Raw genomic sequence first — 72089 nt, 5'->3', positions numbered from 1 at the left:
CATTCAGGACTCTTGTCTTTCAAGAACCCTACTTGGACCATGGATTTAGCTCAGTGGTGCTGCCACCTGCTTTGAAAGTGCAAGGTCCAGAGTTCAATCCCCAGTACCCACCCAAAAAAGAAAAAAGAACCCTACTCATCCAAAAATCCACCACTAATTCAGAGTGCTAAAGATGTGTCACAAGCCCAGTAAAATTCAATTTCATGATCTCCCTTCTCCCAATGCAAGTAGTTCCAATATAAAAGCTATAAAAATTGAACAGTATTCTTTCAAAATCCAAACAGATTCTTCTCCACCCTTCTTCTCCTTCTTAAAACTATAGCTTACCATTACTCTGAAAGACAAGATAAAATTCCTTAAGAAGTCTAAAAACACCTAAAATTCTTGCTCTGTTTTGCTACTATGTGCCCCACCAGCTGTAGTGGTCACTTTCTTATTACTGGGACAAAATACCTAACACCTGTAACTTAAAAGAAGAGAAGCTTATTTTGGGTCAAAGTTTCTGTGGGTTGGGTCCATGGTCACTTGGCTCCAAGACAGAAACCACATGGTGAAAGGGCCCAGTCAAAAAGAGTCTGTCATGTCATGGCAGCCAGGAAGCAGAGAGAGAAGGGAGGAGACAGAGATGAAAATACACCCTTCTAAGTCACACCTCCAGTGTCCCACCCCTTCTGACCAGACCCCAATTCGGAACATGAGGCTTTTGGGGGACATTTTAGGTCTAAACCATAACACCACCCTTAAGAATGCCAGCATCTCTATTCCAGCCTCATAGGTCTTCTCTTAGTCCTTTATGTTCTTTATGACTTCCTTGTATTCACAAGGCTTGGTATTTATTCTTCGATTCTCATTTATACTATGTTGTTGACCCAGCTATTTCATTTGGCTAATTCTTTGACATGGTTTATTTCTCAGCTTAATTATTATTTTCTCAGGAAAGGGTCCTCAAGGCTACCTAGCTTGGTGAATTATCTCAGTTGCAAATTTACATTTTTAAAATGTAACTTAATAAGGATCTGTACAAAATGCCCACAATGAATATAAACATTATGTATCATAAACATGAACTAAAAATAATAACAATAATAATGAAAATGGGGAAAGCAGATTTAGAATTAGAGGGAGGGAGGTGGGTGGGAAGGGATAGGGGAATAAAAACAAGCTGTGTTGTGTATACTCCCTAAATGAATGTAAACTTCATATATTACAAACATGTACTAATGAAAAATGTTTTAAAGGATACATCTACTCTTCCTCCTTCTTTTTCTTCAACATTTCATTGACACCTAGTATAGTGTCTGTTTTAATGACTGGACAGTCATTTCAGGCTTCCCCCTGGTGGAAATATGAAATTAGAATGGCCCCCACAATTCAAGTACACCTTAAACCCAAGCCCCCATAACTCCACCCATCTTGAAAGAAGAAAAGTTCTCTTACTCCTCCAGATCAAGACTTGTCTGGTGAATCCAGTTATTTGGAGAAAATACTCACCCCATCCACAAGTTGCGGCCTGAAATTTAAGACCTACGGGAGTCATATTTTGAAATACTTTGGCCTACAAGTAGCCATGTCCAGCCTCAGACCTAACCCATTACACAGTCTTTTCTTCAAGATACATGATATTCTTAGAACAAACAATATTTTCAAACTCAAACCAGTCTAAAGCCAATATAGGAGACAACAAATTTTCTAATTCCAAACCTCCCCAGTCTGCTAATGATAGACAGAACTGGTACTACCAAATAGACTACTTAATGTCTTAGATCCAAGCATCATCATTTGAATCACTTCTCTAACCTTATCTGAGTCTATATCTATTTTCTACATGTACCAAACAGACCCAATTAAAGAAAGGCATTTTTCATAAACACAAAGTACAATTTTTATCATAGCTGTGAGAAACTTCTTACAATCTTCCAATGTGGCACTTTTCTAGCCACCACAATCCAAGATTCATTCTCTGGATCCATAATCCTTCTATATGCACAAAGACATGCACACACACTCACAGAGAACTGGTCCAGAGTGGGTTCTGCCTTCATTATAACCTGAGATGCTAAACAGAATGGAGTAGCAGAAGAGTAGCCCTAAAGTGACCCTTCTCCAGATCTCAGAGGTCAGCCCAGGGCAACCTTATTCCAGGCAGGCCACTGGTGACTTTCTTAGACTCCAAGAAAGAGGAAGGAAGAAGACAAAAGCAACTGCTTCTCTATCCTATTTTAACACATTGATTTAATGGGGGGTGGATTAGCTTCCCAAGGGTATCTTCAATCCACTGTAGAAAAACTTGGTAAAAGTTTCTGAATTGGTGGCAGAAGTTATCCGTATATTTTTAGTTTTTAAATTTTAAGTATAAGAGAAAAGTTCCTGAAAAAGGGGAGAAGAATTGGGTAGCCCAAGGGGTTGAACTATAAATAAATAATTATGAATATCTCTTTTTTTAAAATAAAAATTTTATAGTTAAGTAAAATGTTGAAGTTGTTGTTTTTAAAGAAATTATCTCAGGAGAAAATTGAAATCTGTGAAAAGTTTGTGTTTCAATAATAATTTTAGGCATCATATTCGAAACTTAGATGAATTCATATTACTTTATTTACAATGACTTAGTGAAAAGTTAAATACAACTATAAAGGATATCCTGGTCAGTCCAGTATTGGAGGGTGAGTGTCCTCTTCCCAAGTTAAAAAACTTCTCTCTTTCTATAGTGACCATATGAAAAATATAAAACTTCACTCATCATTAGGTGATTCAAACTGGGACATATCATTTCTCATTTCATTAGAGAGGTAAAAATGAAAAATATTGATAATATATAGTATTGGGAAGGGCACAGAAAATTTGAGCTCCCTGTAGTTAGATCAAAATCCAAATTGATAAAAAACCTTTTGAGCAATAACTATGCAAACTTAAGATGTGCATTCTCTTTGACCTACTAGTTATTTAAGTGCTCGAACACATACACAAAAATATATGCTACAGCACTGGAAAACTTGAAAACCACAATCAATAGGAAACTGACAATTGCTTAATAAATGATGGTGTACATATTCAATTTAATTTTATAGTGCTTTTTTAAATGAGCTAAATTTATACCCAGTAAAATATAAATTTTTCTTAACAATTTATTATTTAATAGCATAATAAGGGGAGTACAGTGACAAGAGAATGTGATTATGTTCTTAAGACTGAGTATGTGTGTATGTGAGCATAGAAAGAGACTGATAAATATGCTAAAATAAAGCATTGTAGGATTGAAAGAGAGAGGACCTAGAATGAGATGACTTTTACTTTTTTACTTCACACAATTTGGGGCTCTTCAAGTCTTTTACAAAGAAAAAGTATAAACTTTTATTATTTAAATTTTTTTCCTAAAAAAGCAAAAATGGTTGTAGAGGAACAACAAAGCATTAGCAATCTTTCAAACATCCTTGAAATAATATGACACATGACTAAATTTATGAAAGTGTTTAATCAAAGAAAAAAAATTAAGAAATTCTACCATAAGTAAACTGATAAAACCCATGAGGATGGAATGGTATTTTTGACTGTGTTGGTGCTAATCCTATCCTCTGAAGAACTGCAGTGCACAGAAATGTCAAACTGGACTAGTTCATGGGCTTCCTTGTGATCATTCTGTAACATCAAGAAGTGTTCTGTGGAGTGGACTGGAGAGAAGAACACTGCCCTCCAGAATAGCAAGTGAGAATCTCAATCTTTGCTTTATTTGAGGTAGGGTTTCTAAGTTCAAATCAAGAGCTGGTTGTCATATAAAGCATACTTCTACCTACATTTTACATTTAGTCTCGGCAGCAGTACCGTTCACAATGTGTCACAAAAGATAAAATATTTCTCTTCTGTGCATCCGAAATGAGAAAAGTGCAACTATAGCAACTGCAGGAGAGGAAAGAAAATCAATGATGAAAACCATGTCAGAAGCAGTTATTGGTAAATGTCAGATTTCATATGTCTTAATATCACAGCTCATATTTCCAAACAGAAGATAATTATTTTCCACAAAGCTACCTGAAAAAATTTAAGCTGCTTATAACCCTCAGAAATTCAGTCTAATTGTGCATAATACTAGTCCAAAACAGCTAAATATCAGAAGAGTAAATTTACTTTATATTCCAATTTGAAATAAATTCAAAATATAAAATGTCATTATTCCTGAACATGTCAAATTATAAACTCAGGTTTTCTTTTCCAACAAAGCTCAATTGGAAAATAAGTCTCAGACAAAAGAAATAGTATGGTAAGAAGATTGCTCAAAGGAAATTTAGAGTCGTTAGATGGCCATCTTCTTTTTTCCTTCCTTTTTCCTGTTTTATTGTTTATACAAATAAATGTAACATAAAATTTCCCACCTTAACCATTTTTAAGTGTACATTCATATTGTGCAACCACTGAAAACATTTATCTCCAAAACTCTTCTCATCTTGCAAAAATGAAACTCTATATCCATTAAACAATATATTTAACTAGGTGTGGTGGTGCATGCCTGTAATCCAAACTGAGACAGGAGGATTGTAAGTTTAAGTCCCACTTGGTCAATTTAGAAGTCTTATCTCAAAGAAAAAGGGCTAGAAATGTAGTTCAGTGTGAAGGACTTGGGTCCAATCCCCAGAACCATACAAAAAAAGAAAAATAATATATTTCTACTACCCCCATCCCCAGCTCCTGACAACCACCTTTCTATTTCCTGCATTGACATTATAGCTCTATGATTTATACCTCATATAACTGGAATATTAAATATTTGTTTTTGTGACTGGCTTGTTTTACTTAGCATAATATCAAGGTCCATCCACATCATTGCATATGACAAAATTTTCTTCCTTTTAAAAGCTTGAGTAATATTTCAATGTGTTTTGCTTATCCATTCATTCATTGATGAACACTTTTGAGTTGCTTCCACATTTTATTTATTTTAAATAGTGCTTCTATAAACAAGGGTTTACAACTATCTCTTCCAGACTCTTTTTAACAATTTTGTTGGGTATAATCTCAGAAATAGAACTGCTTGATGCTATGGTAAATATATTTTTAATTTTAATATTGTTTTCTACAGTGATTATGCCATTTTACAATCCACCAACAGTGTCCAAGACTTTCAATTTCTCTTTCTCCTCACATACTTGTCAGTTTGTAACATATAATGCCCAACTAAATTGGATCAGCTCTGGGTGTAACTGAAGGAATTTACTTGAGACAGACATCCCACCTTGGGTGAGAGTGACAGCAAGTAATAGGCTTGTCGCCTGTATGGAATAAAAGGGAAATTTTAAAAAAAAATTTGCTTCTGTTTCTTTGGAGGAGCTCCAATTTTCACTTTCACCTTGAAAGTCGTCTCCTGGCTTCCAGCACAGACTCTTCTGCCTCCAGCACAGACCCTTCAGCCTTCCACTGCAGACCTTCAGCGTCCTGACATGTACTTTCATGGACACTCCAGTGATATCAAAAGACCTTGATTTGTATGTCCCTGATGACTAGGGATGTTGCTCACATTTCATATGCTGACTGGTCCCTTGTATAACTTTATTGTTGAGTTTTAGGAATTCTCTACATATTCAGCATTTTAAGCCCTCATTATATACATGATTTGCAAATATTTTTCCATTTTATGTGTTGCCTTTTCACTCCATTCATAGTATCTTTTCATGCACAAAATGTTTTTAGTTTGTACAAAGTTCAATTTTTCTATTTTTTAATTTTCTACCTATATCTTTGATGTTCCTTTCAAAAAAGATCACCTTCTGGGGCCGGGGATTTAGCTCAGTGGTTTTGCCACCTGCTGCGCAAGTACAAGGAACCAAGTTCAATCCCTGGTACCAAAAAAAAAAGATCACCTTTTTTTTTTTTTTTTTTTTTTAAGCAAAGGGACCCGTGATGTTTTGAGTTGGGGAGAGGGTAGCATCTTCTTGTAATTTGGTTCTTTTTTTTTTTCCCCTCTTAAATTCTTTTATTGGTACATTTTAGGTATAGAACACAATTACATTTCTCACTGGGAACTTGTACCTTTACATAATGCATCTTGGTTTTTATTTTTTCCCCATTCCTAGCCCTCCCTTCACCCCCTCCACTCTTCCCTATTTGCAAAGACTTTATTTCCATGTTTTCCATTTCTCATCATTTTTCCTTTCCCTTCTTTCCTTTCCCCTGCCCCTCCCACTACCTCTACCCCTTTGGACCTTTTCTTCCTATTTTGCATTATCGATTATTCATTCTAATCATTGGTACATTTTAGGTATACAATATAATGACATTCATGGTTGGAAACTTGCACCTTTACATAATCTCTCTTGGTTCTTATTTTTCACCCTTGCCCAGCCCTCCCTTCAACCCCTCCATTCCTCCCTATTTACAAAGACTTTGTTCCTATTTTTCCATTTTCTCTTATTAATTCCATACCTTTCTTTCTGTCCCCTACCCCTCCTGCTTACTTCCCCTTTGCCCCTTTTCTTCCTATTTCACATTACCTATTATACACTTTAGTCTTTATTTACACTTTCAGTTTCTGACACCAGAGAAACTATTCAGTATTTATACATGTGTTTCCTATTTATTTCACTTAAAGCAGAGAAAGCCCCAACCAAAAAGGAGAAGATCTATAGATCACCTTCTTAAAAACAGAAGGTGGATCCCTGATAGCATCATCATCATCGAATTGCCCATGAATATTATAATTTTACCTTTACCAAAGATCATCAAAATATGCAAATGTTTAACCAACCATTGAATTCAATGTAAAATATTATTGAGAACATCCATTATATTACTCAATATTAACCGTTTTTTTTTTAGTTCTTAGTATCTCCTAATACCATCCAATTTATTGCACACAGAAGACATTTATGTTTTGCAGTTAATGAGAACAATATAAAATTACACTTTCAACAGGTAAAGGGGAAAAAAATAAGAACCAAGATACTTCATGTACAGGTACAAGCACCCAATGATAAATGTAAACATATTGTATACCTAAAATGTACCAATAAAAGAATTTAAGCAAAAAATAAATAAATAAATAAATAAATAAAATTACACTTTCATTTTCACAAATATGTAAATTTAGTTACATATATATGCTCTGAAGTATTTGAAAAATATACATTCTGTGAAAATATGTACACATATTGCAATCTTATATACAATACTAAATTGCTTAGTTGAGTATAATACAAAGTTAAATAATAACAAATTCCAAATAAATTACAAAAATTCCCAAATTTGTATGTTTCTGGTTCATATCTTTCTGGTTCAATATATATATTGAATTTCTACCAACAAAATGGGCAGATTCTCTTTTTTGAAATATCAAAGTTATAAAGTCAGAAATTAAAATAAAAATTAGTCTATTCCTATCATGACTAGTTTGCAAAAAATGAAATTAACCTGAATATAAATGAAGAAAAGTAGAATAAAGCTATTGGGAAAAGAAAAAACCATAAGTTCTGAAGCAACATGTAAAAGTTTCACATAATTTTATTTTCAAATATACACTTTACCCAAGTTACATATATACTTCAAAGTACACTATGATTTTGAATTACAGTCACCAATTACTTTTGGAGCATCTAATTAAGGTTACTGTGTTACCTCAGACCTCTAATTTCTGCAAGATTTGAGTATAAAATATTCATCTTCACAGCAGAACCAGATATCCCAAAAGATAACTCAGACACCAGGCAGTGATCCATTAAGCAAGGAGCTAATGCTAATAATTGCTACAATCAAAAGTTTTCTGTATCTCTTCACAGGTAAGTATTAACACAGGTAATACAAACTAGCATTGGCTGAACAGTCATTGAATATGATGGCATATGACAAGTACTTTACTTGCATTGACTCAGTGAAACGTCCCAATTATTTCATTTTACGGTGAAACTGAAGATAACAGAACTTCAATAATTTACCCAGTCTTAGAACTAGCAACTGGCAGAACAACATCCAATCCAGAATTTTTGGGGTTTTGCTACATTGCATCCATATTATAGAAATTATTTTCCCAGGTCTTCAGAGAAACAGTGAAAAAACTGGATAAATAAAGTAGGAAAAAGTTGGAATAAAAAATTCTAAATAATAGCTAAATAAAATAAGAACCAATTAAAATATATTATTTAATCTTGACGTTTTAGTCACACTTAAGAATTTAAATAAAAATGAATTTGGAAGACATAAAATATTGAATTACAAGAAAATTATTTTTAAAGATTCAATAAAAATTCAGTTTTCACTTTTCATTTTAGTGACTTCTGTTGCTTGATTACCACCAGACAGAGAAAACCAACTATACAAAAATTATCAGGATTATGCTAAAAATAATGAACAATTTCCTATCTCCCTGTTCCTACTCTTAAATAATTATTTACCAACTAGAGCAAGTAAAATTCTTCTAGAACCCTAGGAATAACTGTTTAATACAAAGACTAATCCTTTCTTCACTTTTTTAGGTCTTCAAATCTTCTACATATGTATACGATTAATGTATCTTTAGTTTCAGCACGAAAAATACCCACAGCATCTCACTAGTGAGTCATCCAAAGCACTCTGTTTCTCAAAGCAAGGACATACTTTTTTCACACTTTTTTCCTAACAACAAAAGTTCTCATATCTTGGACTCCAATCTTTATAGTTCAAGCAAAATTGAACTTAGCACATGCCCCGCCCATAGAGGTAGACACATGACCCCTAGCTGAGCTAAATTCTTCATGTCCAGCAGTAGGGCACCTTGTGCAAGATGCTGAATCACACTTTTCAGTAAGGCTTACCACATAATCCCCAAGGTGGAAGCTTCAGGTCTCTCTTTTGAATCATGATATGTAAGAGTGCAGGTTTGTAACTCTGAGCACCTGTATTTCTCACAATGTGAGGAGATCCTGTCTGAGAATAAAGTCACTGAGCAGGAGAGGCAAAGCTGAGCAAGCACAGAATGATTTAGGAAGAGCTCAACCAAGGAACATAGCCAACACACTTTTTACTGCCTAATCTAATATGAACTGAATTTTCATTTCAAGAAAAACTTTGACAAGTATAAGTATCTCAGGCATAGAGTTACTTAATTCCTTTCTGAATACATTTATAGGTAGCTACCTGGGATTTTGAAATTAGTCCTTTACAATAACTACCAGATGATAAAGTCAAATTTTGTTTTGTTTTGTTTTTTGAAGTATTTCAATTATTAAACAATTAGTGAAAGAAAGTTGAAATTCTATGAACAAAAGTACTCTGGGGATGTCTATGTATTACAGCCATCAATATTTGGGGAAAAACTTTTCCAAAAAACTTCTCACTTTAATATCATAAGTTCCTAAATTAAATTCTATCAATGGCTATATATTTTCTAATATAGTAAGCCTCATCATTTTCTGGCAGTACTTTTTTGGGAAACAAACAATATGAGGCACCTAAATCTTAGAGTGAATTAGTTAGACAATTTTTCTCTATGACAAGCAAAATAATAGAAGATGACTAGGTGCCAAAAAGCCTCAGAGAGAGGATCAAGTGTAAAAGGATCTAGTGAAAGGGAAAACAAGACATAGACTGAGAGAAAATATTTGCAAAGAACATATCTTTACATGACTGTTACTCAAAATATACAAAGAATTCTTAAAACTTAAAAAGAAAACAGACAGAGTGGTAGAGTGTTTGCCTAGCTTGTGGGAGTCCCTGGGTTCAATCCCTAGCAGCAAAAATGAAAGAGATAGGGATATATCTCAGCGTAAAGGCCTGAGCTCATTCCCAGTATTGCTGGCCCTTCCAAAACTGACTCATTACTTTAAATGTAGTAGTTAGTGTAAAAATAAAGTTTCTGTTTAAATTATAGTGAACTGCCTCAAAATAACTAGTGCTATGCAGCCTGCTTCTGCAAAGTGATATGATAGAAGGGACTATGTCTTCATTGAATTTTGTGTTGAAGACAGTAAAGATGTTAATGTAAATTTTGAAAAATCCAAACTTACTTTCAGTTGTCTTTGAGGAAGTGATAATTTTAAACATTTAAATGAAATTGATCTTTTTCACTGTATTAATCTAAGTGATTCGAAGCATAAAAGAATCAAATTTATGTTATTTCTGAAAAGGAGAATTTGGCCAGTCATGGCCTAGGTTAACAAAAGAAAGGGCAAAGCTTAATTGGTTTAGTATGGACTTCAATATTTGGAAAGACTGGGAGGATGATTCCGATGAAGATATGTCTAATTTTGATCATTTCTCTGAGATAATGAACAACATAGGTAGAGATGAGGATGTAGATTTACCAGACGTAGATGGAGGAGATGATGATTCACAAGACAGTGATGATGCAAGTATCCCAGATCTGGAATAAACAATGTCATCACCTGAATTTTGAAAAAGAAAATAACTTCTCTGCAAGATTTCTTAATTGAGAGAATTCCTGAATTGATAGCTCTAAAGGCAGATACTGTATTTGCCTCCTTTAATCCATTCTTCCAATCTGTTTTTTTAAGGCTTCACTAAGGGTTGATAATGTACCATTATATGCGGCAATTTTAAGACACCTGAGGCATTATCTTTATGCTTGAACATTTCACAGACTTTCATAAGCTGTTGAGGTCGTAGGCAATTGATACAGCAGCTGTGATAAAAAAAATCACCTGTCTCTTTTATTTCATAACATAATTACTGACACGATAGAAAGTTTTCAGCATAAGGAAAGGTAACTAAATTTTGGATTTTAGACATGGCCTCAAAGTGGCTGAAACAAATTGGCTGACACCTTAAACTGATAACCTGCCATTCTTCTAGTGTACCTTTCAGGATTGTTCCACTACAGTTTATTTTTCAAAACTTTATTTCATGTTATTGTATGTAAGTGTTCACTTGTCAGTGTTCCAGATGTATGTTAGCTAAAATTAGTGAATGGCCTTAATTTAGATGGGGTTTTTTAGATTGTTTTTAAAGCCTATACATTTGGTAGTATTTGGCACTTAAGCTTTTACATCTCTTAGCATGGAGGATGAAGAAAGCTGTGTGTTGTTGCTTGAGAGTCTGTACATTTAGACCAGATTTGTATTTGCACTGTCAGTATGGCAAACAAATGAAAAAGTGTTAATACAATATTGGATTTTTTTATTTCTGCTTTTGATTCAGCTTTTACTCTAGCTGAAAAACCTCAATTTATGTTCATGACAGTGAGAATTTTTTAAAATGTCTACATTCTTTCTTGGAAGACTTTTGGCTGTCAGGAGGAAAGAAAGAAAGAAAGAGAGAAAGAAAGAAAGAAAGAAAGAGAGAGAGAGAAAGAAAGAAAGAAAGAAGAAGGAAGGAAGAAGGAAGGAAGGAAGGAAGGAAAGAAAGAAAGAAAGAAAGAAGGAAAGAAAGAAAGATAAAAGAAAGAAAGAAAAGAAAAGAAAAGAAAACTGACAACCTGATTAAAATATGGGCAAAGATTTGGAAAGGCACCTCACCAATGGAAAAAAAAAATATATATATATATATATATATATATATTAAGCATATGAAAAGATTCTCAGTATTAAGTCATTAGTGGATTGTAAATTAAAATGAGATAGCACTGCACAACTATTAGAATGACTAAAATCCCAAACACTGAGAGGAACCAAATGCTGGCTACAGGATCAATGAAAGCTCATTCATTGCTGGTAGAAACGCAAAATGGTACATCTACTTTGGAAGATAGACTTTTACAAAACTAAATATACTCAGAATATATGATCTGGCAGTCACATTCCTTGATAATTACCCAAATTAATTGAAAACTTATGTACATACAAAACCTGCACATGCATGTATATACCAGTCTTATTCATAACTGTCAAAACATGGAAGCAATCAAGATTTCTTCAGTAGGTGAATGGGTATATTATGTTATGTTCAGACAGTACAATATTGTACAACATTAAGAACAAATAAGCTTTCAAGCACACAAAAGATGCAAAAAATCTTAAATATATATTGTTAAGGGAAAGAAGCCACTCTGTAAGTGCTAAATACTATATGATTCTAATTACACAATGTTCAGGAAAAGGCAAAATTATGGAGACAGTAAAAGTATCAGTGGTTGACAAGGGTTGCAGGGCAAAGGATAAACAGATGGAGTGCAAGGGATATTTAGGGCAGGGAAATGATTCTGTATGGTATTGTAATTGTGAATATATGTCATTATACACTTGTCAAAATAACAAAGTACAAAACCAACAGTGAACACTAAAGTTAACTATAGATTTGGGTTAATGTTGATTCATCTTTTGTGAAAAATGTACCACTCTGTAGCACTGATGTGAGAAATTGGTGGGAGGCTGTGTGAATCAGCAGGGGGAGATATTTGAGAACTCTTTTATTTTGAGCATTAAAATTCTCTAAAAATAAAGTATATAATTTTTTTCAAAGTAAAAGCCTTGAAACAGTGATGACCAAGAGCCAATACATGATATCCATCACAATTTCCCCACCCCTTCACTCATCCATGGGAAGAACACCAAATTTATTGTCTTCTATTTGCATAACAAATTTTATTTAAAATATATTATATGTTTAGTACTTCACTATCACATGCAGCCTATAGTCTAATAAAGGCAGAAGTAAGAAAACCAAATATATAATCACAGATTATGGTAAATGCTATAAAGGAGACATCTAAAAGAACATGATAATGGAAATAATCTTATCAAGAAAGGTAGAAGACAGGCCTGGGATTTAGCTCAGTGGTTCCACCACCTGCTTCACAAGCACAAGGACTCAAGTTCGATCCCCAGTACCAAAAAAGAAAGAAAGAAAAGTAGAAGACAAACCAGCAGATACAAAGAGATGTAAGCTCAAGGAAGCCTACTTACTACATAGTGAAACTAGATAATATCTGAATTTGGTAAGAAAACTCCAGAACAGAAAGTCTCAAATGTAAGAAAGAAAGAGGGAAAGAACTGGCAAATTATAAAGCAATGACCCTGAGATAATTCCTTGAATCTGGATTCTTTGGTAGTAAAATGTGGAGAGTTAACACATATGATGCAAAGTTGTATAAAGAATTAAATAAGAGTATGTATAAAAGTTCTTTATACATATTAAACACTTAAAAAAGACTAGTATCTGATCTGTGTTTATAATACATAAGCTTTACTAAGTTTTTATTTTTAGAGCAATATTCAGCTGAGAGTTTTCTCCTGAATAAAGTGTTAACAATATGAATATCATTTCCTAAATCCTTTCAGCTGTTCTGAGCATTAAAAATTGTTCAGGGAATGTAAATTTCACAGTCAGTGGGCTAATCACTACACACAGATTATGTTTTGATTCCAGTAAATCTTAGGACCCCTAAAAACATAAAATATTGGTCCAGTTTCATTTAAACTTACTTCTATCTGGACTACAGTGTTTCAAAATGAAAAAAAGAATAATCTTTTAAATATTCCTATCTACATGTTTCCATAATTTTATTATGTCAGTGGTAAACTAATTGTGAAAATTTAATTTGATGAAACTACTTTTACTTGAAAAAATGGGTTTTGTATTTCCAATGGGGTTTTGTATTTCAGTGGAGTTTATATTTCTTTATTTTCTGGATGATTTGAAATTTCATCATGCTACACCAGGCTCATACTTTCATGTTCATCAGAAACACTTTGGATGTATTTTAATAATTCAAATTCTGATGTCTTAACCTCAGTGTACTTAATCATTTAGGTTTGAGTTGGAACCAAAAATACTCATTTTCACCAACATCTAAATAATATTAATGCAGGTGAGGAATATTTCATTTTTAGAAATACTTGAAAATTGTACAAAATATATATTCCATTTCAGAAAATTATGTTTTTTATCATGTGGAGATTCTAAATGAACTCACTTTTATATATATACCATACTTGATTTACTTCTTTCAAACAATAAAATATCCTCCTTTAAATTGAATTTTTGTTCACTTTGAGTGTTTCATTTCATGAATATATACGTATATTTACAGAAAATTTGAAATGTTCATTCTAGTGTTTTATGATAAAGATCCATATAATTCATATATTTGTTTTGCTAGAGACTTTTTTTTTTTGTACCAGGGATTGAACTTGGGACTTTGCACTTGCAAGGCAGGCAGCGCAACCACTGAGCTAAATCCCCGGCCCCTACTAGAGACTTTCACAACTGTTTAAATTACCACTCAACAGTACAATAGCAATACTTTTAAATTTTTCTTTGTCTATGAAAATATTTATTTAGAAGCCCCAAGAATTATCTACCATTTTCCTATCAGAATCTTTACATGGAAAAGAAAGAATTTCCTTAAATGTCTTTGGGAATTTTCTGCCAAAGATACTTATTAAATACATGGTATTTAATCCTGTCATTGCTTTTATTAGAAATCATATTTCTTTACACATAGTATCAGATAACATCACAAAAACAAACTTTCAAGCTTATGTAGAATTCAAGCCAGATAAAACTTTGAAAACTATATATCTTTCAGAGAATTGCTTTCTAGCAGCACTGAAAATGCATAGTTCTGATACCAAAGAGTAGCTAAATGTAATGTTTTCCAAGACAGAACATGAGATCTCAGCCTATTTTAAGAGGGAATAAAAGATGGGAAAATATCCCAGAAATGTCACTGGGGGAGCAAGTTGAACCACCCACTAATATAAAAAGAATTATAAAGACAAGCAATCACATCATGTATTTACTACATTCAGATAAGTCAGTAGAATAAAAAGCATTCAGTTTCCTCAGGAGAAATAATAAAGTAAAACTAAATTCTGTGCTATAACTGAATATTACAGTTTCATAGATGCTGTTAAGAATCATGAGACTAGACACCCTACCGAGGATGTGAGTCACTCTGAACATGCCAAATCAGCCCGCTCCCTGGCAACAATCCACTGGACACACACACACACACACACACACACACACACACACGCTCCTCTGTACAGCCACCTGGTTCCACACTACAAAGACGCAGAGGACACCGGACCACCAGACCACTATACTGAGTCCCGCCACTCCCAGCCCAGAGGTAGGGACTTCTGAGCTGCCGTCCCACTGTTCCTGGTCTAGAGGAAGGGGCATCCTGGCAACCATCCCTCCCGCTGCTCCCAGCCCAGAGGAAAGGGCTTTTGGGCCACCATCACTACCGCTGGTCCTGGCCCTTGGCCCACCTCTCCAGCTCAGAGAAGGTAATCCATGCAGGTGGGAACAGTGCCGCCCCCCTCCCCCCAAGCCGCTTCTAGTTGAAATGAGAAAACACGTAAATAAGTCTCAAAACCAGACTTCCAGATCACCTACAGGAACCCCAAAGGGAAATGAGATGGAACACTCTGATACTCAACAACCTGGACCCACTGAACTGGCAACACAAGGGGATCTGGAAAAAATGAAATCAGAAATAATTTCTAAGATAACAGGAGAAATTGTGCTCCTAGTGCAAGACATGATTGATAAATCTGGAGAGGAGCTGAGGAACATGATGGAATCCCAACATAGGAAACAAATGGAATCCATAAAACAGATGGAAATAGATTTCCAGGAAAGGAAAAACTCCATTGAAAGTCTACACAGCACAACGAGCCAATGTGAGGACAGAATTTCAGATATAGAAGATAAGATTGCAATTAGTGACCAGGAAAAGAAAAATTGCTTCAAAATTATAAGGGAACATGAGAAATCAACCCAGCAGCTCCTAGATGATGCAAAGAAGAATAGCATAAGACTGATTAGAGTCAATGAAGAAACAGGAGAGAGGGCAGATGACATGAAAAAACTCTTCAGAGAAATAATGGCAGAAAACTTCCCAAGCAGGGGAAAAGAGCTTGACATACAAATAAGTGAGGCATATAGGACTCCAAAAAGTCTTGATCAAAAAAAATCTAAACAGAGGTATATAATTGTTAAGATTCCAGAAACTCAACAGAAGAACAAAGTTCTACAAGCAGTTAGAGAAAAGAAAAAGTCACATACAAAGGAAAGCCAATCAGAATCACAGCAGACTTCTCAACACAAACCATCAAGGCAACAAGAGCTTGGAGTGACATATTCCAAGCTCTAAAAGAAAACAGCCTCCAATCCAGATTGATGTACCCTGCAAAATTATCTTTCAAAATTGATGGAGAAACAAGATACTTTTATGACAAAGAGCACCTTAGGAACTTCAGGAATACCAAACCAGCGCTCCAAAGAATTTTACACAATATCCTAGGAACAGATATTGAGGATCACAACCCCAGGAAGCAAAGCAGAATGAACCCATCTGGCATGACAAGAAATTAAATGTGAAGGGGGAGAACCCAACAAAAAGAAAAAGTCATGGCAATGACAAGTCAATACGTTTCAGTTATAACCATCAACGTTAATGGTCTCAATTCACCAATCAAAAGAAAGAGACTGGCAGAATGGGTCAAAAAGCAAAATCCAACAATATGCTGCATACAAAAAACACACTTAATTCAAAAGGAAACTCATAGACTGAAAGTTAAAGGGTGGAAAACAATACTTCATTTGACAGGAACCCGAAAAAAAGTAGGAGTAGCTACCCTCTTTGCAGATCAAGTAGATTTCAAACCAACACTGATTAAGAGAGATGAAGAAGGACACTACATCCTTGTAAAGGGAACAATCCAAGAAGAAGAGATGACAATCAAAAATATCTGTACACCAAACACTAGTGCACCCAACTATATAAATCAAATACTAATGGACATGAAAAGTCATATATGCACTAATACAATTTTAGTGGGGGACCTCAACACCCCACTGTCACAAATAGATAGATCAACTAGACAAAAAAAAAGAAATGAAATACTAGAACTCAATTGAACTCTTGAACAAATGAACTTAACCGATGTTTACAGAGTCTTCCACCCCACAAAATCAGAATACACATTCTTCTCAGCTGCACATGGGTCATTCTCCAAAATGGACCACATACTCACACATAGAACATGTTTAAGTAAGTGCAAAAGAATTGAAGTTATCCTCTATAAATTATCAGAACATGGTGTGATGAAATTGGAGATCCATAGAAAAAGAAACTCAAAAAATTTCATAAACACATGGAAATTGAACAACACACTTCTGAATAACCAATCGGTCACAGAGGAAATTAAAGAAGAAATCAGACAGTTCCTTCAATCAAATAACAATGACAATACAACATATCAGAATCTATGGGACACAATGAAAGCAGTCTTACAAGGGAAATTCATAGCAGTGAATACACATATTAGGAAAACAGAACAAGCCCACTTAAACAACCTGATGCTGAACCTCAAGCTTCTAGAAAAAGAAGAACAGGACAACCCCAGAGCTCATACAAGGGAGGAAATTATAAAGATCAGAGGAGAAATCAATGCAGTGGAGACTAAGAGAATGATACAAAAATCAATGAAGCCAAGAGTTGGTTCTTTGAAAGAATCAACAAAATTGACAAACCCGTAGCCAACCTTGGCAGAAAAAGGAAAGAAAAGGCCCAAATCCATGCAATTAGGAACGAAAAGGGTGAAATTACAACAGACCCAGCAGAAATCCAGAGGATCATCAATACCTACTTCCAGAACCTATAGGCCAATGAGATGGACAACACAGAGGAAATCGACAGATTCCTAGATACATATGAATTACCAAAGTTGAATGAAGAAGACCTAAAAATTCTGAACAACCCAATATCAACCAATGAAATTGAAAACATAATTAAAAACTTCTCAACAAAGAAAAGCCTGGGCCCTGATGGCTTCACTGCTGAATTCTACAAGACATTTAGAGAGGAACTGCTGCCACTACTTTTTAAACTCTTCAATGAAATTGAAAGGGAAGCAGTACTCCCAAATTCATTCCTGGAAGCAAGCATCACCTTGATCCCCAAAACAGAGAAAGACCCAACTGAAAAAGAGAACTATAGGCCAATCTTACTAATGAACATAGATGCAAAAATCCTTAATAAGATAATGGCAAACAGAATACAGAAGATCATCAAGAAGATCATACACCCTGATCAAGTGGGATTCATGCCAGGGATGCAGGGATGGTTCAATATACGAAAATCAATCAATGTAATACACTCTATCAATAGAGCCAAGGACAAAAACCATATGATTCTCTCCATAGATGCAGAAAAAACATTTGACAAACTCCAACATGCATTTATGATAAAAACCCTAAAAAAACTGGAATAGATGGTCTCTACCTCAAACTGATAAAAGCCATCTATGAAAAACCAACAGTCAATATCATACTCAATGGCCAAAAACTGAAATCCTTCACACTAAAATCAGGAACAAGACAAGGATGTTCACTATCACCACTCTTGTTCAATATAGTTCTGGAAACATTAGCCACAGCAATTAGACAAGAGAAAGAAATAAAAAGAATAAAGATAGGAAATGAAGAAGTCAAATTGTCATTATTTGCAGATGACATGATCCTCTATATAGAAGACCCCAAGGACTCCACCAAAAGTTTCCTAGACTTAATAACCAAATTCAGTCAAGTAGCTGGTTACAAGGTCAACACACAAAAATCAATAGCTTTCCTCTATATCAATGACAGACTCACTGAGAGAGAAATAGGGCAAATAATTCCTTTCACAATAACATCCAAAAAACTGAAATACCTAGGAATCAACCTAACAAAAGAAATCAAAGACCTCTGCTCTGAAAACTATGGCACTCTGAAAAGAGAGATTGAAGATGATATCAGAAAATGGACAGACATCCCCTGCTTCTGGGTAGGAAGGATTAATATAGTGAAAATGGCTATACTTCCAAAACTGCTATATAGATTTAATGCAATTCCAATTGAGATCCCAGCAGCATACTTCATGGACCTTGAGAAAACAATCCAAACATTCATTTGGAACAAGAAGAGACCCAGAATAGCAAAAGCAATTCTAGGTAACAGAGACACGGCAGGGGGTATCACAATCCCCAACCTGCAACTCTACTACAAAGCTACTGTGATAAAAACAGCATGGGACTGGCAAAGAAACAGACCTGAGGACCAGTGGAACAGATTAGAAGATGTAGAAACAACACTAGACACACTCAGCCATCTCATCTTTGATAAAGGAGCCAAACACCCTCACTGGAGGAAAGATAGCCTCTTTAATAAATGGTGCTGGAAAAATTGGGTTTCAAATTGCCAAAGACCTGTATCTCTCACCATGCACTAAACTAAAATCAAAATGGATTAAAGATCTAAATATTAAAATAGAAACTCTGAACCAGTTGGAAGAGAGGTTAGGCAGAACTCTTGAAGACATTGGTGTCGGAAAAGATTTTATGAACAAAACCTCAGTTGCCCATGAACTAGCACAAACAATCAACAAATGGGATCTCTTCTTATTAAAAGGCTTCTGCACAGCAAGAGAAACCAGCAGCAGTGTGAAGAGACAACCCACAATGTGGGAAAATATCTTCACCTGCGCTCAGACAAAGGTCTACTATCTCAAATCTATAAAGAACTTAAAATGATCAGACCTCCCAAATTTAAAGACCCAATCCAAAAATGGGCATCTGAAATGAACAGACATTTCTCAGGCAAAGAAGTAGAAATAGCAAATAAATACATGAAAAAATGTTCAACATCACTGGTCATTCAAGAGATGCAAATGAAAACAACACTGAGATTCCACCTCACCCTAGAAAGAATGGCCTCTATCATGAAATCAACCAATAACAAATGTTGGCAGGGCTGTGGGGAAAGAGGAACCCTTCTCCACTGCTGGTGGGAATGTAGACTGGTGCAACCACTGTGGAAATCAGTATGGAGATACCTCAAAGAACTAGGACTGGAAGTCCCATTTGACCCCACTATTCCACTGCTGGGGATCTTCCCCAAAGAATTCAAAGAATCATACCACAGTGATATACATGCACCCATGTTCATAGCAGCGCAGTTTGTGATAGCTAAAACTTGGAAACAGCCCAAATGCCCATCAACTGAAGACTGGACAAAGAAAATGTGTTGGTTTTTTTAATAAAATGGAGTACTACTCAGCCATAAAAAATGAGAAATTAGAGACTTTTATAACTAAGTGGATGCACATTGAGATGATACTCTTAAGTGAAATAAATAGGACACACATGTATAAATACAGAATAGTTTCTCTGGTGTGAGAAACTGAAAGTGTAAATAAGGACTAAAATATATAATAGGTAATGTGAAATAGGAAGAAAAGGGACAAAGGGGAAGGAAGTGGGAGGGCTAGGGGAAAGGATAGAAGGGAATGGGATTAATATGAGAAAATGGAAAAATAGGAACAAAATCTTTGTAAATAGGGAGGAATGGAGGAGTTAAAGGGAGGGCTGGGCAAGGGTGAAAAATAAGAACCAAGAGAGATTATGTAAAGGTGCAAGTTTCCAACCATGAATGTCATTATATTGTATACCTAAAATGTACCAATGATTAGAATGAATAATTTATAATGCAAAATAGGAAGAAAAGGTCCAAAGGGGTAGAGGTAGTGGGAGGGGCAGGGGAAAGGAAAAATGATGAGAAATGGAAAAAATGGAAATAAAGTCTTTGTAAATAGGGAAGGGTGGAGGGGCTGAAGGGAGGGCTAGGAATGGGGAAAAAATAAGAACAAAGATGCATTATGTAAAGGTACAATTCCCAATGAGAAATGCAATTGTGTTGTGTACCTAAAATGTAACAATAAAAGAATTTAATAAAAAAAAAAAACCAAAAAAAAAGAAAAATCATGAGACCAGACAAAACCACAGATATTCATAAGCTTTCAGTTGAGTCCCATCTCTAAGTCACATTTAGTAAATTGATCTCAGCTTAAATATCTGCAGAGGAAAAAATTTTATAAATACTTTACATACTTGTTCAATAACATATGCATAGGGTGAATATATTTTATTCATTCTTATATTCAACCCCAAAAATATGGGGAAAAATTTTATGTGTTCTGTACATGTACCAATACCACATGAGGAATTTAATCATTATATACTGATAACATGTACTAACAAAGAATAAAATTTGGAAAAGAGAAACAAATATGGGTGATATTTTAATGAAGTCAGTTTAAAAATAATTTCCTAAACAAGATGCACAAGTACACAACCTATTTTTTAAAATCTGGATGCATTTAATCACTTTCAAGATAAATACTTCTGTCAAATAAAAGGTTTACCCTTTAAGTAACTGTACAAGTCAATCTAGAAACACATATTATTATGGAGATATATATATATATGTTAGCAGAATATATACATAAAAGAGGCAAAAAATTACTATTCAAAATCCAGGCTAAACGTCTTATGTGGAAAAAGCAAAACATATACAAAAGTATTTATAATAGCAAAAAACTGAAAGCAATCTAAACCAGATAGCATAATTTTTATATAACACAATATTATAAAACAGTAAAAATGAATGAATTATAGTTAGCTATTTCAGCCATCAGCTAGATGCATCTCAAAAAACCAACGGTGAGTAAAAGAAGTAAATTATAAAATACTAAATATATTACAACATCATCCAGTTTAAATTTAACAACTTCAGATAGCATAATCTATATACTAATGTATGATGGCATTACCCATAGATAAGTAAGAAAACTAGCTTTACATTTTATTCCTAATTTAATTGGGGTAAATGCAACTTCTGAATAATACAGAATAAAGAGGGCTTCAGGTTTATGACTGACTTATGACTGATTTTAAATTCTGTTTTATGGAAAATTTTAAAAGTTTATTTTAAAAGAGAATTTACTTCAGAAGATTTCTTAACAAATTTTTACTACCAAGTAAGTTTAAGCAAATTAATCATTTAAAAAGCATGCATGCTATATTTTAAAATGATAAAAGTTATTAAACCAAAAGTTACGCATTATCATTACCTTTATCCTAAATAGTTTTGAAAATCTTCTAAATATTTATAACATCTTAAATTGCATGAGATTACAAAATTATCCATAATTTCTGTATTTTATGTAACTACAAGCCAACTATATGAAAAAGGATGAATTATTTGCAATTTTGACATTGTAATAGCATAACTTTAATAGAACCAGATATTATTTAACAACTTTTATTATTTACCCCATGCATAAACAGGCCAACTTTTCTACTGAACTAAGAAAAATTCTCTTTATTTCAAAAGTATGAGTAAATTCACAATTTACAGATAATTGATGACAGTCCATAGCTTTTTTTATAGTCAGAAATTTAAGCTTTACTAATTGCAGTTTACTTGGAAGCATAGAGGTCTATAATAAATCTTCTCACATTTTAATCTACATTTAATTATCATAGATCAGTCTTCAAATGTCTACTGATGAGAAAGAAAATCACACAGCATATGGTAACCATGGAACACTGAAACATTGAAACATCACTTTCTTTGCTCCCATGGTAAAACTAATCAATATTCCCGTCCAGTCTTCCAAAATAGACAAACTCATGATACATTAAAACCATCCCTTCACTAATCACTAACAGTTATAGTTTGCATGAGAGCTTTTGTCTCCGTGGAGTTCACATTCCAGCAAAAAAATAACTCATGGAATATTTATACTGTTGTATGAGAATCTCATGAGACTACTGACTCTTAGCAATACACACAATGATGTTTCAGCTCCTCAAAAATCATTAGAGTCTGGTTTACTACTACACCACACACATCAATCATTTTACCTGTCATGTCTTCCAAGGAAATTGCTCTATGCATAGTTTCTACTGCAAAAAACTAACCACAGCTTCCACTTCTGCAGAGAAAGCCAGGATCTGCATCATGTAGTGCATCTCCTCTGAAATACCACTAATTGGAAGATTGATGGAAAGTGAGACCATCTTTCCAGCTGTTCAGTGGCCCATCGCTGGCTTATTGGGAAATCTTAATGGAATTCATCCATATTTCCATCTTGGAACTTGGAAATTCCACAAGGATTGGATGTTAACAGTGGAAATTGAAAGTAAAAGAATGTGTAAATTAAAGCTATGAGGTGAAGCAGAGCATATGATGGTCCAGTTCAAGTTATGAAGAAGGAATAAGATGCAGAATGTCAAAAAGAAAGGAAAAAAACCAGAAGTTTTAGTTAAAGCAGCAAGAGGGAAGGAGAGAGAGAGAGACAGAGACACAGACACAGACAGAGACAGAGAGAGACAGAGAGAGGCTGAGCAATAATCCCAGTGCAGTACTGGACAGAGCTCCCCTCAGACAGATTTACCAGCTCAGTTCTGCTCAAGGCCCCACCTACCACAATTTACATCTTACTCAAGACCTCCATCCTTGTAACAGAATAGAAATAATTATCATTTTTCACTACATTCTGAAGTACAACAAAAATTAATTAGCCTTACAAAAATTAATGAAAACTATATTACAGACTCACAGTTACTTTGTCTTTAAATTCTCATTTAAATTACATGAACTTTAGTGTATCTTTATGGTAAATGTTTGTGGCCACCAACATTTTTCTGGCTAAATCATCAACTCAGACTAAGTGGAAAATACAAAGGTAAACAAGAAGGAGCAACAAGGGAGTGGTAGAATACAATACCCCTTAACTTTTTGAGTAGCAGACTATTGAGCTATGCCAGTTATTTAAAAAGAAAAAGAAAGAAAAGAAAAAAATATGAAAGTACTCATGTCCTATTTTTGAACTCACTAAATATTTTTCATTTTTCATATCTGAACCATTTCTGAGTTTACTAGAGTAATATCAAGTAGACAAGTGGGGGGGATCTCAAAATATTTTCCAAAATGTAACTGCACTTACAGAAAAAGTAAGGAAAAGGTAATTGAACAAAAATTTCCCAAATGATACTAAATTCTCCAAGGAAGTTATTTATAGTTCAGACAAGAATCACATATTTGATTTTTATAGTGCAGAAAAATGCCAGCAGAGTTTTACAAAGAACTTCTGCTTTTCATGCTTCAGTTATGAATGAGTCAATAATCTTGAATAAAAAGGATACAAAAAATTCTTTTTCTGAGATACCTATAAGGCTCACTTTTAGTTATTTTCAAGGCTAGAGCACCTTGTATATTTTATTACTATAAAATTCTAAATTCTTCTTATAATTTTATACTCTTTATGGTCATCCATACAATTACTAATTGTCTCTATATGATTAAATTAGTCAGCTTTCCACTACTAGAACAAAATAGCTGACACCTGTAACTTAAAGGAAAAGAGGTCTACAGTATTTTGGTTCATAGTTTCAGATGTTTCTGTCCATGATTGGCTGACTCCCAGGCATAAATATCATGGTCAAGGGCATGGTGGAGAAAAGCTGCTCAACTGATGGCATCTGGGAAGCAGAGAACAGAGGAAGAGCCAGAGAGGAAGAGGCAAGGGACTGGATATACTCCCCAAAGTCATACCCCAATGACTCACTTCCTCCAATCCTGCCCCACCTCTTCATAACCCATTCAACTACGCACTTTTCCATGGTTAACTCATTGATGAGGGTAGTGCCGTCACAACTCAATCATCTCTGCAGGAGTTTCCCCGTCCAGTCAAGCTTATGATCAAAATTATTTTAATGACACAATGAAACATGAAATTTTTAAAGGATTCTCTTTTTTTGTCTTCCAAAAATAAATGACTTTGAGAAAAGTTTCCTATAATTCTTTTAACTAACAACATTTTCCTAAGCAATGATTATAACTGATAAACTATAATTGATAAACTAATGTAATTGATAAACTATAAATAAATTAAAGAGCAAAATAAAGGATAGATAATAGGAAACAGGGAGACAGATCTTTTGCACAAAGGAAAGGAACCAAGAGAAGGAGGGGGAAAGGGAAGAGGATGAAAAAAAGACTTAAGATGTGTTATATACACATATCAACTCCCCACAATGAATCTAATAATTATGTACTGCAGACATATATTAATAAGAATTAATATTAAAAAATAAAATAAATCAGACCCCCCTCCAAAAACCCACAGTAAATCAAATTGAAACAGCTCCAGGACAGTGTAATTAAAAATAAGTTTGTTTTCCTGTCAATCAAATTTACATATACTTTATATTCTTGGTATTTGGTTTTTTTCTTTACAAATTATACACCAAGCACAAGCAAAATTTTGCTTGAAAGGTCAATTTCTCCCAATATACAGAAAAGAAATTGATAGTGGTGCTACTGTGCTTTAAGTGTTTATGTCCTTTCCAGAAATAATGTTGAAAAATAATTCTCAATGCAGCAGTATTAAAAGGTGAAGCGCTGAACCCGGAAGGAAGCTCCCTGCCTCCATCCCAGGCTGCTAGGGCAGAGAAGGTGAGCCGCATGGGTGCCAGAAGCACACCCCTCCCCCCATGGAAATGAGAAAACACATAAACAAGCCCCAAAAACAGACTTCTGGATCACCTACAGCAACCCCAAAGAGAAACGAGATGGAACACTCTGATACTCAACCACCTGGACTCTGAACTGGCAACAAAAGAGGATCTGGGAAAAATGAAATCAGAAATAATTACTCAGATAACAGCAAAGATTTTGCTCATGGTGCAAGACATGATTAATAAATCTAGAGAGGACACAGATAAAAAAATAGAGGATCTGAGGAACATGGTGGAATCCCAACATAGGAAACAAATGGAATCCCTAAAACAGATACAAACAGATTTCCAAGAGATTAAAAACTCCATCAAAAGTCTGCACAGCAGAATGAAGCAATGTGAGGATAGAATTTCACATATAGAAGATAAGATTGCAATTAGTGAGGAGGAAAAGAAAAATTGCTTCACAATTGTAAGGGAACACTAGAAATCGATCCAACAGCTGCTAGACAATGCAAAGAAGAATAACATAAGACTGATTGGAGTCAGTGAAGAAAGAGGAGAGAGTGAAGATGACATAAAAAAACTGTTCACAGAAGTGATGGCAGAAAACTTCCCAAGGAGGGGAAAAGAACTTGACATACAGATAAGCGAGGCATATAGGACACCAGGAGCCTTAATCAAAAAAATCTACACATAGGCATATAATAGTGAGGATTCCAGAAATCCAACAGAAGAACAAAATTCTACAAGCAGTGAGAGAAAAGAAACAAATCACATACAAAGGAAACTCCATCAGAATCACAGCAGACTTCTCAATGCAAACCCTCAAGGCAAGAGGAGCTTGGAGTGATGTATTTCAAGCCCTAAGGGAAAACAGCCTCCAACCCAGACTGATGTAGCCTGCAAAACTATCTTTCAAAATTGATGGAGAAATAAGATACTTTCATGATAAAGAGCACCTCAGAAACTTCATGAATACCAAACCAGCACTTCAAAAAATTTTAGACAATACCCTAGGAAAAGACAATGAGGATCACAACCCCAGGAAGCCCAGCAGAATGAATCCGTTGGGTATGAATATTAAATGTAAAGGGGGAGAATCCAAAAAAAGAAAAAGTCATAACAAGGCTTTTAAAACTGAACTTCACCTCCCTAATGAGTGTATAATTCAATCTTATTATTGTACTGATTGGTATTTTTCTGATTCTAGAGTTGCACACCATTCCTTGTGCTATACTGGCTATTTATCATCTTCTTATGGCTACATTTTAATTGGGTTGTTTATTAATGAGCTGTAAGAGTTCTTTATAAGTATTCTGGTCATAGGTTATATGCATTGTAAATATGGTCTGTTTAAGGACTACTTTTCATTTTAATGATGTCATTTAAAGTTCTAAATTTTGATGGAATCTCATTTATCAATTTTTTCCTTTATACATCATGTCTTTTGTATCCTAGGTAGTTCTTGCCTACCCTGAATTCATAAATATTTTCCCTTATAATTTCTTCTTAAAGTTTTATACTTTTAGGCTTTCTTATTTAGGTTCATAGATCCCTTCAAGTTATTTTCATGTATGGAAATAAAGGGTTGAGGTTAACTTTTTATATACAGATACCAGGTGTTCTAGTGCAGTTTGCTGAAAACACTATCTCTTTCTTGGTTCTTGAATTGAGTTTATATTCTATAAAATACTAATGTTAAATAATTTTTCAAAACTTAGTGGATCACATATGTGTGGTTCTATTTCTATTCTCTGTTTTATTCAAATGATCTATATGTCTTTCCTTACACCAACACTGCCTTGATTACTGTAGCTTTAGAAGAAGTCTTAAAATTAGGTACTAAATGTCTTCCAACACTGTTTTTGTTTTTGTTTTTGTTTTTAACTTTTCTAGGTCCTTTGTACTCCTACATAACTTTTAAATTTCAATATCCAATTCTTCATTTATAGCAAGTGTACACAGACCTGAATTTTTATATATACCTTGTGTTTTCTAATCCTGCTAAATTCAAGTACAAGTTCTAGGGGCTCCTAGAGATTTCTTAGTATTTTCTCTGTAGATGATCATTTCATCTACATATAAAGATTTTGCTTCTGCCGTGCCAATCCTATCCTAGTTGTTTCATTTTATTGCCAAACTATTTTGGTGGGGCCTACTTTTCAAAGTTTAATGGACAGATAAAGAGTAAGCATATCTGCCCTTGTTCCCCACCTTAAGGAGAAACCATTGTATCTTCTCCATTTATATAAGGCATTCTCGCTGGAAGTATGGAGTACATGTCTTTAATCTGTTGAGAAGTTTCTGTTCTACTTCTAGGCTCCTGATAGCTTTTACCATGAACAGCTGTAGAATTTAGTCCAATACTTTTTCTCCAACTACTGACAGGATCATATGGCTTTTTCCTTTTCTCTGTTAAAATGATGACTTTTGGGGGTGGATCTTCCAATGCTGAACCAACACTGCCATCCCTATAACAAAACCACTTTCTACATCCTGCCAGATCTGACTTCCAGTAGTTTATTTGGTTAAACAAATTTCTATCTATGTTCATATTTTTTTCTTCTATTATCTTTATCCAGTTTTAGGATTAGCACAGTGTTGAGTTCCTAAAATGAGGGGAGAAGTGTTCCTTCTTTTTTTTGCTTTAATTTTTTGATATAATTTATCAGTTAAAATGTATATGAGCCTGCTGTTGTCATATAGGTAAGTTTTCAAGCTAGGAATATACTTTCTTTAAAAGGTGCTATTCAAATTTTATACTTCCTCCAGAGTCAGTTTCATTAATTTGTCTTCCAAGGTACTTCTTAGAAGTTGTCAAATTTATTTCAAAAAAGATTTTTATGATATGCTTTCTAGATCCTTTTAAATTCTGTAAAATCTGTGGTAATGTCTCCAAGATCTTAATATTGTAATTTAAAAAATGTGTAACTGATATTGTGTAACAGGAAGAAAAGATCTAAAAGAGCAGGGGAATTGGGAGGAGTAGAGGAAGGGAAAAAAGGGAAAGGAAAAAATATGAGAAGAGGAAAAAAATGGAAACAAGGTCTTTGCAAATAGGGAAGGGTGGAGGGGGTGAAGGGAGGGCAAGGGAAGGGAAAAAAAATAAGAACCAAGAGACTCATGTAATGGTACAAGATCCCAATGATGAATGTAACTGTATTTTATACCTAAAATGTACCAATAAAGTTAATGGGGGAAAAAAATAAAATAAAAAAAAAAAAAATAGAAAGGTGACACTTTCAGAGGAGTGATTAAGTAATGGGGGGTTCTTCCCTCATGGATGGATTAGTACCCTTACAAGGAAGCTCAAAGGAACTTTGCCCTTTTTGTCCTTTTGTCTCCTTTCCTGTGGGAGGACACACACACACACAAACACACACACAGTTTTTTTCCCCTTTTTCTCTCCTTTTGACTTGCGAAGACACAGAAAGAATTCTATGTCACCGGACAATGAATACCACTGCCCAGATCTTGGATTTCTTAGCCTCTGGAATTGTGAGAAATGAAGTTTTGTTGTAGAAATTTATCCAGTTTAAGATATTCTATCATGACAGTGTGAATGGACTAAAAGAAATTAGTGCTGAGTTTCCCTTTCCACAGGGAAGAAGGTCATGTTCTGTATTATGTAGCTCATCTCCTCTATTTGATACTTTTAGCAAATACCAAAAAAATGTGGCAGTGATAGCAGGCATAGTGTCATATGTATGTATTCCTGGCTACTTAGCGGGCTGAAGCTGGAGGTTCCCAAATTCAAGGTTAGCCAGAGCAGCATAGCAAGACCCTAGTCACATTACAATGTTTTAACAAATGCGGAAGTGGCTTTAGAACTGGGTAATGAGTAGAGGCTGAGTTTAGAAGTGCATGCTAGAAAAGAGAGCATTAAAAGTTATTGCAATGATGATTCAGAAAAGGAGAAATGTAGAGAGTCTAAATTATTGATATTATCTAAGTGATCTTAAACAGAATATTGGGAGAAATATGATGGCCAAGGCAATTCCGAAAAGGTTTGAGATGAAAAGGAAGAATATATTATTGGAAATTGGAAGAAAGTCTACCTTGTTATAAAGTGGCAAAAATATTGGACAAGTTGTATCTGTCAATTAATGTTGGGTGGAAGACTGAATTTTGGAGCAATGAACTGGGATATTTAGTAAAATAAATATCTAAACAAAGTGTTGAGGGTGCTGAATAGCCTCTTTTGACAACTACTTATAGTAAAAATATAAGATGGGAGAAAAATATTAAAACTGAAATTTATAATTAACAGAGAAGCAGAATTTAAGGAATTAGTAGAGAATAGAAAGGGAAGAGGGAGGACAGACAGAGGAAGATTGGATACCAGATAGTTAAATAAGATGAAATTCTAGTGTTCTATAGTACAGTAGGATGACTATAGTTGATTATAATCTATTATATATTTTATGAAGAACTAGAAGAGAGGAGCTCCAAGACACCAAACATAAAGACAGAATAAGAATATGGAACTGTTACCTACTACACTTATTTGATTAGTTCACATTTTATACACATATTGAAATACCACACCACCTCAATAAATGTGAATTATTACTGGCTAGTTAAAAAGAAAAAAATAAAATTAAGAATGACAAAATAAAATGACATTGGTACGGAAAAGTTTTAGATAACTTAATAGATTGAATATTAAGGTAGTTGTAGAAGCAAAACAAGTAATGTGTTCTTTTAAGATTTGCTTTTCCTGTAACTCCCTGTTTAAAGTGAAGATTATCTGACTCTAATCAGTAACTTCATTAACCTAACAAAGTTACCATGCCAGGGTGAATTTACAATATATATGGCCTATCTTGTGTCTGTGACTTGTAAATAGGAACTGGAATTGTATTTACACATCAAAGACCACTAGGGATGAGATAATGGCTAAAAAGGATATAAAAAGGGAAATGCTGAACAAAGGGCACAGATATTGACCAGACTGGTTTCTGGCATGCCCGTCCACTCACAAGAAGAAATTTTATTATTTTATTTGAATTCTGTGTCTCTGTGTATTTCTTTCCGAGATTTCTGCAACAACATGAAGAAAAAAAGAGGTAACATCAAGTGACTGATGTATTTCATTTAGGTTTCTATAAGTACATTCTGTGGAGTTCTCATTTCCCATGGAAAAAAATGGAAAGCAATTTATAATAAAATCTTGTGTATTTCAGTATGAAAATTCTTGAACACTACTACAGTAGAAGACAGAATGAAGTAAAGTAATACTAATCTCTCTATATAGAGTCACAACAAATAAGATTTCTCAAGATTAAGATCTGCTTCTGCTATTATGCATTAGCATTTCCTTCAAAGTGATTTTTCAAAATAATGAACTATTTTTGGTACGGTAATGAACCAAAGTGTAATCTTCCTTTGAATTATGCAGCAGTTGGGTGCCTGAAAATTTAGGTTTATATAACACCATCCCCAAAAAAGTGTGCCTGTATGTGAAAAATGGTTTTTGGATTTAGATTCAGTTATGTACAGGGATTTTGGTTATATGTGAATACCTGGCTGGACAATCAAAATTCATAAGAGTTGCATGACAAGTCTTTATTGTATGGGAATGCGTCATACATTCAGATTATCTAGTATTCCTTACACTAGTATTCCTGATAGCTTCCAGTAGTGTTTTAAAAGAGAACTCCAACATTGTCTCACAAATTTCTAAAAGGCTCCAGTAAGTTTCTAAGCACTCCTTGAAAGTGGCACAGCATCCTTCAGGAACATACAACCAACACCATCATCTCCCTGTTCTCTGGATTCTCTATATTCTCCCCATCTAATTCAACATAAACCTCCCTCCTCTCTTATTTACAAAACAAAAACTCTCAAACATGCCAATGGCATCAGATGGATACTTTAAAGAGGGTGAAAGGGGCTGGATCTGATTTAGCCAAACAAACATGGGTTTTTTTAATAATAATAAAAAGGCAGAATACTCTAGTAATCAAAGACAAAATGGATATCTTTTTTCTGTTTATTTTGTTTGTTATAATCTTGGTTCAGAGTCTTGGTCGTTTTAAAATTTTCACACTTAGCTCTGTGCACATAGTAGGTGTGCAATGACACTAACAGAATGAATGGTGTCACTGTCTCCTTCTGATACGCTTTCATGGGTTTTTCTCTCTGTTCAATTGCTCTAAGCAGAAAAATGGTTCTAAGATACAACTTCCTTTAGTGAGTGATTGACTTTCCACTTTTTAAAATTCATGTTTCAACCATAATTGAAGTTTATAAAAGACACTCACTCCTCTTGTATTGTATAAAAGTAATTATTTTTATCAAGCTTTTAATTAATTAACACTCCTTATATATATAATTCACTATACTATTTGAATCATTAAATTATTCTAATGTTCATATCTTGTGAGTGTCAACAGATCACTAGTTTAATAGAGTGTAATAAGTGAGTTCTTAATTGATTACTGTTCTCATTAATCATTACACATCCAACAAGAAAATGTGTAACATGCACAAGCATAATGTGATGCCCCTGAGTACAGGAGAAAGCACTGATGCCAACCACACAGACACAATTTTGAAAACTCAGTAAAAAAGAACCCTAGATCATGACATATTAGAATCATAATGACAGATGGAATTTTTTTAACCCAGTCTTCACCACAAAATGTAATGTGATTTTTTAAATCCCTATAATAAAAAAGAGTTCTTCGAAGTTTAATTTCCTGATCAGCATGGGTTTTTGTCCCACACATTAATGTTTTGAGATGTCCCAGGTGTGTTAACTGACAGCCACTGATCTTTCAAATTGCAGCTATGCACTGCAATTTCTGCAGGAGATACTGATGGTTATTTGGTATAAAGGAATGGCTTTTAGAAACAGCTATATCTTCCACTATTACTACTGTATTACCAATGACAAGGAAATATTCACCTATCCTTTTAAAATATATTCATTTAAAATGTCCTTATAGAGGAGCAAAATGCAGGTCCTTTTCTTCCAAGTAGTTGAAAAGAACTATTGAACAAATTTTACTTGTCTTTTCTGAATAGTAAGTCAATTGCTTTATCTTTCTTATCTTTCTCTGTCATTGTAATGCTACTTTGGGGCATCTATTTCAAAGGGATCTTTATTAATCTGTTATATAACTGAGGACACCAAAAGTTAAAGAGTTAAATTTAACTACAGTCAAAAAGATAGAATAAGGGAAAAGGAAGATTTAAATCCTTATATTTTGACCCATAATTAAAAACTCTTGACATTATGCTTTTGCAGATTCTTTACTGTTAGTACAAAGTACTCTACAGTGCAATCCTCTTCTCTCACCATTATTTCTCTTTTTTTCTCAAAGCCTGAAAATTCAGTTGTATGTGTTCAGAGATCATAACTGAAGGAGCAGAGAATCATTACAATTCTTTTTATGATCCTTATCCGGGCCTTTAAAAAATAAAATGCCTGATAAAATATTTTGTTCTCTAATACAAAATTTTAATGGCATATCGCTGAAGTGTACAGGGCTTACAATATGGGACAGATGGACAAAGTACTCATACTTTATAGATGGCCAAATACCAATTTGCCCTTTGTGAGAGCTTTGTGGGGCTGGGCCTTTCATTTCCAAAAAGCTTTTTGTATTTGTCCATTGATGACTCAAGCTTCACCTACATAGACTCCACAAATGTTAACAAATGAAATAATTTAGGACCTTAGGACTGTATTAAATGGCACTACTATCAAGTGATGGCAGAACAGAGAGCAAGGCGACTCTCCTGTCTGGGTTCTTCATTCCTGGCCTCTCTGACCCTTTCTGGCTACAGAGATAGAGAAGAAGGATAAAGATAAAATGAATACTTCTTAAAGTGTCATTATGAATGCAAAATAAAACCTGGTTAAAAAATAAATTGTAAAACATATTCAATAAATTGGACATTAATGAATTGACTTTTAATGAACTGATTAGAAATCCCTACTCTCAAACCATTGTAATGCACCCTGCCTCAGATATATGCTTAGCAAACAGGTGTAATCAATTACTATCTAATCCACTATGTATATTTGCCAGCTGTTTTCAAGGTATGTGACCCAAAGTAGAGTGTGTTATGGAAAGATTGTTGAGCTAGGGGCAAAAATGTTCCCTCTTTCCTTCATAACTGAAGCAAGAATGACCACACAAGTATAGAGTTGTCTGAAGCCATCTTGTCAACTGATACAGAGCCAATGAGAAGTAAACACAGAGGACAACAAGACATGGTGTGGACAGAAATAAAACCCTAATTAAATACCTGAAAACACGTAATGCGCTATTCTTGAAGACCAATGTCTCTGGACTCATCAGAAACAAGAGGTAATATCTTCTCTTTCTGAGATTTCTAAAAGTAAACTAAAATATTATGGCAAAGCATTGAGAATATTTTAAATAGTATACAATTGTAAGTAATTTTTCTATGCTCACCTTGGCAGCACATATACAAATGAAAGTAATTTTCATTGTTGACAAATACATGCAAAACCTTCTCCCAAAATATTATATTTGATTCTGCCACTATTTAGTATAATTTCAATTCAGTTCTGACTGTCCTATGTGGAATAGCCGGTGTGACCATTAAATGACTTTAAAATAAAATTTAAATGACAGCAACACAGATTTACCCAAACTTAGCTACAAAGGCTATTGAAATGAAAAAGTGCTATGAATGTAATGTACTTTACTAGTGATGTTAAGAAACGCTATTCTGCTGCCAAAAGAAAATACATTAAATTCATTATAAAAATTATTCAGTTTATTGTCACTAATAAATACTGCTGTGTACTTCCATGAATAGGGCTTGATTTCAGAGACTCTCTGTTAATCAGCATATAGATTCAAAGATGGCCAGTCTTTAATAACAAAAAAATACTTCTACTTCAAAGAATAGGTAGTATCCAGTAATAGCCTTTTTCTGAAAATGATGGCATTCATATTCCCCCAAAAGCTATTCTTTCACCTTTACTCATCACTCAGAAACCGGGCCATCATCCCAAATTGTATTAAAAGATTATTTTCATAGGAAAGCTCAATATCATGAATTTCATTCCTTTGAATAATCTTTTTATACTCCAACTCTACTTCAAAAACTTTGATCCATGAGAAAATTATTTTCAGGTTATGTTCATTTCGTTTGAGATGAATGACAGTATTTATTTCAGTTCCTCATTGTGCATTCAGGTCTCTATTAAACAGGGAAATAAAGATTCTCTTTTTGCTTGGATCAATTTCTTTAGTCCTACCATTAAGTGACTTATTTACATGAAAGAGAGAACAATTTCTAAACATTACAAATATTGAATATAATTTTCCCCTCTCCCGCCATTAGAGATATGAGACTTGCAACACTATAGAAAGAAATTGATGATGTAAGCTGCAGCTCCCCACAAAGATGAAGAGTGCAGCTACAGGATGAAACCTTGGCATTGTTGGCCCTGCAGAACACAGACACACACCAGGAGTGCTATATGAAGACACTTGGTCCAAACTTTTGTATTCTGGCATGAGAAGACAGAACACTGGCTCTCTCCTAAACACACTCGAATACCAAGTCTGAAAAATCAGCCAGGAAAGCAGCTCCTCAAAACCTGATGCCAAATGTTTAAAAATTTCCACAAGGAAATGGGCTAAGCATTGCACAGAGAAAAGAGGTAGGAGGGAAAGAGGAAAATTGGTATCAAAGGAAAAAAGATGCCTTTCTCCAAACCCTAGGGAATAAATTAATTGCCCCTCTAAGGGCAGGACTCAGACTCTGAAAGCAAACTTGCAGCACATTTTATGAATTGGAGATGACTGAGTTTTAGTGAAGTTTCTCCCTAGAATGTGCTGGTTGTGTATATTCAGACCCTACCCACTATCCTATTCCAGTTCCAATCCCACCTCCTGCAGCAAGAGTCATCTAACTTCACCAGCTCAAAGTGTTATTCTTTTCTGAAAGATGATTGTCCTTAATGTTTCTTCTCTCCCATGAATTCTCTTTTATTCAACCTTGTGTAATTGTTATTTATATTCATATCCTATCTTCCCTGATGAATTATGAACTTCTTCAAAAAAGATTCCCTTTCTCATTCTACTTTTTATCTTAGCCAAGTACTGTATTTTGCACAATATAAGGCACTGAATAAAAATTTTAAGAATATTGCATAGATACTTATATAGTCACCTGTGAAACTATTTTAAAAATAAAATATACATGGCTTCCAGGCTGCACAAACATAGACCACAGGTATGATTTGACCCACAGGCTACAATTTGCAAAGTCTTGAGTTATATCATTTTTTAAAAGTATTTGTTCATTAGAAAGCTTTTTGCTTTTTGGTGGATCATTTTGAATTACCTTTTTTAATCCTTATAATTCTGGCTTGTAATTGGGGCATGTAACAAGTGGTTTTGGCTATCAATAGCCAAACCTGATTATTTTATTCTTATTTTCTAGGACCCACTTAAAACATCTTTAGCTCCATACATCTCTCCATATTTTACATCATATTGTAATACTTTGTAAAGTTTGTACTGCAATACTCTGTAAGTTTATCAGATGCTTAAGGAGAAAAGTTTTAGTCTTCAGATTATCCCAGTAGTGGACAAATAATTGTATTCAGTGATAGAGAAGTAGCAAAAGAAAGGTAGATTCAGAACACAGCAAGTAATCAAGTTTTTGCCACCCCAAGTAGAATGTTGTTTTCCCATAGGCTAGTCAGTAGGAAGGGCCAGGATGAACACTAGAGTACATTACCTATTTCTCAGAGGAATTTACACTTAAAATTACAACTTGAAAGGGACAACTGTAGACTCTTAGTTCTGGCCTTGATGGAGTAACTAGTGGCAGGCTTGTCTTCTAGCAGCAACTAGAAAACTTGAGAATACATGAAGTAACTATTTGCAGGCATTAGATAGTAGGCAAAGAAAGACTGGTTCTAGGGAAATGGATGTAAACATATATGATCTGATGACCTATGACTGTATCTACTTTAAGAACTATAATGAAATGAGGGAAAACCTATACAGTTAGGGAGAATATTGTTGAGTTAAGTCAAAAAAGATCAGGACTCAGAGAGGCTAAAATATTTGAAGCAGAAACCAGAGAGGAGAGAGAGAGGGAGAATTTCATCAATCTACATGGAAGCCACTTCGAATTTTCTTCTAAATACCAATGGTCACGTGCAGGGATGAAAACATCATGACACTGGGCAAAGAACAACTAAATAGCAGTAAGCAGAATGTCTCCTAGATCTTACAGAGGGCTGCTAGGTACAAAAGGTAGTAAGCCTTGAATAGCTTCCTGGCATGACAACTGGGCTATGCACAGGAAGCTGGAGAGGAGGACATGGGTATCTCAGAAATAGCCTGTCAGATCCTCACTGAGCTCACTCCATAGCTCCCAAAGCCAAGGGCAACCAAATGATGCTCTGTGACCAAAGACAGGTGGAGGAATTTGAATACAGATGTGAGAGCAGATACTGAAGATGCTTTAGAACCAAAGAATAAACAAGAATGAATATACCTAAGAACATGCTCCTGTGACCAGATAATGATACTGTGAACCACATCCACTACCCCTTCCATGCACATCTTGATGTCAGATACCCTCTGAAACAGAAACCTTGGGAAAGAGAGAAACTGATTTGGGAAAACAATTAATTGACCGAGTTTCAGCTTTTGTGTTCTAATTGAAGGAAGTTCTGGGGGAGAGAAAGACATTATTTTCTAATCAGTTTAACTTTTATGATTATTATTATATTATTATGGTTGTGATCAAGATAATGATTATCTTCTACTTACCCTGATTAGTCTTTGGTTCTACCTGATCTCAACCTTCATGTCTGACTCAATAAATTTTCACTGATACATTTCAAGGTATAGATCCCATATCCAGCACCCACATCTGGCATTCCCTCCACACAAGTGCCTGTTTTTGGAATCTTCCTCCTCTATCAAAATATGCCTTTCATCTGCTCTGTGGACATCTTGCCTTGTGCATCTAATTTTTTTTAAATTCTGCCAAAAGAATCTATTCAAATGGATGTGTGGCTTCTGGTACATAAATGTTCTACTCTCACAGATATTTTCATTAGAACAATGTTACTTGGCAAAATGTTTTAAGAGTAGAACTTTATTTCTGCTGAAAAACATTGCCTCACATGAGACAGTCCTGAAGGTAACATGAAGGGTGGGTAAGGGGAGAGCTTGGAACAGAGACATCCTTTCATATTCTTTAGAAAAAATAAATATAATTTCTCATCCAATACAGGACATTTTTTAGAAGGTGCCATGATTTGAATGTGTCCCCTCCAAAACTTGGATGTTGCCAATAAGATAGTGTTAACAGGTGGGGACCTTTTAAGAGATACTGAGGTCATTCCAGCCCCTCCCTCATTCAGGTGATTAAGGCCTCATAACAAAAGGTGCGAACAGCACAAAGGGGAAATTGCCAGTGCAGAAAAGAATTAGAAAATAATATTTTCTACAGATGTATGTACAGCTGATTTCTACCTCATGTCCCACTGTTATGGCTTGTATCTAGATGTCTCCCTAAAGCTTTATGCAGTCATGGGTTTTTTTGGAGGGGGCTGGATCCAGAGTGTGTGATGTTGGGATTAAGGATGTGATGCTGGGATTTATTCATGGTGTGATGCCCACCCTGGATGTGAGTGCTACTGACCCTAAGGGCAGGTAGAATATAAGGGACAGAAAGAGAGCTGCTGTTGTTGCTTGGTGCTTTCTGCTTTTGCTGCCTTCTGCTTACCATGAACTGTTTCTCCTCTGTGATGCCCCTCTGCCGTGTCACCCTACCTTGGAGCTAGCTAACTATGGGATGAAACCTCTGCAAACTGTAAGTTATAATCAACCTTTCCTCCTTTAACTTTGAGTGTAGTGTGTTTTGTCTCAGTAACAAGAAAAGTAACTTCGACATCCACTACCCTACAGATCAATGTAGGCTTGGTTTCTTGATACTCATTCACAATCCAATTTTTTTGGCTTCAATGTTTTCAAATATCCAGCCTGCTGTCAAATATCCCCAATGTTTTAGGTTTCTCTTGTTATTGCTCTTTGTTTATTTTTAGGGTTGCCTTGTTTAAATAAATTCTGCTTTTACTTGATGTACTTTTGAAGTTTCTTTTCATATTTATAACTTATTGGTAGAGGACACCAGATCATTTGACTTGTAGATTTTCCCATTTTCTGGATTTTCTAATTGTGCACTTATATTATAATCTAAGCTCTTTGTCCCTTTTAACCTTCATGAACTGAAGGTTAGAACTAAAGTCTTGATCAAAGTGAAGTTGAATTTGAAAAGCAAAAGTCTCATAGGCTTGTGTTAGGTTTTATCTATAGGTAATATAGGAAACAAATTATGTCGGATTATCTTTTTGTGATAGATTTTTTTTTTTTGAGCATCAGCTGTTGTTTATTGACTCGTAGGTGGGCTCTATAGCAACAGGCCTGGAGGTGGCAGGCAGAGTTTGTGTGTGAAGTTCAGGTGCAGAGAACTGGTGCACAGGATGAGTGGGGAGGTCAAGGGGATTGGGGAGTAATCAGGGCCAGGACCAGAGTCTGCCATACCAGATCCACTGACCCATGTCTTCTGCCCCCAAGCTGAACATCATGGCTGGGTTCTCTGGGTATCCACTTTGTATAGGAACTGAACAGGGTACACAAAGGAAATAAGTTGCCACCTTCCAGGCAGTAAACTCTGGGGGCCTCCCTCCTCTTCTCTTGCTGGGTGGAGACATATCGTGTCCTGCCAGCTCTGGGCCACCTCGCCAGAGAGGTGTTCATCACAGAAACGTTATCTTCCCAGGTTTCCCAGCCCAGCAGTTCTCTGCTACAACCCCCACAGTGAGCGCTGCAAGCTTCTCTGGCCTAATGAATGGATTGGGGAAAGGGGCCAGAGAGGAGCTCCAGGACTGTCATGGCACAGGCACGACACATATGGTGTTGGTGAAGCCAGAGCCAGGGTGCCACCCTGTCAGCACAATGACTACATCTCCCATCTTGAAGAATCTTTGAGCCTTGCTGACGTTCATGGCCAAGTTCACGTGCAGGTCCACTTCCTCAGCCCAGGCCTGCTGCACAGGGTCCTTACACACCACAGGGAAGATGCCCGCTGTACAAGTGGGCCTGGCAACTTCTAGCCATTCCAGGTCACAGCGATGATAGGAGGACTGGGACGGTACCGCGCCACCTGGTGGGCAGACCTGCCAGATTTAGTGAGCAAGACAATGGCCCAGCTGCAGCACTTGGCAAGTTCTGTGGGGTGTCTGGTAATAGGAGCCAGGAGGCTCAGCTCCTCAAATAATTGCAAGTGTAAATGGCAGCCTCTGCCTCTCGGGCAGTCAGGAGCTGCATTCACACAGCCTCCAGCGGGTAGCCGCCCTTGGTCCTGGACAGCATAATGCAGTCTGCCCTGTCCAGGACAGCACTGGCCCAGTTGCTGCCCTCAGCCCGTGTAGGTCGGATCTTCTTGATCCTTCCCTCAAGCATCTGCGTGACCCAGAAGACGGGCTTCTGGCGCGGTTGCAGCACCCAATCATCATCTTCTGAGCCAGGAAGGACTTCTCTGCAGGAATCCTGATGCTGAGGTCACCACGGGCCATCATGAGGCCTTCGCTGGCCTGCAGGGTCTCATCAAACTGCCGCATCTCTTCGTGGTTCTTGATCTTTCTGATGATCTTAATGTTCTTCCCCTTCTCGCCCAGGACCTCCTTGCCCGCATGGACATAGGCAGGGAGTCGTAGTCCTGCTCCACCCCAAACTTCAGGTCCTGGAAGTCCTTCTCGGACACGTTGGGCAGGTCCATGGTGGCACCGGGAAGTTTCACGCCTTTCGTGCTGCCCAAGGAGCCACTATTTTCCACCAGCGAATTGAGACCGTCGTCCACGTAGATCTTATTGCCCACGTCTACCACCTTGCAGATGTTCTCAAAGTCCAGCCACAGCATATTCTCTTCGCACTTATCCATGTAAGCACTGTCCAGAGCGTCTCCCTTCTTGAGCTCCACCTCGGGGTGCCGCTGCCCTGTTTGGATCTCGGATCCCTTGGTGTCCAGGGCCCCGGCCACTGGCTGGTAGAGAATGGGGTCGGAAGCGAAGCTCTCGGTGGCTGTACGCACGGTCTTGATGGTCTCCGAGTGGCTCCAGTGAGTTCCATGAGAGAAGTTCAGCGGGGCCACGTTCATCCCAGACTTAATCATCTCCTTTAGCATCTCCACTGAGCGGGCAGGCGGCCAGGCCCATGGTACAGACGACGCTGGCGCTGCGGGCTATGACTGGGGCGAGTCGCTGTCCAGCCAACACAGGCGCCTAGGGAAGCTGTTGCGTCTGGATGAAGGCAGTCCGGGCTTCGCCGTGGGCTTCCACAGCTCCTGCGCGCAGCCTGGGCTGCCGTGCAGAAAGAAGCAGAACGCTCGGCGAGCTCGGGAGATACTGTGTTCCAGCGACAAGCACTGGGACATTAATTTCTGGGGATTTTATACTTGTTTCTCGCATTTTTCATTGAAAATTTGGTTACCAATAATAAAAGGATTACTTCCTTGTATTAATTTAGGATAATAATTCCCAAATAACAATGACAATATTTTTGCTAAAAATATGATTAAAGCATTTCCGGTTATTTTTCCTCTTTGTATATATCCTAATATTGGGTTTAGGGACAAATTACTTTGTTTGAGAAGTGCTCACAATAAATTTTCTCTGATTAAACTATAAAGTCATTACACAGTTGGATTCCATAGTTTCTTTTGCTTTAAATGTTCAGATCTTTTAAATTTTATTTGAATTTTATATTATGATGGCAAGATTCCAGAGCCAAAACTATTGATATAATCATTCAGTTGTATCAACTTTATTTCATATTCCTTTTTATTTAAATTTTCTCTTACTTGTTTGGAAAATAAATTTAAACATCACAGGAAAAGGCCTCCTTCATATACGTTCATGTCAGGACTAATGTACTCCCAGCCCACATTCTTTTACCCGTATCCCTTCATCCCCTCCAAAGATTCTTTTTCATTTTTTGTGTACATACTTTTAACATAAACAACACACACACACACACACACACACACACACATATTTTCTACATTTTAGGTAAAAGTTACTTTAAAAATATTTTTCTGATCATTCTATTTACCAGATTCTATTATGTATATTCAAATATATATATATATGATTATATATATATATGATTATATATATATGAGATTTTATATATATATATATATATATATATATGATTATATATACAAGTTTTTAACTTCATGGCACTCCACTCTGGGCATATCACAAAATAATGTGTTGCTACCAATCTTTCTCCTCTCATTGGTAGTTTGTCTCTAATAGCCTCTGCAACTCAGTAAAGAACTAAATTTCCTCAGGTAACCAAACCCTAATGCTTAGCATATTTAACATTTCTATTAAATCTCCCACCCCTTTAAAAATTCTCATCTTGTTTAACTTGGTAAAGTAGCTGCCAGAGTATCTCTCCTCCAACACAGTTCCTATCCCAGAACTTGATCCTAGAATTGAATTTAGAGATTACCTAGATCAATCTGTTTATTTCCCAGATGAGAAAACTGCAATCCTAAAGAATAACTGGTTGTAACCCAGGTCACAGAGTCCTCCTAGCTCACCTAAATAGGAGATTCACCATAAAGTTAAGGAATAGATGCTTCAAGCTCAATTGCAAGGCTACTTCCAAAATACAGTGATAAAACCTAACAACATCTTTATATTACCATTTGCCCATGTGAAATTTTTAGAAATAAATTTTTAAAACTGAAATTCATTAAGGCCACTCTCTCCACTCTGACTTCCCTATTTCATGTTTGAATTAGGTACCATTGGAGAGGCAGTAGGAATTTTGAGGATCTGGCTGAGAGAGTATTAGTCAAAGAATATACTCCTCCTAATATGGATGGGGAGAGGCACCATTTCTCTTGTCAGACATAAATGTATTCATTAAATAAGTGAGATAAAAATTAAATTAAAAATTAAAGGAATGTGAAATATCCAAATGAACAATTAAATCGATAGAAATTATTCAGACATTAAAAAGGGAATTGTTACAAAAATTTTAAGTTTCTACCAAAAGTAATAACTCATTAAAAATAAGAGATAAACTTTGAATTTAAAATGGATTCATGGAATCATTGCTAAATTGATTAATGGAAAAGTAATTATATGAATACATTAGAAAAATACAGTTCTTGCTTAAGATGAAATGCTGATGATGACCAAGATAACATAAAGTAATACATCACTATTACAACAATATTGATAAGAAACCTACTTAATGGATGCCATCAATTTCAGAAGTATTTAAAATTAGTTACTGCCCCCAAATTTTAAAAGTCCTGAATGTACAATTTATATGAAAGAAATCTGGTGATAGTTTTCCAACTTGACACTTTATTAACATTATATGACCTTAGCAATGATGAATTGAGAAGCTGAAAGACAGTTTGCTAAGTTGAATAACAGAAATCATTTCTGATCTATTGTGGATTCCTATTCTACACAGACTACATGGTTAATACTTTAAAAAATTGAGGCCAAAGAAAATATTTAACAACTCAAAATAGCTCTTGTCATTCTTAAAGGTAATCCTTATAACAATAATAACAGTACAAGTACTCTCTATGCCAGATACTTTAGGATAAGCAAAAACAAATAAGAGAAATTTCTGCTGCTGATTTAGGTGAATAGGATTATGACAAACAAAGTTTGTGGAAAACAAGTGTACTAAAAGGAAAACAAGAGCAACTCAAAGCCATTTGGGAAAGCACTAGTGGTTTCTTTCTTCTTCTTCTTTTTTTTTTTTCGGTACCGGGGATCAAACTTGGGACCTTGTGCTTTGAAGGCAGGTAGCGGCACCACTGAGCTAAATCCCCTGCCCTAGTGATTTCTTTTAAAATAAAGTAGATGCTGGTGTTGGAGGATAGAAATGACTTAAGTAGGCAGAGATAGAAGATAAGGAATTCTAGGTAGAGATAATAGTATGATAAGAAAAAAACAGAAGTAAAAAATTGTACACTGTGTCAAAGAACAGCAAGATATTCTATATAGCTAGACTATAAACTATTCTTTGGAGAGACATATTAGAAAAAGAATACATCAGGATCAGAACAGACATGAAAATTGAACTCCATTTTGCATTTCTTCAAGTGAAACAGTACTCGTGCTTATGATGATTCAGTGTGCACCATGGAGGAGAGATATGGGGAGAAAGAGACTTATGGCAGGAAAAAGACCTAGAGCACCTTAACACTGGTTCACACCAGAGCTGATAAAGTTTGACCTATGGTTGTGGGTAAAATAGAAATAAAAAACACATCTATGATTCACTGTGAGATGGAAACAAATAAACTGGAAAACGGATTCAGTATTGGAGATGCGGTAGTAGTAAATAGTCCGCACTTTCAAATATAGATTCAAATGGCTAGGGGTGAAATACACAGTTTGGGTATTCTCTATGTTCTTCACCTTTTAAAGTAATGCAAGAGCAAATGACATTGTTCTTTTCCCCCAACAGCCTTTTAAAAATTCTAATATTGATGACCTTGTTTCTCTAAGGAAATACAAATTTTAGAAGAAAATGAAGGGCTTCCTAAAACTGGTTGCATCAGAAAGCTACTGAATAGAATATCCCATTTGTTGATTTTCATAGAAATTTTGAGTTCCATTTCATCCTAAATCTCTTAACCTAGAACTTTACTGTCTTTTTTCAATCATTATGCCCTTGTTCTGCAATGCATGTATAAATCTCTTGATTGTAAGAACTCTCATCTGATTATAATAACACATATTTGCGTGCAACATGTAAAAACTTCCAATTTCCTAGTCAGAACTCCACACTAGATTTACCCCCAAGTAGTATATTAAAATACTATTTTGAAACAGCCAGAATAACTTATGAGACAAAGTCACTGGCCTAGTGGAATGGTAATATTCAAATAACAATGATCATGATTTAGATGGAGTTCAGATCATACCAGGTGCAATCAATGAATGCATCACTTTGCTAGTTCTCCTAAACAAGAGAGATTTGAAAAGTAATTCCTACCTTTCAGCAACTTTCTGTGCCTTTGGAATAAGAGGTATAGTCTTGCTATTTGGGGCAATTATTGAATTAAACACTATAACAAGTGATTCAATCTTAGTCAAGTACAGTTAGGCATTCAGAACAGAAAACATGCATTGTTCTTGAAAGATCATTCTGCTTAGGATTAGCGGTGAAAAGGGAAAGGAACACAAGAGTAAAAATGCAAACTCAAAGCAGTAGTGTGAGTCCAATAAACATAAGAAACAGAACAGATGCTGATTTAGGTGAAATATAAATAGTAAAAGCAGAAGAACTGACTAGAATGAAAATGCTTTATCATATACACAATTCTCTGACCGAGGGTAAGACAATCTAAGTGGAATTTTTAGGGAAAAGGCATATTCATGACGACTTGGATACTAGGGAGATGCCGGCGGCAGGAAGGCCAATAGAGAGCTACGTTAATAAGAAGCAAGGACAGCAAAATGATTTGGATGCATATAAAATTGCAAATGAGAAGGCAAAGCCAAGTCTTTAAAAGAAATTCTGTTTCTGTATGAACTATTAGGACTGTTATGACTATTAGAAAGCAAAAAATTAAAAAATTAAGGATAAATTTTTTAATGCTGCTAAATTAAAATAGGCTATTTTTTGTACCCTTAAAGTACTTTTTAATCTGTGTATTTACTTAGCTCATCCATATTTTTTGGCTAACCATATCAAACACACACTATAGGCAAACATATCAATGTAAAGTTTCAGCACAAAAAGAAACACTTTGCCAGTTTTTTGGGTGAGAATAGTAAAAAATGGTAGAAGACATAGTATCTGATTTTTAGTAGTCTGCATTTCTATACCAGCAATTACATCTTTTCATCTATTTGTTTCTTGGCAGTCCATAGTTATTTTTCCATGACCAGTCTGCACATATAATTTTCCATTTTCTATTGAGTTGTCTTGTCTAGTGGACTTTTATATCTTACATTAAAAGATGTAGTGTATATACATTTCTCCTAATATCAACTTAACCCATGTGTGAAAGAAGAATTGGATTTATAGATATTCTGAAATTTTAATTTAAATATCATCTTACATGTGAGAACATTTGCCATTTGCTTCTAGACATTTGTCATTTATCAGTACAGTGAATTGCTGAAGTGTGTATACATTTTTTTGGCAGACTCTGTATATATACTCTGGCACATATATATATATCATATATATCATATATAATCTAGCATATATATATATATATAAGCTAGATAACTTAAGTTGACTTGAGTCACCATTCAGCATCATGAATGATACCTAATTAATCTAAATTAGTAGTTCTTAGAATTTTCTTTACACTCTTAAAATTATCAAGGATTTGAAAAATCTTTTGTTTGTGTAATTTCTATCTATAAATATTTACTATAAAAAATTAAAACTAAATTTAAAAAAGGTTATGATCTACTTAAAATAATAATACAATAAACATATATATATATATATTTTGGAAATCACTTATCAATTTTAATTCCCCTATTTTTTTTCTTAAATTCTTTTATTGGTACATTTTAGGTATACAACATGTTTACATTTATCATTGGGTGCTTGTACCTGTACATGATGTATTTTGGTTCTTATTTTCTCCACTACCTGGGTACACTTCCACCCCTCCACCTCTCCCTATTTACAAAGACTTTGTTTCCACTTTTTCCTTTTCTCATAATTTTTCCTTTCCCTTCTTATCTTTTCCCTTCCCCTCCCTCTTCCCCTACCCCTTTGGACCTTTTCTTCCTATTTCAAATTATCAATTATTCGTTTTAATCCTTTTAATTCTTATTTACACTTTCAGTTTCTCACACTAGAGAAACTATTTGATATTTACACGTGTGTGTCATATTTATTTCACTTAAGAGTATGGCCTCAATATGCATCCATTTAGCTATAAATGCCTCTGTTTTCTCATTCTTTATGGCTGAGTAGTACTCCATTTTATTAAAAAACCATATCTTTATCCAGTTTCCAGTTGATGGGCACTTGGGCTGTTTCCAAGCTTTTTTATGAAAATAGCTGTATTTACCAAACTAAAACAAACATAATAAGAGGAAATGCATTGTTTCATATTTTTGCAGATCTTTTAAGTCTCTGGCTTGCAAAAAATAGATTCTAATACCTGATTTTTCATACCATTTACTGAGTTTTGTTGTTTGAGTTACCTGGAGAAAATCAGTCCATATACAAGCGTTTAATTGGAGAAAAAAAGGATATTTTAATGGTTTTTTCAGATGATTGTAGATATTCTTTTTTGATGCTATATCAACAACTGCTAGTTGTAATATAAAATCTGAAACCATGTTAGACACATTTTATACACTTTAAACACTATACATTAAAATTTATTGCTCTGTTTTATAGTATAAATGAATCATTTATCAAGCATGATTCTGTAGCATCATACATTGGTCATTTGGAAAATACTGATTCTAGAAGCTATGCAAGTCTTCTAAATCAGGACATATTTCATTATACAATATCCAGAAAAGCCACATTTGTTAGTATCATCATCAATATAACCTGAAAAGTCTTTTAATATTGGGAAGGTATTGGCCCATGATGACAGACGTAAGTCTTTTGCTGCTAAGTTTCGACTCCAACTTTGACAAAAAAGTATTAAGTGGTTTCCTGGAAGTGGCAGCTTCCCCTCATTTGTTTGCAAGAAAATGTCTAGCAAATATCCAAATCTGAATAACAGTTATTTGTCTACCAGTGGCTCTTTTTTTAAAAACAAATTTTGGCTTTCTAAGCTGTGACCGGCCAGGAGAGAAAAGCAACTTGAAGCTCCGTGGCCGTCCCGGGCCCCGCCCACGGCACGGTGAGGTCCGCTTAGCCGCTCACGCCCCACCACCACCACCACCACCACCGCGCGCCTCCTACATTCCGGCTTTTCTGCTACACCTTGTCCCACACTACAGAGGCACAGGAGATTATAAAGACCCTTGTGCTGAGCGCCACAAGATAGAGCAGAAGCTAGTAACAGAAAGAGGGCTTCTCAGGCTCCTAGATGAAAACTGAAGCTCAGCAGAAAAGTAAAGAGAATCTCTACAATAAAGGCACATCAGACCACTGTACTTGGTCTGCTGCTGGCTTGCTGAGACTCGTTGACTCATATATGCACACGGATTCCTACGTTGCCTACTGTGACAGCAGAGACATACCCTGAAGGAGGCCCATAATTTCTATTGCTATTTGCAAAAAAGAAAAAAAATTTTTTTTCTTATTTTTAATTCTTAATTTTTACTTGTTTTCTACTCTTCAAAGTTACACTTTTCTTTCTTTTCTTTCTTTTATCTTCTCTCTCTCTCTCTCTCTCTCTCTCTCTCTCTCTCTCTCTCTCTCTCTCTCTCTCTCTCTCTCATTCTCTCACTGTCCCATATTGCCCCTCATCTCCCCATTTGTTCCTTTCTGCACTGAATTCGGATTTCTCCCTTATTTTTTTTTTCTTCTCTTTTTCCATCTCTTGATTATCGTTAGGTTTAAAGGAAAATAAATTCGGTATCTAGCCTCCTTGTTGCTGTTAGGTAATTCTATTCACATCTTTCTTCTTTCATTCTGACTTTTTCTCTTGCCTTTAACAACTTCTTAGAGTTTGAGTGATCTTTCTGTGTCTTCTGGCCTCACCACTAATCTTACCTGTTCTTCTACCTGTCCCTCCCTCCCCAACTCCTTTTAACTCCCCAGGCTGAAGGGGAAAGATGCTATATTGAAGAGTTTATTCATTATAAACTTATGTTGAGTTGGTCCTCAGTTTTAAATTAACTTACATAGTTAAAAGTGATAGATTAATAACTACCACAAATTGTCATTTTCTAAGCTGTGCTTCATGCTATGGTATTGCTGACTATGTTATTTGGGCTAACATGATGTGATTGATCTAATTAGTTTTCCTTCCTGGTATAAGAAAAATAAAATAGCTTCAGAGTCATTAGAGCCTCAAAACCCAAACACAAGCTATATCTGGAAGACACCTCTGAAAAGCAATCATTCCACAAGGCTTTTAAACACAAGCAACAAAGATACCTACATTAAGCAAAATATCAACCCAGGAATTAAACCAAGAACAGTACCAAAAACAAAAATGAGAAGACACTCCAGCAAGGCAGAAACACAGGCTTCCATGCCAAAAAAAGGAAATTCTGGGGGAAATGAGGTAGAAAAGTCTGATAAGAAACCACTTGGACACCCTGAACTGATAGCACAGGAAGTAACAAAGCAGATGTATGAGGCTCTAGAAAATTTCAAAACAGAAATAATCTCCCAGATAAATACAGATATGGTGAGCAAAGTGAAAGACATGATTAGAAGCTCTAGAGCAGAAACAGATAAGAAAATAGATGAGATCAGAAACATGCTGGAAGCCATGAATGCTCAGCATAAGAAAGAAATGGAAAACATGATCCCCCAACATAAGAAAGAAATGAAATCCACGAAACAGATTCAAACAGATATTCAGGAGATTAAAAACTCTATTGAAAGCATGCAGAGCAGACTAAGAGAATCTGAAGATAGAATATCAGATATAGAAGACAGGATTGCGGTTAAGGATCGTGAAAACAGAGATTTCTTAAAGATAGTAAGGGACTATGAGAAATCAATCCAAAAACTGCTAGATGATGCAAAGAAGAATAACATAAGACTCATAGGAGTCCACGAAAAAACAGAAGAAAGTACAACTGACATAAAAAAAACTGTTCACAGAAGTAATAGTAGAAAACTTCCCAGACAGAGGTAGAGAATTGGACATAGAGATAAGTGAGGCATATAGAACTCCAACCAGCCATGACCAAAAAAATCTACATCTAGACAAATAATAGTCAAGATCCCAGAAACCCAACAGAGGAACAAAATTCTACAGGCAGTTAGAGAAAAGAACCAAATCACCTATAAAGGAAAGTCCATCAGAATCACAGCAGATTTCTCAACAAAAACCGTCAAACCAAGGAGAGACTGGAGTGAAGTATCTCAAACTCTAAAAGAAAATAACTTCCAACCTAGACTGTTGTACCTGGCAAAATTATCTTTCAAAATCAATGGGAAAGTTAGATATTTCTATGACAAAGAACATCTGAGAAATTTCGTGAACACCAAACCAGCACTCCAAACAATTTTAAGCAATATCCTAGAAAAAGACAATGTAGGTCACAACTCCATGAGGCCCAGCAGAGAGAAGGCACCACGCAAGGTAAGACACTAAAGCAAAAGGGGGGAAAATAAGAAATAAAAGAGCCAACAAGAGTAAAACATCATGACAAGGATGAGTCAATATCTATCAATTATAACTATCAATGTTAATGGCCTCAATTCACCAAACAAAAGAAACAGACTGACAGAATGGATTAAGAAGCAAAACCCAGCAATATGCTGTATACAAGAAACACATCTAACTCAAAAGGAAATCCACAGACTGAAAGTAAAAGGATGGAAAACAGTTCTCCACATGACAGGAACCCAGAAAAAAGCAGGCATAGCAATCTTATTTGTAGACAAAGTAGATTTCAAACCAAAACTAATTAAGAGAGACAAAGATGATCACTACATCCTTGTGAAAGGAACAATCCAAGAAGAAGAGATGACAATCCTAAATATATATGCACCAAATACAAATGCCCCCAACTATACAAAACAAATATTAATGGACATGAAAACCAAATGAGCAGTAATACAATTGTAGTGGGGGACCTCAACACCCCTCTATCACAAATAGACAGATCAACTAGAAAAGAAATTAACAATGAAATTCTAGAACTGAACCAAGCTATTGAACAAATGGACTTAATAGATTTTTACAGAGTGTTCCACCCCACAAAATTGGAATACACATTCTCTTCAGCTGCATATGGGTCATTCTCCAAAATAGATCAAATGCTAGCTCATAGGACATATCTAAGTAAATGTAAAAGAATCGAAGTTATCCTCTGTATATTACCAGACCATAGTGCAACACAGTTGGAGATCAATAACATAAGAAACCACAAAACTCCCACAAACACATGGAAATTGAACAACACCCTCCTGAACAACCAATGGGTCACAGAGGATATTAAAGAAGAAATTAGACAGTTCCTACAAGTAAATGATAATGCCAATACAACATACAGGAATCTGTAGCACACAATGAAAGCAGTTCTACACAGGAAATTCATAGCAGTGAATGCCCGTATTAGGACAATGGAGAGAACTCAGTTAAATAACCTAATACAGAACCTCAAGCTCCTAGAAAGAAGAGCATAACAAACCCAAAGCTCTTACAAGAAAGGAAATTATAAAGATCAGAGCAGAAATTAATGCAATGGAGACTAAGAGAACGATACAAAAAAAATCAATGAATCAAACAGTTGGTTTTTTGAAAGAATAAATAAAATCTATAAACCTTTACCAACCTTATCAAAAAAAGGAAAGAAAAGGCTCAAATCCATGCAATTAAGAATGAAAAAGGTGAAGCCAAAAAAATCCAGCAGAAATCCAGAGAATCATCAATACCTACTTTGAGTACTTGTACTCTAATAAAATGGAAAACACAGAAGAAATGGACAGATTCCTAGATACATATGAATTGCCAAAATAAAATGAAGAAGATATAGAAATTCTAAACACTCCAATAACAATGAGTGAAATTGAAAATGTAATAAAAAACTTACCAACAAAGAAAAGCCCAGGTCCTGATGGCTTCACTTCTGAATTCTACAAGACATTTAAAGGAGAACTATCACCATTACTCTTTAAACTCAGCAAGGAAATTGAAAGGGAAGAAATACTTCCAAATTCATTTCTGGAAGCAAGTGTGACTTTGATTCCAAAACCAGGGAAAGACCCAACCCAAAAAGAGAGCTACAGACCAATCTCCCTAACGAACATAAATACAAAAATCCTCAACAACGTACTGGCAAACAGAATACAGAGGGTCATCAAGAAGATCATACACCCTGACCAAGTCAGATTTATCCCAGGGATGCAAGGATGGTTCAACATCTGTAAATCAATAAATTTAATACACTATATCAACAGAATCAAGGACAAAAACCATATAATCATCTCAATAGATGCAGAAAAAGCATTTGACAAAATCCAACACCCATTCATGATAAAGATGCTACAGAAAATTGGAATAGAAGGTCTTTACCTTAACCTGATTAAGGCTATCTATGAAAAACCAGCAGCCAACATCATACTAAATGGTCAAAAACTGAAAACTTTCACACTAAAATCAGGAACAAGACAAGGATGCCCACTATCACCACTCCTGTTCAATATTGTTCTGGAAACATTAGCCATAGCAATTAGAAAAGAGAAAAAAATAAAAGGAATAAAGATAGGAAAGAAAGAAGTGAAACTGTCATTATTTGCTGATGATATGATTCTTTACATAGAAGACCCAAAAAACTTAGTCAAAAGTCTTCTAGACCTAATTGACAGATTCAGTATTCAGCTGGATACAAGGTCAACACTCAAAATACAATAGCCTTCTTATTTGCAAATAGACCCATTGAGGGAGAAATTCAGGAAATAATTCCTTTTACAATAGCATCTAAAAAAGTGAAATATCTAGGAATCAATCTAACAAAGGAAGCAAAAGACCTCTACACTGAAAACTACAGCACTCTGAAGAAGGAGATTGAAGAGGATATAAGAAAATGGAAATATATCCCTTGTTCCTGGGTAGAAAGAACCAATATAGTGAAAATGGCCATACTTCCAAAACTACCAAATAGATTCAATGCAATGCCAATTGAAATTCCAACAATATACTTCACAGAACTAGAGAAAACAATCCAAAAATTCATTTGGAAGCAGAAGAAACCTAGAATAGCAAAAGCAATTCTAGGCAACAGAGACATGGCTGGGGGTATCACAATCCCCAACTTGAAACTATACTACAAAGCTACTGTGATAAAAACAGCATGGTACTGGCAAAGAAACAGACCCAAAGATCAGTGGAATAGATTAGAAGATCCAGAAACAACTCCAGACATACTCAGCCACCTCATCTTTGACAAAAGAGCCAACCACCCTCATTGGAGGAAAGATAGCCTATTTAATAAATGGTGTTGGAAAAACTGGATTTCATCCTGCCAAAGATTAAAACTAGACCCATAACTATCACCATCCACTAAACTAAGATCTAAGTGGATTAAAGATATAAATATTAAGTCAGAAACACTAAACTTGCTGGAAGATAAGTTAGGTAGAACTCCTGAAGATATTGGCATAGGAAAAGACTTTATGAACAAAACCTCAGCAGCACAGGAACTACCAGAAAGAATCAACAACTGGGATTTCATCTTATTAAGAAGCTTCTGCACTGCAAGAGAAACCACCAACAGAGCTAACAGACAACCTACAATGTGGGAAAAAAATTTAGCAGCTGTAACTCAGACAAATGACTACTATCTAAGATATATAAAGAATAGAAAAAAATCAGACCCCCCAAATTCAAAGACCCAATTCAAAAATGCCCATCTGAAATGAACAGACATTTCTCAGACAAAGAAGTAAAAGCAGCAAATAAACATATGAAAAAATGTTCAGCATCATTGGTCATTCGAGAGATGCAGATGAAAACAACACTGAGATTACACCTCACCCTAGAAAGAATGCTGCTATCAAGAAATCAACCAATAACAAATGCTGGCAGGGGTGTGGAGAGAAAGGAACCCTTCTCCATTGTGGGTGGGAATGTAGATTGGTGCAACCACTGTGGAAATCAGTATGGAGATACCTCAAAGAACTAGGACTATAGGTCCCATTTGACCTAGCTATTCCCCTACTGGGAATCTTCCCCAAAGAATTAAAAGAATCATACCACAGTGATATATGTGTACCCATGTTTATAGCAGCACAATTTGTAATAGCTAAAGCTTGGAAACAGCCCAAGTGCCCATCAACTGGAAACTGGATAAAGAAGATGTGGTTTTTTTATAAAATGGAGTACTACTCAGCCATAAAGAATGAGAAACTGGAGACATTTATAGCTAAATGGATGCATATTGATGTCATAATCTTAAGTGAAATAAATAGACACACATATGTAAATACTGAATAGTTTCTCTAGTGTGAGAAATTTAAAGTGTAAATAAGGATGAAAATTATTAAAATATATAATTGATAATTTGAAATAAAAGGTCCAAGGGTTTGGGGATGGTGATAGGGGAAGGGGAAAGGGAAGAAGGGAAAGGAAAAATTATGAGAAAAAAAATGGAATCCAACTCTGTGTAAATAGGGAAGAGTGGAGGGGGTGAAGGGTGCACAGGTAATGGGAGAAAAAATAAGAACTAACATACATCATGTTCTGGTACAAACACCCAATGATAAATGTAAATGTATTTTATACCTGAAATGTACCAATAAATATATATATAATTTTAAAAAACAAGTTTTAAGAAATATTTTTAGCAAGGGCCAGGATTTAGCTCAGTGGTGCCACAGTCGCCTCACAAGTGCAAGGTCCTGAGTTCCATCCCAAGTACTGCAAAAGAAAGAGAGAGAGGGAGAGGGAAGGGAAGAGGGGAGAGGGAGAGAGAGAGAGAGAGAGAGAGAGAGAGAGAGAGAGAGAGATTGATTTAGCAAAACACAATCAAAAAATATAATCAATAACTAATAAAACAAGAATCAATATACTACAAAAGTTGAACAAGGCATGGAAGTAAGAGCAAAACTGGCAAAAAAAGAGAATTTTTATAAATATTATGGATATTTTAATTTCTGTGAAAGAATCTTACTATGTGGCCTATGCTGGCTATTAAATTTTGATCTCCTTGCATCAGCTTCCAGAATGCTGGAATTACAGATGCATACCACGGCACAAGTGTGTACTGTAAATATGCACTAATAAAAAATAAAAATTGAAAAAAATTCTCAATTATCCAGTGGTTCTTTGAAATAAAATGATGTTACATGAAAAAGCAACTAGTTCAGTTGCATCTCTAACTGCAAGGTGTTTTCCTCAGGACAATCATGGTACCTACAGATATTGTATAGGCACTGAATGCTTATTACAGATTCACCCAAAACATTAAATAGACATAGATTCAAAGGTCAAGAGTTAATAAGGCTAATAATTTTGATTCTTTTATCTATGACATTCCTAGGTGTCACTGATTAGTTTTGGCTTTGACTGACTAATGGTGAAGAATATAATGATCATGGTAGTGTTTGTTATCATTGCTTAAATTGTAGCTTCACCAGGGGCCACCTATGGTGCTGGGACCACCTGTCCAATTGACCAGGTTGGACCAGATAAGTGAGAAAGACACCTAGCAGGAGATGGTCATGAGCATACACTGAATGGTCACAGGGGAGAGGGAACTCACCAACCTGGAGAGATGGAAAACCTGGTCACTCAAGAATCTTTGGATGAGGAAATCTATCAGTCTTTGTGGGCCTTACAAAATGGAAATAGTGATCATTATACATACCAAGTCGCTTGTCTCATGAAGTTGAAAAATGAAACCATAGACAGAAAGGAGGTTAAAGAGGAAGTGTTTATTGGAAATACTGTATAAGAAGAAAATTAGCTCCCAATGGGTTTCCAGGAAGAGTCTCCTATGGGTTACCAGAGTGCTTCCTTTGTCTGGTTCCAATACTGTAAAGGTATAATAAAATCTTGATATTGTATATTCTATTCATAAATTTGTGATGGCAGTGTAATTGGGTAGTGTTGTTTCTGGTAAATAATTTGAAAATACGTTTTAAGGGCTATACTAATTTTACTTTCTTAAACCCAAACTTGAATTTTGAGGAATCTATTGAGGAAGTACTGTTAAATAGTTCAAACAATTAAGATATTTTAGAAACAAACAACAAATGATACATAGCATAGTGAGATGTTAAAACTGATATCCACAGCCTCAGACGGGCTGGGCCAAGAAGAACCTGGCAAGCTGCCCTCAGTAGTTGTGCAAAGACAGAAGCATGCTGGCAGCTTCATTTTAAGTGTCTTGGGCTGGAAAAAAAAAATCTTATTGTTGTTAAATTAAATACTAATTCAACAATTTAAAATATTAATTCTCTTCTAAGATCTGATGGTTATTTTTAAATCTTGGTACAAATTAATCTTAATGTTATGTATTAACATGAGTGGTGGTTTATTTTCACAATTGGTTTTTTAAAAATTTCTATAGTTATACTTTGTACAAATATAATTTTAAAATATATGAAATACATTTGCATATCCTATTGGAACATAAGCCTGAGGGACAACAACACCTTATAGTGATTGTGGAAATGAAAAGTGAAAGGTTTATAGCCTACAACAACCAGCAAGAAGAAGGTATGCCTTACGTGCCTCCCCTACTCCAATTATGGCAAATGTCATATGAAAGCAACAGAATTACAAAAGAAAGTTCCAAAGCAGTTGTTATCAATTAGTCAGAAAAATCAAAAATATGTACTTTCATATTTCAATTTTTTTTGAAATTTGGAACAAAGACATGATATATTTAAGCAAAATTTAGAGTTTAGTGACGTTTTGTGTTGTTTTTTTCTGTTTGATTTTAGCAATCATGATAGTAAAGAAAACACAGGAAATTTGGGAATATTAATTCATCATATGCTGGTCACTGCCCCATAGCGCCTAAATCAGCTGTCAGAAAGGCACTGGGATATGTTCTAAGAGCAGCACCAAGAGGGTCATTAACAGTCAAAGTCCTCAACAACCTTCACCATTTGGTCTCTGATGCTCCTGCTTAGCCATTATGCTTCTTCTCCCTCAAGTGTTCACTTTCATGCTTCTCCACACTCTTAGAAGCTCTATCTTTCCACAGGAATGAGTACAAATACTTTCCTGGGATATTTACAAGAGACCAAAGAGATATAGTATTAGGAATTCCCACCCCTTTGCTACATCTTTCTCCTCCTCCCCTAAATGAAAAAGTTGAAGCAGTTGCCAGAGCTGCCCTCTGTTAGCATCATAACACATACTGTATGACTTCAGAAAACAAGGAACAATTACTAATGAGTATTATGGTCTAAAATAGCCTTGGAAATTGACCTACTTGTATTTTTATAACTTTATCCAAAAATGATTTAAGTAGACTTTAAGATACATAATCAAATCAAGTTTATTAAATTAAAATAAGTAGGTAGGATTTTAGGACATTGGCTAAATATAAGTAAGGAGGGATATAAGTACATTCTGTGAAATTCCATCTTTTTATAGGTGGATCACAAATTCAGCTATTTTATAGAGGAAAACTAAAAGAAGAAAGCACATTTTAATACACTATTCATTATAATCATAAGAAGAAATTATTCTCAGAAGAATCTCAAATATTTCTGGAGGCTATTTCTGGAGTAATGTCTTCAATAACATTGTTACAGGAAACACAGTTTAGAAATTTCACAATACACATCTCATATTATCTTCCAAATTAAAATTTTATAACACACTATAACAAAACGCTTATAACAAAGACATTCATAAGTAGACATTAAACAAAATACAATGGCTCAAATGGAGAAACATGCCAAAAATTACATAGCACTGCTAATTAAGAATATTCTAATTATCTCCGAAAACCCTTACTATGTCACCAAAAATTAGGCATACTGGAACTGCATAGACCATGTGTTGGCCATACATTTGGTAGAAAAGACAGATCCCAAATCTATGACCCTTGACCAATCCCTTATTGTCCCTGTCCATCTTCTAGACATGTTGTATCTTCTTCACGGTGAATATTTTTAAGAACTAAAATGTATTCTTTCTCCATGAGGCTGAAGCCCAAGAACCCTACAGGCTCTTCTTTCCAGTGAACCAGGCTGACCTCCTATGAGCCATACATAAAAGAAGTGAACACCAATTCTTTCTAATAAAGTCTTTCTGAATTTCTTTTTCCTAACCTATCAGTATTTTATCCTTAACACATGTGAAAGCAAAGTGTTGCCAAAGCTTAATTTGAACCATTCATTATACCTTTAAATTAGCCTTTATAAATATCAGACACTACGCTGAAGCACTAAAAATAAATTACTGCCAAGAACAAAAATGGAGCCAATTAAACACAGCATCACAGTTTGCTCTGATAAAGAACAATGAAGAAGAAGATTCTAGCATTGTACCCCTAATGAGATAACTTGGATTGAGGAGACAGCCTCATTATAATCACCTTAAAGTTGTGTGACAATAGAGACAAATGTTTCAAAAGTATGATACATCATAATTAAGCACTTAACTCAAGAAGATTATACACAGTAAACTTTTATTAGAATACTTATACACTACTTTGAAAAATTCCATGTTTCTCCCTCTCTCTCTGACATACACAGATGTATACATCTATATGTTTATGCTTACACACACACACACACAATATAATGTGTTTATCAGAAATGGTTGTGGAGAGTGTGAGAGTATTCTTCATGTCAGTATTGCTGTCAAAACTTGCAACAAAGCCAGTTCTCAGGCAAGTGATTTTGACAGGCACAAAATAAGTTGGTAAAAAGCAATGAAAGAAAAATATAAGATTGCACAAAGGCAATACAGAATGTTAGACACTGAATATGTGGGGTACTGTAACTTAAGGACTAAAATAAACACATTATATACATTTCATAACTTTGTCTCTGATTTATTCTGCCATTCAATTTATAGCAGGCTTAGGCCAGAGCACATAAGGGTTAGGTGGTAGAACCTAAACTTGTTTGGAATTCTGCATAAATTCCAGACTCCGAGATTGTCTTTCAGGAATGTGTCTCTAAAAAAGCAAGGTTTCTCTCAGCTGCTTCAAGTGTCATGTTAGTTTGATTGAACTTAGGTGAATCCTTTTTTCACCTTCTTCAGAGTTTTATTAATTAGCACTGATCATTAGTAGACCATACAGATAAGCTGAAAAATGACCAAAAACATGTTAATAGAGAGCAGCTCAAAATTCCCTTGCCACCAGTCAGAAATAATTGCTACCTTTCTTCGAGTTTTCCTAGTAGAATGACAAATCAGGAGGAAATGCCTTTTACTTCAAAGGGCTTTTATCAGCTTTGGATCATAAAGCAAGGCAATTTACTTCCTTTCTGTTATAAAGAAAATATCCCAACAATATTTCTGAAGAAACACTGGTAGAAGTTACGGAATTTAATATCTAAGTATAAATCCCAGGGCATCTACATAATAGGAGGGTGCAAAACTGTCAAGTGTCTCCGGCTGGCTTCTTTACAGAAGTCACACTAAGCAAACCAGTACTTTCTGGTATGAAGATGCAGATGTTCTTCACACTGGTAAGGGAAACAAAAGCAGAATAAACTATCATCAATCTGTCCTCAAGTAAATGCAGAAGCTGCTGTCCTATTGGGAATGAGACACAAAGGGAGTAAGTACAGCTTCTGCTCATCAACAAAGCTGTAACATGGAGACATAACTTACCTCTATTTGCTGTCCAACAGACAAATGCAGCTCAGACCATTCCTGATCAAAACGGTGTGTGCCTAACAAAATTTGAGGAATTTGGGTGTTGGTGACAATGAAAATATAACTTTGCAGTTGACATCATCTCAAAAAGTATTCACTTTTAAACTATTCTTCCATCCTAACCTTATATTAACATACATATTTGCTGTTTCCTTTTGAGAAAATTAAACATTTATTGAGTACATGTTTATTTGGAAACAAGACAGTTTCTCAATAAAAAAGATGAGCAAAATAGAACAAAGCAATTTCCTATCATCCAGCTAGACTCAAACTTATTATTTTATGCTCCCTTTTAATAACTTTCAAAATATACAAAATATTTGAAGGAAGATATTCACATTATTCTAAAACCAAAATATTTTAAAATGAAAAGTAGTTTAAGGGCAGTAATTTGTAAATATCACAATATACCATGATACATTCCTCCAGCTTTTAATACTATTGCTACTTAGAATATTAGTATATTTATGCAAAATACTTGGACACAATGAAACACCTACTACCTTTTCCAATTTCTGATTTCAGGAACAGGCGCAGTTTCTGATTTCCACCATCTCTTTAACGGGTCTTATGTTATAGCATCCATCAGAAATCACTGGTTGGCTCTCGAATACTTATGACAATGTATATGAAACATGCATGCTCTGCTAAATTTGCAATGGATGAAGTATTCTAAACAATACTACAAACCTTGGATTATTTTTGCACAAAATGGTAACACTCCAATATTCCCTAAAGAAACTTTATACAAAGGTTGAAAACAGGTATTGCCCACCATGACACAGTCCTTTACTTTTTAAATGGAATATATGCTACTGCATTCTCTTCACCAATTTTTAAAAGGGGTCACGATCATGCTCTAAGTATGAATGTGTTCACATATTCCAACTGCATATATAAACAACATAATCAAAGGCTCCACATCAGTTCTCAGAATTGATATTAAAATCGCTGGCCACAGATCCTCCAAATACCATTCACAGTTCTAGTGGTGAAAAAAATTATTGGCAAAAGCTCTCTTTTATTTAAAAATTCTAAGAAAATCATCCTGTCAGACATTTGGAGTTATTGGTAGAGACAAGTGACAATTTAAACTTTCCAAAGTAAACCTAATACTGATTTGCAATCAGTTTTAAATTGTTCAGACTAATATGCCATTATGCAAATGCTATATATGTGAATAACATCATGTTCACTTTTAGGTTTTTTTTTAATTCTTATGCCCCTTTTAGATTTATATATTATGTTCATATAACTTAGTTTTTGAAATTCAATTTTATGTTCAATAAGTTAAGAAACAACAAACATCAAAACAGTTTAGCCAGACTTTAATAAGCAGAAAGAGTTGCTTTGGCAATGTATAAAGTATAACTATTAAAGTAAAAATATTTTATTAAATATTAAAATATAATAAGGCAATTATTAGAGACATTTGAAATTGCATGTAATAAATGGAAAAGTGGCCCCACACTTGACATATTGCACTCTACATTTCTTCTCTATTTACTCTAAAGAACCAAAAGTTATTTTAAAACAATAAATCAGTGGTCTTTCTTAAAATATCTCAGATTCTGATTGCAACTACAGTATTACTCTTTTTTTTTCTTAAATTCTTTTATTGGTACATTTTAGGTATACAATACATTTACATTTATCTTTGGGTGCTTGTACCTGTACATAATGTATCTTGGTTCTTATTTTTTCCCCATTACCTGTGCACCCTGCACTCCTCCACCCTTCCCTATTTACATACATTGTTTCCATTTTTTTTTCTTTTCTCATAATTTTTCCTTTTCATTCTTTCCTTTCCCCATCTCCTCCCACCACCCCTACCCCTTTGGACCTTTTCCTATTTCAAAGTATCAATTATTAGTTATTAATCCTTTTAGTCCTTATTTACATTCTCAGTTTCTCACACTAGAGAAACTATTCAGTATTTACACGTGTGTCCTATTTATTTCACTGAAGAGTATGCATCCATTTAGCTATAAATGACTCTAGTTTCTCATTCCTTATGGCTGAGTAGTACTCCATTTTATAAAAATACCACATCTTCTTTATCCAGTTTCCAGTTGATGGGCACTTGGGCTGTTTCCAAGCTTTAGCTATTACAAACTGTGCTGCTATAAACATGGGTGCACATATATCGCTGTGGTATGATTCTTTTAATTCTTTTGGGAAAATACCCAGCAGGGAAATAGCTGGGTCAAATGGGACCTCCAGCCCTAGTTCTTTGAGGCATCTCCACACTGATTTCCATTGCATTGATTTCTGCTCTGATCTTTATAATTTCCTCTCTTGTGCGGGCTTCAGGTTTGTTGTTCTCTTCTTTTTCTAGAAGTTTGAGGTTCTGCATTAGGTTATTTATCTGAGTTCTATTTTCCTAATATGGGCATTCACTGCTATGAATTTCCCACGTAAAACTGCTTTCATTGTGTCCCATAGATTCCCAAATGTTGTACTGGCATCATCATTTACTTGTAGAAACTGTCTAATTTCTTCTTTAATTTCCTCTGTGGCCCATTGGTTGTTCAAGAGGGCGTTATTCAATTTCCAGGTGTTTGTGGGAATTTTGCAGTTTCTCATGTTATTGATCTTCAATTTTATTGCACTATGGTCTGATAATATACAGGGGGTAATTTCAATTCTTTTACATTGACTTAGACATGTCCTGTGAGCTAGCACGTGGTCTATTTTGGAGAATGACCCAGGTGCAGCTGAAAAGAATGTGTATTCTGATTTTGTGGGGTGGAACACTCTGTAAATATCTATTAAGACCCTTTGTTCAATAGTTTGGTTCAGTTCTAGAATTTTGTTGTTAATTTTTTGCCTAGATGATCTGTCTATTTGTGATAGTGGGGTATTGAGATCCCCCACTACAACTGTGTTAGTGCTTATTTGGTTTTTCATGTCCATTAATATTTGTTTCATATAGTTGGGGGCATTCATATTTGATGCATATATATTTAGGGCTGTCATTTCTTCCTCTTGGATTGTTCCCTTCACAAGGAAGTAATGACCATCTTTGTCTCTCTTAATTAGTTTGAAATCTACGTTGTCTCCAAGATTGCTACCCCGGCTTTCTTCTGGGTTCTTGTCGTGTGGAGAACTGTTTTCCATCCTTTTACTTTCAGTCTATGAATTTCTTTTTGAGTTAGGTGTGTTTCTTGTATACAGTATATTGCTGGATTTTGTTTGTTAATCCATTCTGTCAGTCTACTTCTTTTGATTGGTGAATTGAGGCCATTAACATTGATAGTTATAATTGATAGATATTGACTCATCCTTGTCATGATGTTTTACTGTTGCTGGCTATTTTATTTCTTATTTCCCCACCTTTCCCTTTAGTTTCATACCTTGTCTGATGGCTTCCCTCTGTTGAGCCGCATGGAGTTGTGACCTTCGTTGCCCTTTTCTAGGATACTGCTTAGAATTGTTTGGAGTGCTGGCTTAGTGTTCATAAAATTTCTCAGGTGTTCTTTGTCATGGAAGTATCTAATTTCCCCTTCTATTTTGAAAGATAATTTTGCCAGATACAACAGTCTAGGTTGGAAGTTACTTTCTTTTAGGGCTTGAAATACTTCACTCCAGGCTCTCCTTGATTTGAGGGTTTGTGTTGAGAAATCTGCCATGATTCTGATGGGCTTTCCTTTATAGGTGATTTGTTTCTTTTCTCTAACTGCCTGTAGAATATTATTCTTCTGTTGGGTTTCTGGGATCTTGACTATTATATGTCTAGATGAAGATTTTTTTTGATCATGGCTGGGTGGAGTTCTATATGCCTCACTTATCTGTATGCCCAATTCTCCACCTCTGTCTGGGAAGTTTTCTACTATTACTTCTGTGAACCATTTTTTTATGTCAATTGTACTTTGTCCTGTTTTTTCGTGGACTCCTATGAGTCTTATGTTATTCTTCTTTGCATCATCTAGCAGTTGTTGAATTGATTTCTTATGGTCCCTTACTATTTTTAAGAAATCTCTGTTTTCATGGTCCTTCGCTGCAATCCTGTCTTCTATATCTGATATTCTATCTTCAGATTCTCTTAGTCTGCTCTGCATGCTTTCAGTGGAGTTTTTAATCTCCTGAATATCTGTTTGAATCTGTTTCATGGATTCCATTTCTTTCTTATGTTGAGCAATCATGGTTTCCATTTCTTTCCTATGCTGGGCATTCATGGCTTCCAGCGTGTTTCTGAGCTCATCTATTTTTTTTATCAGTTTCTGTTCTAGAGCCTCTAATCATGTCTTTCACTCTGCTCACCATCTCTGTAGTTATCTGGGAGATTATTTCTGCTTTGAATTTTTCTCTCATGCATCTGTTTTGTTACTTCCTGTGCTATCAGTTCAGGGTGTCCAGGTGGTTGATTATCAGACTTTTGCACCTCATTCCCCCCAGAAATTGCCTTTGTGGGGTGGAAGTCTGGGTTTGTGACTTGCTTAAATGCCTTCTCATTTTTGTTTTTGGTACTGTCCCTGATTTAGTTCCTGGGTTGATATTATGAAGTTGTTTATTGTAAGTATCTTTGTTGATCTATTCAAAACCCTTATGGGATGATTGCTTCTCAGAGGTGTCTTCCAAATATAGCTAGTCTTTAGGTTTTGAGTTTCTAATGACTCTGAGGCTATCTCATTTTCATTGTAGCAGGAAGAAAAACTGTTTAGATCAATCACAACACCTTAGCCCGTCATACAATCAGCAACACTATAGCACCAAATAACTCTTAAAGAATGACAATTTGTGGTAGTTATTAATCTATCACCTTTAAATAATAAAGGGCCTCCTTCAAGGTGTGTCTCTGCTGTCACAATAGACAACGTGGGCAACAGTGTGCAGTTATAAATCAATGAGTCTCAGTAAACTAGTCCCAGACCCATGAGATTCAGGCAGATTTCTGGTTGCAAGTCTCAAGTTGAGCTCCCTGTCCTCCTGCAGGGTTGCACTCTGCAAGTTTCTACTGCAGGTTTCAGCTGCTGTTTCCCTGAAGAAAGTCCATATTCCAATGGGAGCTCATGATCCCTCCAACTTACCAATCATGGTGATCTGGTGTGCCTTTATTGCAGAGATCCCCTTCACTTTTCCAGTGAGTTTGTTTTCATCAGGGAGCCTGAGACAGGCACTCTCTCTGTTGTTTACTTCTGGAGCTCAGGACAATGGCTTTTATGTCCCCCTGTGCTTCTGCAGTGTGTAACCAAGTAGCTGCACAGCCAAAAGGCCAGAGGCCGGCTGGGAGGGGGGGAGTGTTGTTGGAGGCCCCGACACGGCCAAGCCGTCAGCTGGTGGGCAGCTGGTGGGCCTGCCCAGGGCGGGGGAGGGGGATATCCTCCTCACCCTGTCCTGGTGGCTGGTGGTAAGCTGATGGAGCAAGCCGGAGCAAGCAGGTCCCGGTCAGCCTGCGACCGCTCGGCCCCACTCGGCCCCGCCCCTATAGTATTATATTATAGTACCAATAAATCAAACACAGCTGCCCTGCTGCCCCCTTCCACAGAACCCAGCACTTTCCTCACCCTGAAGGACAAAGGACATCTGGCAGTGACCAGCATAGGGGCTATAACTCCAAAAGAAAAGGTTTCCACAGCCTTTCTTTCCGTCTCTACTTCTCATTTCTCCCGCCTTCCGTCCATCTTCTCTCTTACTCTGTTTTTACCTTCTTCGCTTTAATTCTCTTCTCTTTCCTCTTTCTCATTTTCTCTCTTTCCCTTTCTTTTGGATTATTCATTTACATCATTCTCTTCTTCTTGACTTTCTCTTCTTTAACAATTCTTTCTTTCATAATATAACCAAATTCATACTGCAGATGTATGTCAGCAAATAGCCTAAGGAGATGGACCACCAGCCATTTTCTTTTTATGTGTAATATAAAATATCTTTACTATACTTTATGCTAACCAAATTTAGCCTGTATGAGGTCTTTGTCTGAAACAGCTGTGATCCATATTTAAGTGAGATTCTCTGTACTCTTCATAAACTGCATGGAGGCCGTCAGAACCATTTCAGTATTTCAGTGCTTCAACTCCCCATAGGTTCCATAAATACACTTTAATCACAGAGTCAGTACATAAAAATGGGAATGGGACTTGATTTCCAAATATCCATAATTTGAGAAGTGACTATAGCTATGTGAGCTTAATTATGTTATTATACATGGGAAATTATTTAGACTATCTCAGGTTGGAAGTTGAAAGTTGACCACTACCATGTAGAATATATCGATTGAATGGTAATAGTTTTGTTCTGGACATTCAAAATCTTTACAGAAATGCATATGTGGGTTTCTAACTCTGACAAATGTAACATATCTGATGCTCATTTTAAATTTCCCCAAATTGCCTCTATTTTTTATTTAAGTTTATGTCTTGTAGTCTGTTATGGATTTCTGAGACTGCATCTTTAATCCAGAGTGAAAGAATTCTTTTTTTGGTTTTGAAAAATAAGGGAGAACACAACCTAAATAAGCAGATTACATATGTATTTTATTATGATCTCCGATCTCCACTTTTAATGAAATTTCATTTTTTCTTAACTCATCCTAATATATACACTGGTAATTTCTGAATCTTTATTGGAATCCATCAACTTTCCACATAAACAATCAGCAAGAAGGGTTAGTAGTGTGTCTGCAGATGAGAGTATAAGTCTTTCTTTAGAGGAACAAAGTTAATAAATTTCCAAATTTAAAGACAAATAATTAAGAAAATGATTATTCAAGACTCATTGAAACTTTTTCCAACAATTCTTTCAGTACCACCTCCCCAAAGGACTGTGATACCAGTGATTCAATCACCATGCGTTGATTCCCTACTTTAGGCCAACTGTTTTAATGAGTATAAGGGAAACCATGAGAAAAATCCAAGCCAAGCTTAATGGTTAAATATATCTATAAATAAATAATAAAAATGATAATGTATATATTTAGCCCCATACTTTGTCACTCCTCCAAAAAATTTAGGTTCACTAAAGTACAGTTACTGTAAGGTAGGTACAAAATTTGGAGTACCAAAAAAAAAAAAACCCATTGAAGGAAATAGTAAACATGATTCAGTTTATAGTCAGATGTATAAGAACAGAATTTTAACAAAGCATAAATAGGATTAAACTATAAGTGGGATTCCTTTACCAAAAACACAGACTGGAATCTGGCAGAATACAACACCACCAACTGTGACCATACTTATATAACTAAATTCTAAATTGGATAAATATTTACCAATATATCTATTAATGATTGCCAGACAGGTAACTGAAACTGTTTTGTCATTTCTATTCTCAATACAAAAGATGTTAATCTCACAAATGGCTACACAAATGCCTTTTTTTTTCTTCCTTAAATTATTTTATTGGTACATTTTAGGTATACAATATGTTTACATTTATCATTGGGTGCTTGTGCCTGTACATGATATATCTTGGTTTTCATTTTTTTTCCCCCATTACCTGTGTGCCCTTCACCAACTCCACCTTTCCCTATTTACATAGACTTTGTTTCCATTTTTTTTCTCATAATTTTTCCTTTCCTTTCCTTCTTTTCCCCTTCCCCTCCCACTATGCCTACCCCTTTGGACCTTTTCCTATATCAAATTTTCAATTATTCATTATTAATCCTTTTAATCCTAATTTACACTTTCAGTTTCTCACACTAGAGAAACTATTTTGTATTTACACATGTGTGTCCTATTTATTTCACTTGAGTATGGCCTCAATATGCATCCATTTAGCTATAAATGTTTCAAGACACCAACTCTTTGATTCATTAATTTTTTGTATCCTTCTCTTAGTCTCCATTGAATTGATTTCTGCTCTGATCTTTATAATTTCCTCTCTTGTATGAGCTTTGGGTTTGTTATGCTCTTCTTTTTCTAGAAGCTTGAGGTTCTGCATTAGGTTATTTATCTGAGTTTTCTTTGTTTTCCTAATATGGGCATTCGCTGCTATGAATTTCCCACATAGAACTGCTTTCATTGTGTGCCATAGGCCCTGTATGTTGTACTGGCATTATCATTTGCTTGTAGAAACTGTCTAATTTCTTCTTTAATTTCCTCTGTGACCCATTGGTTGTTCAAGAGAGTGTTATTAAATTTCCATGTGTTTGTGGGAGTTTTGCAGTTTGTTATGTCATTGATCTCCAATTTTATTGCACTATGGTCTGATAATATACAGGGGGTAACTTCAGTTCTTTTACATTGACTTAAACATGTACTATGAGCTAGCATGTGGTCTATTTTGGAGAATGACCCATGTGCAGCTGAAAAGAATGTGTATTCTGATTTTGTGGGGTGGAACATTCTGTAAACATCTATTAGGTTTACTTATTCAATAGTTTCATTCAGTTCTAGAATTTCGTTAATGTTTTGTCTACATGATCTGTCTATTTATTTCTGAGAATGGGGTATAGAGGTCCCTCATTACACCTGTATTAGTGCTTATTTGGTTTTTCATGTCCATTAATATTTGTTTTGTATAGTTGGGGGCATTCATATTTGGTGCATATATATTTAGGATTGTCTTCTCTTGCTCTTGGATTGTTGCCTTCACAAGGATGTATTGATCATCTTTGTCTCTCTTAATTAGTTTTGGTTTGAAATCTACTTTGTCTGCAAATAAGATTAGTACCCTGGCTTTTTTCTGGGTTCCTATCATGTGGAGAACTGTTTTCAATCCTTTTACTTTCAGTCTATGAATTTCTTTTTGAGTTAGGTATGTTCCTTGTATATAGCATATTGCTGGATATTGCTTCTTAATCCATTCTGTCAGTCTATTTCTTTTGATTGGTAAATTGAGGCCATTAACATTGATAGTTATAATTGACAGATATTGACTCATCCTTGTCATAATGTTTTACTCTGATGGCTCTTTTATTTCTTATTTTTTCACCCTTTCCCTTTAGCATCTTACCTTGCCTGATGGCTTCCCTCTGTTGGGCCTCATGGAGTTGTTACCTTCATTGTCTTTTTCTAGGATATTCCTTACAATTGTTTGGAGTCTTGGTTTGGTATTCATGAAATTTCTCAGGTGTTCTTTGTCGTGGAAGTATCTAATTTCCCCATCGATTTTGAAAGATAATTTTGCAGGATACAACAGTCTAGGTTGGAAGTTATTTTCTTTTAGGGCTTGAAATACTTCACTCTAGGCTCTCCTTGATTTGAGAGTTTGTGTTGAGAAGTCTGCTGTGATTCTGATGGGTTTCCTTTGTAGGTGATTTGTTTCTTTTCTCTAACTCCCTGTAGGATTTTGTTCTCCTGTTAGGTTTCTGGGATCTTGATTATTATATGTAGAGGTGTAGATTTTTTTTGATCATGGCTAGTTGGACTTCTATATGCCTAACATCTCTATGTCCAATTCTCTACCTCTACCTGGGAAGTTTTCTACTATTACTTCTGTGAACAGATTTTTAATGTCAATTGTACTTTCTCCTGCTTTTTTCATGGACTCCTATCAGTCTTATGTTATTCTTCTTTGCATCGTCTAACAGGTGCTGGATTTTTTAAAATAATATTTTATTGGAATATTTTAGATATACAACATATTGACATCCATATTGGAAATTTGCAACTTTACATAATCTCTCTTGGTTCTTATTTTTCCCCCATTACCCTACCCTTGCTTCAACCCCTCCATCTCTACCTACTTACAAAGACTTTGTTTCCAGTTTTTCATTTTCTTCTATTGATTCAATTCCCTTCTTTCCTTTCCCCTACTCCTCCCACTTCCCCTCCTCCTTTGCCCCCTTTTTCCTATTTCCCATTATCTATTATACCTTTTAGTCCTTATTTACACTTTCAGATTCTAACATTAGAGAAATTATTCAATATTTACACATGTGTGTCCTATTTCAGTTAAGAGTATCACCTAAATGTGCACCCATTTAACTATAAATGTCTCTAATTTCTCATTATTTTTGACTACATAGTGCTTCATTTTATTAAAAAAACATTTTCTTTATCCAGTCTCCAGTTGATGAGCAATTGTGTTGCTTCCAAGTTTTAGCTATTACAAATTGTGCTACTATGAACATAGGCACACATATATCACTGTAGTATGATTCTTTTAATTTTGGGGGGGAAGATGCCCAGCAGGGGAATAGCTAGGTCAAATGGGACTTCCAGTCCTAGTTCTCTGAGGTATCTCCATACTGATTTCCACAGTGGTTGCACCAGTCTACACTCCCACCAGCAGTGGAGCAAGGTTCCTCTTTCCCCACAGCCCCACCAGCATTTGTCATTGGATGATTTCATGACAGCAGCCATTCTTTCTGGAGTGAGGTAGAAATCTCAGCATTGTTTTCATTTGCATCTCTTGAATGACCTGTGATGTTGAACATTTTTTTCATGTTTATTTGCTATTTGTACATCTTTCTCTGAGAAAGGTCTGTTCATCTCAGATGCCCATTTTTGTATTGGGTCTTCAAATTTGGCAGGTCTGATTTTTTAAAAGTTCTTTATACATTCTAAATAGGAGACCTTTGTCTGAGGAAGAGCAGGTGATGCTTTTTTCCCACATTGTGGTTTGTCTCTTCACACTGCTGGTGGTTTCTCTTGCTGTACAGAAGCTTTTTAATATGAAGAGATCCCACTTGTTGATTTTTAATGCTAGTTCATGGGCAACTGAGGTTTTGTTCATAAAATCTTTTCCTACACCAATGTCTTCAAGATTTCTACCTAACCTCTGTTCCAGCCAGTTCAGCATTTCTATTTTAATATTAAGATCTTTAATCCATTTCAATTTCAGTTTACTGCATAGTGAGAGATATAGGTCTAATTTTAATCATTGACAGGTTGAAACCCAATTTTTCCAGCATCAGTTATTAAAGAGGCTATCTTTCTTCCAGTGAGGATGTTTGGCACCTTTATCAAAGATGAGATGGCTGGGTGTGTCTAGAGTTGTTTCTGCATCTTTTGATCTGTTCCACTGGTCCTCAGGTCTGTTTCTTTGCCAACACCATGCTGTTTTTATCACAGTAGCTTTGTAATATAGATTCATGTTGGGTATTGTGATACTCCCTGCCATGTTTCTGTTACCTAGAATTGTTCTGGATATTCTGGGTCTCTTCCTGTTCCAAATGAATTTTTGGATTTTATTCTCAAGGTCCATGAAGTATGCTGCTGGGATTTCAATTGAGATTGCATTGAATCTATATAGCAGTTTTAGAAGTATGACCATTTTCACTATGTTGATCCTTAATACCCAGGAGCAATGGATGTCTTTCGATTTTCTGATATCATCTTCAATCTCTCTTTCCAGAGTGCTATACTTTTCAGAGAAGAGGTCTTGGATTTCTTTCATTAGGTTGATTCCTAGGTATTTCAGTTTTTTGGATGCTATTGTAAAAGGAATTATTTGTCCTATTTCTGGCTTAGCAGTCTGTTGTTCATGTAGAGGAAAGCTATTGATTTTTGTGTGTTGACCTTGTATCCAGCTACTCTACTGAATTTGGTTATTAAGTCTAGAAGACTTTTGGTGGCATTCTTTCAGTCATCTATATAGAGTATCATGTCATCTGCAAATAATGACATTTGACTTCTTCATTTCCTATCTTTATTATTTTATTTCTTTCTCTTGTCTAATTGCCACTGCTAATGTTTCCAAAACTATATTGAAAAGGAGTAGTGATAGTGGACATCCTTGTCTTGTTCCTGATTTTAGTGTGAAGGATTTCAGATTTTGACCATTTAGTATGATATTGGCTGTTGGTTTTTCATGGATAGCTTTTATCAGATTGAAGTAGAGACCGTCTATTCCAATTTTTTGTAAGGTTTATAATCATAAATGCATGCTGGAATTTGTCAAATGCTTTTTCTGCATCTATTGGGATGATCATATGGTTTTTGTCGTGGCCTCTATTGATATATTGTATTACATTGATTGATTTGCATATGTTGAACAATCCCTGCATCCCTGGGATGAACCCTACTTGGTCAGGGTATATGATCTTCTTGATGATCTTCTGCATTCTGTTTGCCAGTAACTTATTAAGGATTTTTGCAACTATACTCATTAGTGAGATTGGCCTATAGTTATCTTTTTTGGTGGGTCTTTCTCTGCTTTGGGAATCAAGGTGATGCTTGCTTCCAGGAATGAATTTGGGAGTATTGCTTCCCTTTCAATTTCATTGAAGAGTTTAAACAGCAGTGGCATTAGTTTCTATTATTATTTTTTTACTAAATTCTTTTATTGGTACACTGTATGTACACAACACAATTACATTTCTCATTGGGAATTGTACCTTTACATAATGCACCTTGGTTCTTATTTTTACCCCATTCCTAGCCCTTCCTTCACCCCCTACACCCTTACCTATTTACAAAGACTTTATTTCCATTTTCTCCATTTCTCAGCATTTTTCCTTTCTCTTCTTTCCTTTCCCCTACCCTTCCCACTAGGCCTACACTTTTGGACCTTTTCTTCCTATTTTGCATTATCAATTATTCATTCTAATCATTGGTACATTTTAGGTATACAATATAATGACGTTCATCATTGGAAATTTGCACCTTTACATAGTCTCTCTTGGTTCTTCTTTTTCACCCTTGCCCAGCCCTCCCTTCAACCCCTCCATTTCTCCCTATTTACAAAGATTTTGTTCCTATTTTTCCATTTTCTCATATTAATCTCATTCCCTTCTATCCTTTCCCCTAGCACTCCCACTTCCTTCCTCTTTGCCCCTTTTCTTCCTATGTCACATTACCTATTATAGATTTAGTCCTTATTGACACTTTCAGTTTCTCACACCAGAGAAACTATTATACATGTGTGTCTTATTTATTTTACTTAAGAGTATTGCCTCAATGTGCATTCACTTAGCTATAAATGTCTCTAATTTCTCATTTTTTATGGCTGAGTAGTACTCCATTTTATAAAAATAAACACATTTTCTTTATCCAGTCTCCAGTAGGTGGACATTTGGGCTGTTTCCAAGTTTTAGCTATCACAAACTGTGCTGCTATGAACATGGGCACACATATATCACTGTGGTATGATTCTTTTAATTCTTTGGGGAAGATCCCTAGCAGTGGAATAGCGGGGTCAAATGGTACTTCCAGTCCTAGTTCTTTGAGGTATCTCCATACTGATTTCCACAGTGCTTGCACCAGTCTACACTCCCACCAGCAGTGGAACAGGGTTCCTCTTTCCCCACAGCCCCGCCAGCGTTTGTTATTGGTTGATTTCATAATAGCAGCCATTCTTTCTGGAGTGAGTTGGAATCTCAGCATTGTTTTCATTTGCATCTCTTGAATGACCAGTGATGTTGAACACTTTTTCATGTATTTATTTGCTATTTCTACTTCTTTATCTGAGAAATGTCTGTTCATTTCAGATGCCCATTTTTGGATTGGCTCTTTAAATTTGGGAGGTCTGATCTTTTTAAGTTCTTTATAGATTCGAGATAGTAGACCTTTG

The 72089-nt window shown here is 35.4% G+C and overlaps 2 pseudogenes; one reads left to right on the top strand and one right to left on the bottom strand.

The window, feature by feature from the left end:
• Window positions 1-9849: 9849 nt before the first annotated feature.
• Window positions 9850-10506, top strand: LOC101721396 (prostaglandin E synthase 3-like; annotated as a pseudogene).
• Window positions 10507-39120: 28614 nt separating this feature from the next.
• LOC101720470 (pyruvate kinase PKM pseudogene) lies at window positions 39121-40698 on the bottom strand (annotated as a pseudogene).
• Between the last annotated feature and the right edge of the window lie 31391 nt (window positions 40699-72089).

The sequence above is a fragment of the Heterocephalus glaber genome, unplaced genomic scaffold, assembly GCF_053883595.1.
Source record: "Heterocephalus glaber isolate CG9 unplaced genomic scaffold, H.glaber_assembly_v1.0 deba00000347, whole genome shotgun sequence".
Classification (NCBI taxonomy): domain Eukaryota; kingdom Metazoa; phylum Chordata; class Mammalia; order Rodentia; family Bathyergidae; genus Heterocephalus; species Heterocephalus glaber.
This window is presented reverse-complemented; position numbering and strand designations above follow the sequence as displayed.